Here is a 71,068-nt window from a genome sequence, read left to right as displayed (position 1 = left end):
GAAATAGGGGTCACCTAACAACTCGCTTAAGAAACCACAGGCCTCAGGTTTCTTTCAGGGAAGCCATGCCTGTTTTAAAGTGCTATATTTCTGCTTTAAATGTGTAGTACATGTTGTAAGAATTTACAATTCTTTTAGATAAATATATATATGTTATAATTGTTATTAATTTTCCAAGCAAACAGGCCACATGTCTGAGGCAGACAGGCCTCACACCATTTTGACTCTCAAAATGACCAAATGTTTACCAAATGGGTCTCTGCAAGGAAGGAGGGATGAGGGATTTAATCATAGCTGTCAACTTTTCCCTTTTCTTGCTAGGAATCCTATTTGGAATAAGAGAATTAAATATGGATTTAATTGTTCCAGGAATTAAAGATTACCATCTCAAAGGAATGGCCAGGCTACTGAGAAGAGGCATCAGATAACGCCTTTTTGTGTGGTGTAGGTGTGATGCATCTGGGTGATGAGCTTGATGTTTCTCGGGGTGGCCTAGACTCCAGGAGGGATTTTGAAGTGTCTTTATAAGAGCATGCCTGCTTTGTTCTGGGTCTTTTTCCCTGAAAACACCGTTGTTGCAACAGCTTCAATAAAGATCAAGCTTACTAGCTGCTTTGCTTCTCAATCTTCTCTGGTTGGCCTCTGTTTTTTTACTCCTACCAATGGAGAACCTGCAAAGGACTTTGCAAGGGCTCTTGTGTACCCCATAACGGAATAAGGGCAGAATTTTTCTTACAACATACAGATGGAGGCCTCAGTGGGGAGGGAGTTCCACATGCTTTTAGCAGCATTCCCCAACCTGCTACCATCCAGATGTTTGCACTACAATTCCCATCATCCCTGACCACTGGTCACACCGACTGGGGCTGATGGGAGTTGGAGTCCAACAACATGTGGTTGGGTAAGCAGGAGTATATTAAAAACATGCTTTACGTCTTTACATTCTTGTATGCTTAGCAGGAGGATGAAACCGCTCACATTTTTTTGGTTTCCGGTTTACTGGAGGAAATAAAGTTCTTACTGGGCCAGTAAAATTTGATAACCTGCTACCCTCAGCTGCCTCCCGCCACCACCGTTTACCCCAGGGAATTCTGGGCCTTCTCTATTTGAGGTATTCTCAGAGGAGCAGGTATTGTTGCCCCACCCCAGCTATTGTGGGTGATGCAGCCTGCTCATCCCCAGTGAAGCAGAACCCTCATCCTGTCAGGTGTCTGAGCCCCCCGAGCCCCGACTTCTTTTGTGTGGGTTGTGGTGGTGGGCCCCACCCTACCCGATTTCCTTTCTGCAAAATCTCAGCTTCTGCTGCAAGAACTCAAGCAGCGGCGTTGTGCCACGTTCTGAAATTCAGGACATCACCAAGGAGAGTCGGAAAATGTTGGCAGCTCTGTTGATCTCTCTCTCTCTCTCCCGCACATGTGTCGCGGGAGCAGGACACTGTTCAAAGTTGGAGTTGACACTTTATTAGCAAAAACAGCATCTCCACAAACTTGGTCAGATGTCAGGCCTAATGAGGAGAGCAGCTCATTCTCAGGGGTCATACTCCATTAAAATCAGTTGCTGTCACAGCCATCTAAGTCGCCTCCTCTCTTGGGCTTTCCCCAAGCAATCGGAGACTGTGCCTGCATGCAGCCAAGCTGTTCTCTGCTCTTTTTATGCCTCTTCTGGTTCTGGGAGACAAGGGGAGGAGGGGAGCTTGTGGCAGTTGGAGCGGGAGACACCTATGACTCTTCACCAACCTGACTCATCTCTGCCTCTTGCCTCTCCCCTCCCCTGGCAGAATGATGGGGGTGGAGACGGTCCTTCAGGTATACTGGACCGAGGCCGTTGAGGGCTTTAAAGGTCAGCACCAACACTTTGAATTGTGCTCAGAAACGTACTGGGAGCCAATGTAGGTCTTTCAAGACCAGTGTTATGTGGTCTCAGCGGCCGCTCCCAGTCACCTGTCTGGAAAATGTTTACTGAATATATGGGTGAAAATTGTGTTCATTTAAAAAATGCTGGTAGCATTAAGATAAATTCAACAGTGTAAATAAGTTTTGATGGATGTAACAATGGATTACTGAATGGTTTAGTTCATGTAAAATATTCTGGGTTGTATAGTATGCCAAATGAACCACGGAAAGAGAAGAAGGGAAGTCATTGGTTTAAGGTTGCTTGAGTGAACATTTTGAAATATAAATTAGAAAATTTAATAAAAATTATGTATTAAAAAAACACACACACCAAACAAACACCCATTTCAAAGCACCTTACAAGACCTGGGGGGAAAGGGGTCAGGCCGCCTTGATAATTTCATTCCATTGCTTTTCCGGCGACTGTCGTTCAAACTGAGCGGGGTTTGTTAACCCAGCTTTTTGTCCTGGATTGGCTAAGTTCAACTTGAGAACGCGAAGCCTGCGTTTTTAGAAGCTCAGATAGCAATCTTGACACTTCTCTCTTGCGTGAGTGGAGCCCCTGCGTCCTCCCTAGCTAGCGCCTTCCGAGCTCGGCTTCTTCTGCCCCGGTGGTCGAATGGAAACATCTGCTCTGTAAGTTCTGGTTTGTGTGCTGGGTCCCGGTTTCCTGGTGGAAGCAGAAGTTGCAGCTCGCTGCTTCTTGACGTCTGTCACAAGAAGGTGTCAGATCGAAGGGGAAGACAGACGGCCGAGGACGGATGCCTGAGCACTTGGGATGTTGAAGGCGCCCCAAAGCCCTCGGGACCAAATTGAATAAGTGGGAGAAGGTGAGAGGGGATTAAATGGAAGCTTAGGGTCTGGATCTGTGAGAGAGTGGTGGGAAGGGCAGAGATTTTGGGAAAGTGCAAAGGAATAGGTGAATGAAGAGAGACACTGATATTTGGGGGGGCGGGTAGGGAGAGATTTCAGTGATGCTTCCTGTGAAATGTCTGAGGCTTCAGTCACCTACAAAGTTCAGAGGGCTGGAGCGGTGGAGCGACTGAGCTGTGTGAGCCCAACAGTTTTGTTTTATTTTTTATTTTGTACTTCTGCAAGCCTTGGGGTTCTTGTCTGCAATTCTGGTGGCACTCACCACTTGAGTTTGCTGAGTAGCTGCTGTATACACCAGCAGGTAGAGCACGAGACTCTTCATCTCAGGGTTGTGGGTTCGAGCCCCACGTTGGGCAAAAGATTCCTGCATTGCAGCGGGGTTGGACTAGATGACCCTCGGGGTCCCTTCCAACTCTACGGTTCTGTGCCAGTTGTGATAGCTGAGCATGCATTGCGCGAATTGGACACATATCTTGGAGTTATTGTTGTTGTAAAAAAAAAAAAAAACACCCCATGTGACTTTTTCAGCAATGTAGTTGTAGCGGTTAATCATGTGAGCTGCGTTTCTAGGTACAAAATTATCTCAGACACGCTTGGTGACTGTCAGACGAGTCATTGTTCCCTCAGCTTCAGCCACTTCTCTTCCACAATCTCCAATATAGAGATGATTATATTACTGATTTGCCTTCCACGGCAGTTGCGAGGATTTGCTGAGATTTTGTACATGAAGCAGTTTGAACATTTGAAATGCTCTTTTTATCTGCCTGTGGGAAACCCTGTTGTTCCTTAATTATAGATCAATAATGGCAGAAAATGTTTCCCGAGACACCCTGCCCCCTACTACCATTAATAATAATAATAATAATAATAATAATAATAATAATAATCCCATGCCTTTGACTTGTCTCTTTTGTTTCGTTCCAGAACACCTCATTTCTTACTCTGGCGATGCTCGTTTTGCATTGCAATGGAGACGGTAGGTGCCATTTCAGCCCTTGGTGTCGTTTGTTCTCATCAACAGGTTGGGATCGGGGCCAGCCCTGCCGTTGGGTAGACTGAGGCAGGTTCCTCAAGGGGCCAGGGGCAGAGGTGAGGCACATTTAATGCCCATTTAGAAAACATGGCTTCACCCAAAGAATCTTGGCAAGTGTAGTTTACTATCCGCCGGCCTACAATTCCTGGCAGCTTTTAACAACCTACTGCTTCTAGCTTTGCGCCCCAGCGTGGGGTTGGTGGCGCCAGAGGAAATGTAGTTCTCCCGGGGGCTGTGGGAACTGTACCTCCCATGGACCCCTGAGCTGGGATGTGCTGTTACCCAGCACGTCAGAGCCACAAAGATGAGAGAAGACGCCCCAAAACTCATTCTCATCTTCTGATTGGACACCTTCGCTGCTGCTCTCACCACCAAGCAGGAGTGCTTGCTTGGCCACACAACCGTGAGTGCTCAGGGCTGTGAGTGCATGGCCCCAGCACTGAAATTTGTGGGTGCCCAGCCCCTTCATGGGGAATTTTGAGGGTGCTCAGGCACCCAGGTCCCCGGGGAGTTGGCACCCATGCCATCAAGGCACGGAAAATGAGGAGAGTATGTTTTTGGGTGGGGACGTGGGTGGCGCTGTGGTCTAAACCACAGAGCCTAGGGCTTGCTGATCAGAAGGTCGGCGGTTCAAATCCCCATGACGGGGTGAGCTCCCATTGCTCGGTCCCAGCTCCTGCCCACCTAGCAGTTTGAAAGCACATCAAAGTGCAAGTAGATAAATAGGTACTCAGGCAGGAAGGTAAACGGCATTTCCGTGCGCTGCTCTGGTTCGCCAGAAGCGGCTTAGTCATGCTGGCCACATGACCTGGAAGCTGTACGCCGGCTCCCTCGGCCAATAAAGCGAGATGAGCGCCGCAACCCCTGAGTCATCTGTGACTGGACCTAATGGTCAGGGGTCCCTTTACCTTTACCTATTATGTTTTTGGGTAGCAGCTTTTGAGGATGAGGTAGGGCAGCTGAGCCGGGCTGGTAATTTTCCCAAGCCCTTAAATTGGCTCAGGCAAACGCCCTGATTTATTCTGCTGTGTTCTTTTGTGTGTGTTGCTTTGAAAAAAAGAAATCAGGTAATTTGTGTGAGCTAATCCAACAAGAGCTTGGGATAGGCGGCAGGACTTTTCAGAAAGCATTTTTCCTTGAAGAAAAGAACAAACTCAGAAGGGCACGTCAAAGGCCACCTTTTAAATCTTCCCTTTAAATATTCAAGCACACATTTACTTAGATAAAAGTGCGTCATGATGAATCGTGCATTTTAATAGCAAATAACTGTCATTTCATGAAAGCTGAATTTTAAAATGTCCTAACTCTAATACGGTGGAGCCTCGGTTTTCGAGTGTCTCGGAAGCCGAAAAATTTGGAAAGCCGAATGCCGAAACCCTGAAGTAATTGTTTGCGTTTTCGAATGTGCCTCGGAAGCTGAACGGTTTCCGCTGTGTGTTTTTCCATTTTTTCAATGGATTTTGCCTACCGCCTATTGATCCTTGAAAAACCAACACCAAAACTCCCACTGTGGAACAGGCTGGCACTCTCTCTCCTCTCTCTCTCTGGCTGAAAGAATTTCCTTAGGTGGCATCTGTTCACCAGATACTCTGTGGGAAGTGGAGTTGCTGGGGCCTGGCAAATGCCCAGCCATGCCAAGCTCTGGGTGGAAGAGGTCTTGCTCCTGCCCCCTCAGGCCTATGTCCTCAGGAGGGGTGACACGAACTAGTTAGTTTTGGTTCCGAGGCAAGAAGTGGGATCATAGGCAAGAGGAACAGGGCAAGATGGGGGACTGGGCTCCCTGTCAGTGATGGCGTCACATCTTCCCAACTATGCAGATTCCTGCCAAATCACAAAGTGGCTGCTCATCGGAGGAGCAGCTGCCATTCTCCTGATGCTGCTGGTTATCGTTATCCTCTCCATCTGCCTCTGCCGTGTCTGCAAAAGAGGTAACTATCTCGCTGCTAAATACCTGGGAACAGCCTCTAAAGCAGGAGAGAAAAACTTCCGGAAACAAAGGACGTCCTTTTTAAAAAAATATAATCCTTTTTTAAACCTCTGTTCCTGAAATGGGTGGGGAGGGGGGGTTTCTGTTCTAAAGTTGAGAATATTTTCCCCAAATCAGTCCTGGTCCCCAACAATTAGGAAACCTTAATAAGTTCATTGGCTCTGCGTTTCGGAGAGACCTGATCTCTGGTGGTGGTGGTGGTGGAGGAGGACATACTTCTGTGGAGAGAGGCTGCCAGTCAGTGTAGACAATATGGAGCTGAGTATACCAAGGATAAAGCTGCCTCCTATGTTCATACAAACTACGCCTCCTGGTCTAGTCTAGCGTGAGGATCAGAACACAGATATAGGGCCCCTTCCAGACATCCTTTGTTTTGTGTATTTATTATTTCAGACTCTCCAAGTGTCCCTATTTTCCAGGAACATTCCTGGGTTTACAGAAGCCATCCTAGTTTCTGATTTGATCTCAGAATGTCCTGCTTTTCCTTAGGCCGTTCCTATTTTCACTGGAGAAATGTTGGAGGGTATGGGGTTATCCGACCCCCGAGCCCAGGAGATAAGTAACTAGGCAACCTTTAGAAGACATCTGAAGATAGCCCTGTATAGGGAAATTTTTTTAAAAATTTTTTATTATGTTTTTGTTTGTTGGAAGCCGCCCAGAGTGGCTTGGGCAACCCAGTCACATGGATGGAGTATAAAACATAAACTTGTTGTTGTTGTTGTTGTTGTTGTTGTTGTTGTTGTTGTGGAATAGGATGTCCCTATTTTCATCGGAGGAATGTTGGAGGGTGTGTTATTTATCATATCTATTATCAAGGATCGCAGGCAAGCAAAGAAAAAGTGATGAAGCAATTTATTAAAAACTTTAAAATGATAGAATTGTAGAGTTCAAAAGGATCCTGAGGATCATCTAGTTCAACCTGCTTCGATGCAGAAATCGCAACAAAAGCATCCATGGCAGATTCAAAACATCTCCAGTACAGATATGGACAGGGAAATAAATCAACCTTAAAAAACCCTGCTAGAATATGAAATCCCGCTGTCAACAATAATTTCCCCAGCCACTCTTGGCAGCTTCCAACACACATGAAAGCAATAATTTTAGTAGTTATTTTATTATTTATACCCCTCACATCTGTCTGGGTTTCCCCAGCCACTCTTGGCGGCTTCCAACACATATGAAAGCACTTGCAGGTGTTTGTGGGAGGACAGACTGTTTTGCTTCCACAATCAGTGCATGTTTTGCCACTTCCTAGTGAAATCCTGTTGGCTTTCCACACCACAAATGTTCTGGGTTACTGTTGTTTTTATTCATAAAAAATATTTATATACTACTATATGGATGACCCAGTGTAAATCTGAAGGAGCGTCTCCACCCCCATCGATCTACCCGGACACTGAGGTCCAGCGCCGAGGGCCTTCTGGCGGTTCCCTCATTACGAGAAGCCAAGCTACAGGGAATCAGGCAGAGGGCCTTCTCGGTGGTGGCACCCGCCCTGTGGAACGCCCTCCCACCAGATGTCAAAGAGAAAAACAACTACCAGACTTTTAGAAGACATCTGAAGGCCGACCTGTTTAGGGAGGCTTTTAATGTTTGATTGATTATTGTATTTTAATATTTTCTTGGAAGCGACCCAGAGTGGCTGGGAAAGCCCAGCCAAATGGGCGGGGTATAAATAATAAATTATTATTGTTACCACTCACATACTTATATAGCATCAGTGATATATTGTCAAATGTTCCTGGGGGGAAACAAACAAATCCAAAGAAATATTCTGGAGGGACCTATAAATCAGATAGTTCACTTTGTCAAATACTTTTAAGGATCACTTTTGTATACGCAGAAAATCACCGTGCAAGCAGCTACAAAGTCTGGCTGCTACCGGGACCCAACGCAACCACATTTTAAGAAGCAGGGGCTGTAAATTGCCTTGGGAGCAACAGAATGTCTTGACAATGTTGGTCCTCCCAGTAACATTGTCTGGGAAAATACGTGGTTACCCTATGCAAGCTTTGCATGCATGCATGTAAAATATTTTTGTACTTCTGCAAACCTCGGGGGTTTCCCCAAGCCTGTGGATGTGCAGTGATAATGGAGAATGCAGTGGCGGAGTTTTGGCTATAAGGCAGCTTCCTGGGTTCCTGCGTGCTATAAAAAACAAAGCACAAATATAAAATGAAATTAAACACACCCTTAATTCACAATTTTTGTCCCGGTGATAACAAGTTTTTTTTTGTTTTCCTTCGCAGGAAAGAAGCGAAAACCTATAGAAGTAAGTACGGTGTGATTTAGAGACAATAACCAAGCTGGCAAAGGAGGTTGGGTGAGGAAGAACTGTACACATTTGCACCATGTAGAATCCAGATCCACAGACGAACTAGAGGAATGGGGAATGGCTCAAAGGAACTTTATTCTCCGGAGCTTCTAAGGCAAACTTGTGCAACAACCTCTAGGGCAGGGGTCAGCACACTTTTTCAGCAGGGGGCCGGTCCACTGTCCCTCAGACCTTGTGGGGGGCCGGACTATATTTTGAAAAAAATATATATGAACAAATTCCTATGCCCCACAAATAACCCAGAGATGCATTCTAAATAAAAGCACACATTCTACTCATGTAAAAACACCAGGCAGGCCCCACAAATAACCCAGAGATGCTTTTTAAATAAAAGGACACATTCTACTCATGGAAAAACATGCTGATTCCCGGACCGTCCACAGGCCACATTGAGAAGGCGATTGGGCCACATCCAGTCCCCAGGCCTTAGTTTGGGGACCCCTGCTCTAGGGCATTGTGGAGTCCTGCAGATGTTGTGGGCTCCAAGTCCCATCATCTCAAGCCAGCCTGCCCTAAACATCGCCACATTGGCGATCCCTGCTCTAGGCCTCTGGAACTGCCTGGGCTATGTGGCTCTAGGGCAAGTCCTCGAACCACCAACCTTCATAACGCTAAGGGAGCATCTCTAGATTCTAAATTCTATCAATACCAGAAGGTCGTCCCTGAGATAAATTCAAGGTGTTAGAGCTGATCGTTGTGGTTTTGGAACGGCTTGTCTTACAAATAGTCCTCGTCCCATGAGCTGCCTTCATAGCATACTGGCCTGAGCTCGGTGTGATGTCTAGGAATGTTGGAGTGGAAATGGCCAACGTTCACTAGTTTGTTTCATGTCCAAAAATTGGAAACCAACCCAGTGTATATGTTGTTGTAGTGACGCGGGTGGTGTTGTGGCCTAAACCACTGAGCCTCCTGGGCTTTCCGATCAGAAGGTCGGCGGTTCGAATCCGCGTGATGGGGTGAGCTCCCGTTGCTCTGTCCTAGCTCCTGCCAACCTAGCAGTTCAAAAGCACGCCAGCGCAAGTAGATAAATAGGTACCACTCTGGCGGGAAGGTAAATGGCGTTTCCATTGCTCTGGTTTCCATCACAGTGTTCCGTTGTGCCAGAAGCGGTTTAGTCATGCTGGCTGAACGACCTGGAAAGCTGTCTGTGAACAAACGCCGGCTCCCTTGGCCTGAAAACGAGACGAGCGCTGCAACCCCATAGTCGCCTTTGACTGGATTTAACCATCCAGGGGTCCTTTACCTTTTTTACCCATACAGTGGTACCTCGGGTTACATAAGCTTCAGGTTACATACTCCGCAAACCCAGAAATAACGCTTCAGGTTAATAACTTTGCTTCAGGATAAGAACAGAAATCGTGCTGTGGCAGTGCAGCGGCAGCGGGAGGTCCCATTAGCTAAAGTGGTCTTCAGGTTAAGAACAGTTTCAGGTTAAGAACGGACCTCAGGAACGAATTAATTACGTAACCAGAGGTACCACTGTATGTTGTTGTGGCTGCTTTCAGCTCACAAATGGCACTTAATTATGTCCTACCCCCCCCTCCCCAATTTGTATTGCATTTCCTTTTCATTGGAATAACCTAATGACAACATAATCTATGTAGCTAATAATGTACAGTAACCCCTCATCTTAGGCAGGGGTTCGGTTCTGAGGGTTAAGCATGTAGTCAAACGTTTGGAGGTACCCTGTGGCTAGTGGGCGAGAGGGGGAGGGAGCACCCCAGCATTCCCAAAACTTGCATGGCAAGTGGGCTTCACTGGGCGCACTTGCTGCCACAGCAATGGAAGGCTAGGGATGTTCACGTGAGATCTCGCGGGATCTTAGATTGCCCCGCGTAATCTCAGGGAGCATTCCAGAACTGGTGTGCTAATTGGACCTTGCCCCCAAGTGGACCTGGTACAGAAAGAGCTCTCCACCTTGCATGGGAATTGACTTGCACAATTTCAACCGGCCTGCCTTCAAGCATGTATGGTTGAAATTGCGCACGTAAAATGAGGATGTCCTGTAATACGGCTAATGTCATTTTTGGTGGGAGATGAACTGCAGCGGAACAGAAACAGCGCTGCATGCGACAAATCCGAGGAGGAATGGGGGAAAAGGTGCCTACACACGTCCCTAGTGATGACCAGCCAGTGTCTTCTTGAGACTGTACCACTTTGGGTGGTGGACAAGGGCTCACACGACTAAATAGGGGGAGGGGAGGGGAAATATTTATACACATAGAAAACTGATGTATCAGGATGGAGGCCAGGCTGAAAACCCTCTTCCTGTCTTCTAATTTTCTATGTGGAGAGGTGGGGGTTTTTTATGTCCAGAGGACTGGAGAATAATTCAAGCCTATGAGGAGACACCTGAAGTCTGAACCAGTACAGTCCAGAGAAACAAGTTTAGCTCCTCGGTGGAAGCTGGATTTCAGCCAGGTGGCCACCAATTCCCTTTTAAACAAAAGCAGAAGAAGTGCACCACCCAAAAAAAGGACTCAGATTTGCATAAAATTTGAGCAGTGGGATGAAACTGAATTCCGCTGAACTGTGACCAGAATTGTGGTGGTGGAGGTGACAGGGCTAAATTTGTACTGGCTGCAGAAAGTGGACGGGTAGAGTGGAAATCAACTGGTACAGCAAAAGCCCAAATACAGAGACTTTTATTCCAGTCAAGGGACTAAAAGTAACCCCACTTACCTGTGAATAAGTTCCATTGAACTCAATGGGGGGGGGGGTTCATTCTGGGTGCACACAATTGCACAACACAATACTAACCAGGGCTGGGTCTAGACACACCAGAGAAGCGCTCCAGTTTAAAGCGTTGCAAATGTAAACAGGGAAAACAGGTAGAGAAAAACGGAGGCTCCGCATCACCATCTGGTGGCACAATGATATATCTCATATAAAAGGTAAAGGGACCCCCTGACCATTAGGTCCAGTCGTGGATGACTCTGGGGTTGCGGCGCTCATCTCACTTTATTGGCCGAGGGAGCTGGTGAACCAGAGCAGCACACGGAAGCGCCGTTTACCTTCCCGCCGGAGTGGTACCTATTTATCTACTTGTACTTTGGTGTGTTTTCGAACTGCTAGATGGGCAGGAGCTGGGACCGAGCAACGGGAGCTCACTCCGTCACGGGAAATCGAAACGCTGACCTTCCGATCGGCAAGCCCTAGGCTCTGTGGTTGAACCCACAGCGCCACCCGCATTGTATAAATCGCTTTTTTTTTTTACCAGTCTAGCTGAGTCCCAGGTCTAGGCAGAGTCAGTCCTGTTGTGTTCTATAGGGCTTACTCCCAGGATGCAGTTCTGCAATCAAACAATATTTACAAAAAATGCATCTATTTAAAGTAAAAGTGTGCATAGAAATGAGTGGCGAAAGTAACATGCAAAAATGTATTATACAGTCATACCTCGAATTACGGCCGCTTCAGGTTGTGCGTTTTCGGGTTGCGCACTGCGCCAAACCTGGAAGTACCGGAACAGGTTACTTCTGGGTTTTGGCGCTTGCGCATGTGCAGAAGCGCTAGATTGTGCTTTGCGCATGCGCACAAGCGCCGAATCGCGGTCCGTTCGTGCACAAACGCAGTGCTGCAGGTTGCGAATGCTGCGGATTGTGGATGTGCCTTCCACATGGATCACATTCGCAACCCGAGCGTCCACTGTACAGTGGTACCTCGGGTTAAGAACTTAATTCGTTCTGGAGGTCCGTTCTTAACCTGAAACTGTTCTTAACCTGAAGCACCACTTTAGCTAATGGGGCCTCCCGCTGCCGCTGCGCTGCCAGAGCACGATTTCTGTTCTTATCCTGAAGCAAAGTTACATAACCTGAAGTGTTGTGTAACCTGAAGCGTATGTAACCCGAGGTACCACTGTACTAGGATGAATTGCTTGCAAAAAAATGTGTACATTGCTCAAAACTGCGTACAAAAAAATGTGCTCGTTCAGAGAAATTCACGCTAAAATGCTGAATAATTTTCATTGGGATCTTTTTGTAAAACAAGCAAACTGCTTCAGAAATGTGGAGGACTGATTGGGAAAATAGGAAACCGAGAGAACCAAAACTGACAGAGCTTTCCATGCCTGTTGTGAGGCCAGGTGACAGAAACATAGCCCTCGCAGGGAGCAGGGGGAGATAAGGAGAGATGGGTTTGAGACCCTCCGTGACAGGTGACAGGTGAATTCTGCCAATGGTGGCTTCTGCCATCATCCAAGCACTGTGCCCAGGAAACCCCCAGGGGCCAACAAGGACATAGGAGGAGGAGGTATGGTGGTGGTGGCTAAATTTCACGTCCTAATTCGAATTAACCAGCTTGCTCTTCCCGTCTTTTGGTACTAACCGATGTGACCTCTTGCTGTATCCTTTTCCCGTCGCTAGGGTGTGGCCAGCAATCCAGATGAAGCTAGTCTGCATTACGCCGAACTGCAGAACCTCCCCGATTGCAATAGGGGGCAATGTGATGGGGGTACCTGCCCAGCCCCTTTGGCATCTCTCAGCAACGACTATGCTACAGTGGCGGAGCTAAAGGAAACGGCCAGTCAGGGAAGCTGCTGCAGGCCTGAGGCAAACGATGAGGACGGAATGGACGGCGCGGTGAGTGGGGACCAGCCTTACGTGGAACAGGGCTGAACTTTCGTTGGACTGGAATGGAAGATTCGGCGAGGGGAAGAAGTTTCAGTGCTTGGTGTAGACTGTGTATCTGTTGTGCTCAGATTCTGGCCCCAGAGAAGCTGAAACATTCTGCCATTGGACTGTTTTATGCAGGTTGAATATCTTTGCATAGATCTTGAGGGGAGGGGTGTGCCTAATTTATTCTGCTCCCCCCCCTTTTCGCATCTTCAAACAATTTGGATTCAGTTTTGGCAAAGAAAGGGAAGAGGGTTGAGGGGGCGGGATGGAGACATTCCCTAGCTCATCTCTACAGCCGCCGACACGCTATCATGGACTTGGAGACCTGGGTTCAAATCTCCAATGGGTTGGGCTTCAGATAAGCCATTCATCTCAGGCTGACCTACCTCTCAGGCTTGACCCCCCCCCCCATGTATGGAACAATAGGTGGGGTGCAAAAGTGACCAAACGTGAATATATCCGAATCATGAGGACTAGCCTAGAAGAAAACCAATTCTGTGACAGAAAGCAGGTTCCATATTTGCGCTGTGACATCTCACCAGACTTCCTAGCACAGGGGTCAGCAACCTTTTTCAGCCGTGGGCCAGTCCACCGTCCCTCAGACCATGTGGTGGGCCAGACTATATTTTTGGGAGGGAAATGAATGAATTCCTATGCCCCACAAATAACCCAGAGATGCATTTTAAATAAAAGGACACATTCTACTCATGTAAAAACACCAGGCAGGACCTCAAATAACCCAGAGATGCATTTTAAATAAAAGGACACATTCTACTCATGTAAAAACACACTGATTCCGCTGGCCGGATTTAGAAGGTGATTGGGCCGCATCCAGCCCCCGGGCCTAAGGTTGCCTACCCCTGTCCTAGCATGTCAGAGCTGAAAACAGGGACTCTCTTCCTTGTATATTGGCAGCATCTCTGTTCTCACCCTGCCCTCTCTCATTACACAAAGCTGTTATTTTCCTTCTGTACACTGTCTTCACTGAATCTACAATAGTCTGTCTTTCGCTGCCCCTTGAAGCAAGATGCACCAGTAAAACTTACTGTAAAGGTCTCCTCGTCTTATTTAATTACTTTTTTCAAATAATCCTACAATGAATGTGGCTGAAGTGCTGTAGGACGTCTTCAAGTCAAACTCATTCAGTGACGTTCACTGTCTGGTTGCTGGAGGAATGGAATGGAGCAACGCACCAGCGCAAGGAACATTTACGTGCTAAAAAAAAAGGTAAAGGTAAAGGAACCCTGACCGTTGAGCCCAGTCGCAAACGACTCTGGGGTTGCGGCACTCATCTTGCTTTACAGGCCGAGGGAGCCGGCGTTTGTCCGCAGACAGTTTTTCCGGGTCGTGTGGCCACCATGACTAAGCTGCTTCTGGCACAACGGAACACCGAAACCAGAGCAGCGCACGGAAACGCCTTTTACCTTCCCGCTGGAGTGGTGCCTATTTATCTACTTGCACTTTTTGGCGTGCTTTTGAACTGCTAGGTTGGCAGGAGCTGGGACCGAGCAACGGGAGCTCACGCCGTCGCGGGGATTCGAACTGCCGACCTTCTGATCGGCAAGCCCAAGAGGCTCAGTGGTTTAGACAACAGCACCACCTGCATCCCTATTTATGTGCTAAGCTACCCTAATCTCATGCCCTGCAGATATATATAGAGAGGTGACATTTGGGGGGAAGAGACTGGGGTGTGTTGCTTTGGCAGATAGGCGGTCTATGCTTCAGAGGATGACTGACTGTGCAAATGGAGGGGGGGGGGAAATAAACTCTGAGCATAGAACTGCCCCAAATGACGCTCGAGCAAGAAAAGAGAAAGATCCTCTTTTGAGGTTCTGAGCGCGTTGCTCTCTCCTTCTCTCCCACGGAAAAAACGGGTAGGCGAGGTTCGAGAAAAGAGGAAGGCTTTGCACTTCCTCTCGCCTCCTCGGTCAGGAAGCTTTGAAAAGGAGAAGAAAAATAAACTCCGTGGCTGGAAACCTGCTTCGCATGCAGCACTTAAAAGATTTTGGTCCCAAACGACGCTGACACCAAACCCTACATATATTAAGGAAAATAGAAACATCGTCTCCCTACCCCACCCACCTCTTTCCCCCTTCTCTCCCTAATGTCTCAACAACCAAAATTGATCTGTAAAAATGTTACATGGAAAAATACGAGAGACATTGCACACACTTTTGTAAACCAAGAAAATCTTTAATAATAATAATGATAATAATAAGATTTTGGTGCTCTCATGTATATAATGTTGTTGTTGTTCAGTCGTGTCCGACTCTTCGTGACCCCATGGATCAGAGCACGCCAGGCACGCCTATCCTTCACTGCCTCTCGCAGTTTGACCAAACTCATGTTAGTAGCTTCGAGAACACTGTCCAACAGCAAAATTTAATTTTTTTTTAAATTTTAATTTTTTTTAAAAAAATTTAAAATTTAAATGTCCAAAATTTAAAAAATTTTAAATTTTAAAAAAATTAATGAAACAAAACCTTCAGTGAGGTGGAAAAAAATGTTTACTTTTGTACACTTCCACTTTATCTATATTTGGGGGGGGGAATCTCCTACTTTTTTGAATTGCAAAGTCTTTAATCAGATCCTCAAAACAAATCTTACGTAACACATCTGCTTCCAACGCTTAGCAGAAGAGATGAGGCATCCAGCCTGTTGCGTAGTTGTTCTGTTGGGATTTTTAATATATTTCAACTGAGAAAACGAACGTTCAGCTGAGCAATTTTGCGACCGTTAATGTGAAAAATCCGGCAATGGAAAATCTCCATGGTGCCACCCCCCCCCCTTCCCTTGATGCCTTAAGCACATGCTTATTTTGTGGGATGTAAACACAGAGCAGTCAAAACACAACATTGCTAGAGTGGACATGAAGGTAACTCAGTCCTCCAGGCATAACTTCCTGCTACCTGGACTGAGTTAACTTCCTCTGACCAGAAGTAGGTTTGTTCTCACCTGGGAACAAGATCCCTAGGCCAGTCACCATTTTCTCCTCGCCTCTTGAATGAGCAACAACCATGTCCTCCTGGCTCTTAGCCAAGAGAACAAAGGGAGCTACTTTTCCCTATGGAAGTAGCAACCACATGTAAATACATTTATCTAAGCCTGCCTGCCTTCTGAGAAACGCTGTGTAACTCAGGAAGTAATGTGAGTAAACTCTTTTTATTCATTTAAGATATATTGTGTCGTGTGCAGTCTTTTAAGAGGGAAGAAGGGGAATTTACCAGGAATATATATTTCTTCTAGAGGCTTTAGCAAGCCTGTGCAAGCATGTCTGCTATGTGTGGTTTAAAAGGGAATGTAACTCTGCTAAGTTTGGAGCTTGTTAATACAAGCTGGGATGAGATATATAAAGTAATACCGTGTTTCTCATAAAATAAGACACCGTCTTATATTTTTTTCCCCTCAACAAAACACAGTATGGCTTATTTTCAGGGGATGTCTTATTTTAACCGCGTCGCATTGGTACGCTGCATAGCCACGCCTCTCCAGGCTGTTTTAATGGGAGGTGCCGCGTCACTATGGCTTATTTTCGGAGTATGGCTTATTTTTGGGGAACGGCTTATATTTCGCAAATGCATAGAAATCCTGCTATGGCTTATTTTATGGCCATGTCTTATTTTAGGAGAAACACGGTATATCATCATCCACACTCCTAAGCATTCGCACATATTTTGCTTAATGGTTAATCCAGCCCTGGCATGTAGAAGGCCACAGGCTTAATCCCCACCATCTCCATGGTGGGCTAGGAGAGAACTGGGTCTGAAAACCATGGAGATTGTCCCTGCCAGCCAGTGTACGCAGTACTGCCTCTGCTAAATGACCCCGTGGCCCGGCTCATTCAAAGGCAGCTTCCTATGCTCCTACGACTGATGACTCCCCTCCCATCTGTGGCCCGGCTGATGCAACACAGGGGTAATATGTAGTTCACACTTAGGAGCTGCTGACTCTCTGGCTAAAACGCAACATAGCTGCCTCTCAGTGCTGGCTGCAACCTGCCCCCTTTCCCATTTCCCCTTTTCGCCCCTCTGCACATAGCCTTGGCAGCTGACTGCGGCACCCTTAGCCGGCAAGCACTCGAGGGAAGGACTTCAGCACAGGGGCAAAGGTCACGATTTGCATGTAGAGTTCAACCTCTGGGATTCCATGTATGGGTTGCAGGGAGCTTTGAAGCTGCTGCTAGTCAGTGTGGACAGAACTGAAACTTGATATACTGAGAGTCGGATTTGGGGGTAAGACAGCTTCCCGATACAGCATCGCTCTTTGTGCTGTCCTGACAGCTGGTCAGGGGAACCTCCTAGCTCAGGCCTCCTCAAACTCGGCCCTCCAGATGTTTTGAGACTACCATTCCCATCAATCCCTGACCACTGGTCCTGCTAGCTAGGGATCATGGGAGTGTTGGCATATTTAAACTGAGTAACTGCGCAACAAGAGGCATTCTGAGGAGACTGCAAAGTATAATTAGGAGTTGTTTTAATTAAAGAAAAACAACAGAAGTTACATTAACTACAAGACCGTTACAGAAACATGACCCACCACCCAGGGTACTGAGAGAGGTACGCAGACCTCCTTATATACTGTATCCGATACGCCTTAAATCAATACAAACTTAACCTCACCTGCTGTACTGCCCCACAGCTGCAAAACTAGGTCATTTCATTTCCTTCTTTCTTTTAAAGAGATACACATTTCTGTGGAACAGTAATGAACCTTAAACTGTAAACCACTCAACAGGGAGTTGTAGGCCAAAAACATCTGGAGGGCCGAGTTTGAGGAAGCCTGTCCTAGCTCCTATCTTTGCATGCAAAAGATCCAGGATTCACCCCACAGCATCTTCAGGCCAAAGAATCAGGGAGCAGCTGATGGAAAGACCTTTCTCTTGCCAGAGACCCTGGAGAGCTGCTGCCAGCCAGAGTTGGCAATAAGTACATTTCCCAGTAGGTTTCCGAGCACAATTCAAAGTGTTGGTGCTGACCTTTAAAGCCCTAAATGGCCTCGACCCAGTATACTTGAAGGAGCGTCTCCACCCCTATCGTTTACTGAGGTCCAGCTCCGAGGGCCTTCTGGCGTTTGCCTCCCTGTGAGAAGTGAAGTTACAGGGAACCAGGCAGAGGGCCTTCTCGGTAGTGGCACCCGCCCTGTGGAACACCCTCCCATCCTATCTGACTTTTAGAAGACCTCTGAAGGCAACCCTGTTTAGGGAAGTTTTTAATGTTTGATGTTTTACCATGTTTTTAATATTGTGTTGGGAGCTGCCCAGAGTGGCTGGGGAAACCCAGCCAGATGGGCGGGGCATAAATTATTATTATTAATAATAATAATAATAATAATAATAATAATAAAAAAAAACAACTGGGTGTGATAGGCAAAGACCTTGAGCTGGTCCAAGCTAGCTATGTTCCCTATGCATCCCATTCAGCATCTCCCAGCGTTAGGGACAGGTGAATCTCTTTATTTCAGTTTCCAGCAATTTCTCATCTCTCCCATCTTAAGTTCAGTTTGCCACATTTCCACATCAGTTTCTCTGTGTCTGTCTGTGGGTTTTTTTTTAAGACGTCCTGAAAACTTGTCAGCCCTTTAGCCCCAACAGGCACATTTTTGCAAGCGATTGCCGGTACCCCCCAACACGATGCACTTTGTGTATGCATTTTCACGAGTCTATGCTTTTTAAATGCACATTTTCTGCCAATATCCGCGTTTTTGTAGATGCAGAGAAAACTGCATTGCAAAAAGTGCACATTTCGAAAGATTTCAGTTTGCATTTCAGTTTTGCTTGTTGTTCTGGAAAGCGCCAAGTAGGTAGGTACGTAGATATTAAGATGTGACGTGAACCAAACATTTGCCCCCGATCCTGCCAGGGGCTCGCTGTCCTTTTTATAACACACCCTGACGGGAAGTGAGATTCTAAAGCAGACGAGCGGATTTGAAAGGAAACCTGCAAAATTGCAGCATTTGCACAACTCCAAACATACAGGCATTACAAAACTGCAATGCACTTTCTGACCCCCTGCAGAAGATCGTGGTAGCACAGTTTGCAGACTGTTTTGCTCCCAGTGGAATTTCCAGACCAAAATACACACGACATGAAATGTGTCTTTTCACCTAACAATGTGGAATTCCCCCATAAAGCTAATGCTAGCTTCAGAAGAGGGAGCACATTCAGTGGTAGAACCTCTGTTTTGCATACAAAAGTTTCTAGGTGTCATCCTTTGCATCACCAAGTCAGGCTGGAGGAAACCCCCTGCCTGAAAACTTGGAGAACTGCGGCTGCAGCCACTGTAGACCCTTCTGGGCAAGAGATGCTGTTGGTCTTATTCAGTATTAAGCAGCTTCCCATGCCAGGGATACATACTGGGATAGCTCAGTCATCAGAGCATGAGACTCTTAATCTCAGGGCCATGGGTTCAAGCCCCTCGTTGGGCAAAAAGTTCCCTGCGTTGCTGGGGGTTGGTGCAGATGACCCTTGTGGCCCTTTCCAATTCTATGATTCTATGTCCTCCATGTCGGCTTAAAGGTAAAGGGACCCCTAACCATTAGGTCCAGTCATGGACGACTCTGGGGTTGCGGCGTTCATCTCGCTTTATTGGCCGAGGGAGCCGGTGTACAGCTTCCAGGTCATGTGGCCAGCATGACTAAGCCGCTTCTGGTGAACCAGAGCAGTGCACGGAAACGCCGTTTAGCTTCCTGCCAGAGCGGTACCTACTTATCTACTTGCACTTTGACATGCTCTCAAACTGCTAGGTGGGCAGGAGCAGGGACCGAGCAATGGGAGCTCACTCCGTTGCAGGGATTTGAACCGCCGACCTTCTGATCAGCAAGCCCTAGGCTCTGCGGTTTAACCCACAGTGCCAACCCCGTCCCCTCCATGCCAGCTTAGATCCCATTAATTAAAGCTTGCTGGCTGTTGCTGGAACAGTGTCTGAGCTGTCCTTGGTCCTGCAGAAATGGCTACAACCTCCACCTGTTGCTTTGTAATGGATTGGTTGGGGGCCAAGCGACATGTGACTTTTAATGCATCTTTTTCACAGGATCAAATCCTTTCAGTAGTCCTGGTCACAAAACAGGAACCTAAATGGTTTTTGTTTTTTTTTGCAAGTATGTATAGTTCGGTCATTTAAAAATATTTTTTAACTGGTGTGTGTGTGTGTGTGTGTTTTGCAGAGGTAGGACAACCTTTGAGTCCTTAGAGAGGTCTTATATGCATGTGCTGTGAACCTAGGGCCCTCCAGATGCTACTGGACAACAACTCCCATCTTCCCTAGCCTTTGGACATACTGTCTGGGGCTAATGGGAACTGGAGTCCAACAGCCTCTGGAGGGCTGCAGCTTGGGAAATGCTGGGTGTAAGCCTTTTACAGATCATTGGTTTGTTTCCTTTCTCCAGAACCACTTTAATTTTGCTCTGCAAGTCCTAAAATAAGGGGTGGAGAATGTATTGCCCTCCGGATGTTGTAGGACTACAGCTCCCATCATTCCTGACCATTCACCATGCTGGCTAGGGCTGATGAGTGAACCTGGGCTGGAAATGTTGTTAAGAGGCCAAGCTCACACAACCTGTTGCAGGCCTATCACCGTTAAGAGGCTTCTTGCCTGTAGTTCTCTCCTTTGGCCAGTTGGTGGCACACAAGCCAGACAACCACCTGACCTCTCCCAGGTCACAGGTTCAAGCTCGGACACTTCTGACACCATTTCCTGCAGAGTCTCCAGTACACATTTTACAAACGCTCGTCTCCTCGCTACGCTTGCAAGTATACAGGTGCCAACTATGAAGCGGCCCCAAAACAGCACACACACGGTGCGAGCCAGCATGCATACATGAACGGACTGTCAGCAAAGGACCCCCCCCCCACCTGCGTGTACATGGGTGTTTTAAGGACGCACGTACATACACAATCCATGCTGCTGCAAATAATAACGGTGTACACACAGTTACAGGTAGGTAGCTGTGTTGGTCTGCCAGAGTCAAAACAAAATAGAAAATGAAAAAAATTCCTTCCAGTAGCACCTTAGAGACAAACTAAGTTGTTCTTGGTATGAGCTTTTGTGTGCATGCACACTTCTTCAGATATCAGATTGTACACACAGCAATTGGCGTTTTGCCTCTCTGTCATGTTCTAGAATCATGTCCTAGTGTAAACCCAGGTTAGCCCTAGTGAGCATGCAGTGCCCCCTAGTGGATCTCTGTGCAATGATGTTTACGTGAAGAATGTTTCAAGAGAGGAAATTAGAATCATAGAGTTGGAAGAGACCACAAGGGTCATCCAGTCCAACCCCCTTCCAAGCAGGAAACACCATCAAAGCACTCCTGACAGATGGCTGTCAAGCCTCCGCTTAAAGACCTCCAAAGAAGGAGACTCCACCACACTCCTTGGCAGCAGATTCCACTGTCGAACAGCTCTTACTGTCTGGAAGTTCTTCCTAATGTTTAGGTGGAATCTTCTTTCTTGTAATTTGAATCCATTGTATGTATTCATGTATGAATGTAATCATGTATGTATGTAATCATGTGTGTTAATGTTTGATGATGTGTTATTCGTTATGATTTTAAATAATAAAGAGATATTAAAAAAAAGAAAAAAGAAAAAAAAAGAAGGAGACTCCGCCACACTCCTTGGCAGCAAATTCCACTTCAAATTGCAGGTGAAACCTTTGAAAGACTTCCACATTTTCAAAAATAGCATCCAGCAGAGTTTTACTCAATGGCTGGGCCCATCCTGAGGCTAGGCCGGGGCTATGGGTGGCCACATTCAAACTCTGATGAAGACTTTGTGGATAGTGTCCTTATGCACTTGAGCCACCAGGTGGCATTGTAATCTAGGTGGAAGCAGGAGTTTTCCTGTGTCTACCCTGTCCTTGGTTCAGACAGTCAATAAAGTCCTTGTTCAGGTTGATGCCTGGAATGCAGTCTTCCATGACATCCTCCAACCAAGAGTCTCTGAGGCCACATGACGGAACCAGGGAATTGAAGCCAGTAGTGCAGCAGATGGATGGCATTGCTCTGTCTCCAAGGGAAAAGGCCAGGCTTCTAGGATTTCTACCTGGCCTGGATAAACCAAAGACTTCAAATGGCCTGCCAGTTGCTGAAACTGAGTTGTGTACATCTTGGTTCCTTTCTGCACGTCAAGACCCTAAAGCAACTTGGAAACAGGTTACCTGAAGAACTGCCTCTCCCCATATATCCCTGCACTCCTCAGATGGGGCGCCGCTGAGTGTACTGCGTGTTCTCAAAATGGGGCATTCGGTGTTGCAGCTACCAGCCTTCTGGAATCAATTACCGGCCGAAATTTGACAGGCGCCTGGCATCCTGACGTGAAGCCTTTCCCTGAAGTGCGATCTGGTCATTTATGAAATATTAATTGTGCATCTGTAGCAATGCTTTCAGGGTATGTATTTTATCTTACCTTTGTCTTGCCTTACGCCGCTTTGATGGCCTCAGGCCAGCAAGCAATTTATACCATTGCAGCATTAATAAGTTAAAATTAAAGGGAGTTCTGAGGACCGAGCGCAGAGAGTTCCAGAAAAACGCCCGGCCTCAGGCTGCAGGTCCACAGTGACACCATCCCTGAACAGGTTTGAAATAGGGCTTTGTAAGCTCTCACCCTGCTGAGGATCTGGCCAGAGGGCTTTGTCTCTATGTACAACAGGTGTGGGGATCCTCAGGCCACAGGGAACTAATGCAGCCTTCCAGGCCTCTCTGTTTGACCCTCAGGACCCTAGGCCATGCCTCTTTCCCAGGCTACTTGCCTTCTCCTTAGGCCTCATCCTTCACCACATGCACTGGGTCCTGCCCAACTTTGTTTTTTTTGGGGGGGGTGCCTGTGTGTGACATTGCATGGCAGGAAGAGGCCCACTAGGGCCCATTGCACCCACAGGATGGCCTGCCGGCACCCATTGCAGCCATGCAGGCACAGGTCAATTCTGTGTCCAGGGCAGTTGTCCACCAGCTTCCATCTGGTACGCAGGCTGAGACCCTACCTGCCTGCAGACTGTCTCGCCAGAGTGGTGCATGCTCTGGTTATCTCCCGCTTGGACTACTGCAATGCGCTCTGCGTGGGGCTACCTTTGAAGGTGACCTGGAAACTCAAACTAATCCAGAATGCAGCAGCTAGACTGGTGAATGGGAGTGGCCACCAAGACCATATAACACCAGTCCTGAAAGACCTTCATTGGCTCCCAGTACGTTTCCGAGCACAATTCAAAGTGTTGGTGCTGACCTTTAAGGCCCTAAATGGCCTTGGTCCAGTATACCTGAAGGTGTGTCTCCACCCCATCGTTCTGCCCGGACACTGAGATCCAGCACCGAGGACATTCTGGCGGTTCCCTCACTGCGAGAAGGCAGAGGGCCTTCTCGGTAGTGGCGCCCGCCCTGTGGAATGCCCTCCCATCAGATATCAAGGAAATAAAAAACTATCTGACTTTTAGAAGGCAGCCCTGTACAGGGAAGTTTTTAATGTTTGATGTTTTATTGTGCTTTAACATTCTGTTGGCAGCCGCCCAGAGTGACTGGGGAAACCCAGCCAGATGGGTGGGGTATAAATAATATATAATAATAATAATAATAATAATAATAATAATAATAATAATAAAGAGAAGGCCCAGTGGGGCCCATCACAGCTGTTGGTAGACTCCGCAACGCTTGCTGTGGCTGTGGGTAAGTTTGCCAGGACCTGCCGCAGGCCGCAGAATATTGAGGGGGGCCCGGACCGCTCCTTGAAAATTTGGGAGGGCTCGCTCCCCCCCGCCTCCCCCTAGATGTCGACCCTGCCCTTCACCAGCCTTCCTCCACCCTCTCCCTGAGTGACTTATTGTCTGGCTGGAAAGTTTCCTTGAACTGTGGCGAAGCCTCTTACTCTCCAAGGTGGGGAGATGCATCTATGCTATACAAAAATAAAGCGATGCGTCAGTTGCTGAGCCCAATTTCACCACTTGCCTCACCAATCCCTGCCTATGGTTGCCAGGAGGTTGGCCACGCCTGCTATAAAACTTGCCTTCTCCCTCAGAAGGGGAGATTCCCTGGGTGCCGAATGGCAGGCTTCAGGCGAAATTACGTGTTGCCGCAATGTGAACGAGGAAGGACCCATAATTCAGTTCAGCAATAGAGTACCTGCTTTGTACCCAGAAGAAGACGAAGAAGAAGAAGAAGAAGAAGAAGAAGAAGAAGAAGAAGAAGAGGGGGGGAGGAGGAGGAGGAGGAGGAGGAGGAGGAGTTTGGATTTGATATCCCGCTTTATTACTACCCGAAGGAGTCTCAAAGCGGCTAACATTCTCCTTTCCCTTCCTCCCCCACAACAAACACTCTGTGAGGTGAGTGGGGCTGAGAGACTTCAGAGAAGTGTGACTAGCCCAAGGTCACCCAGCAGCTGCATGTGGAGGAGAGGAGACGCGAACCCGGTTCCCCAGATTACGAGTCTACCGCTCTAAACCACTACACCACACTGGGTCTCTGGTGGCCCTGTTCTCCGTCCCTGTCATCTCCAGTTAAAAGAATCAGGTGCCAAGGGATGGAAAAGACCTTCTGCCTGAGACACGGGTGAGATGCAGCTAGCCAGAGTAGGTTAAGTTTCCCCAACATGGTGACTCTCATATTTTTCGGACTACCCTAAACGGCCTTGGTCCTGTATACCTGAAGGAGCGTCTCCACCCTCATCATTCAGCCCGGACACTGAGATCCAGCGCCGAGGGCCTTCTGGTGGTTCCCTCACTGCAAGAAGCAAAACTACAGGGAACCAGGCAGAGGGCCTTCTCGGTAGTGGCGCCCACCCTGTGGAACGCCCTCCCACCAGTTGTCAAAGAGATAAGCAACTACTTGACATTCAGAAAATACCTGAAGGCAGCCCTGTTTAGGGAAGTTTTTAATCTGTGATATTTTAATGTATTTTAACATTTGTTGGACCCGGCCAGATCGGCGGGGTACAAATAATAAAATTATTATTATTATTATTATTATTATTATTATTATTATTATTATTATTATTATTCTGACCATACCAGCTGGTGCAATGAGGAGCTGTAGGTCAAAATGTCTGTAGGGCATCATGTGGGGGAAAGCCTGGGAAGTGGTGCCTTTGGCGTCATGCCCTCTCTAGGGGCCCTCCTACACCAGGCCCCGCTGCTGCCACAAACAGACCCATCATTCAAATTTCCCACAATGACCCAGGGCAGACACAATGACAATGTGTCAGGAGCAGCTGGGGAAAGCACAAAACAGAGCTGATCACCAGGCGTGCCGTACTTTTCCGTGTATAAGATGAGGGTTTTTTTTCTTATGAACTAATGTCAAAAATGGGGGTGGGGGTCATCCTATACATGCAGAGGTGGGACAGGGGACTGGTCCTCCCCCCCAAAAAAGCTCAACAGCTCTGGGCAATTCTCCCCCAAAAAAGCTCCTCAACTCTTGGCAATCTCCTCCCATTTTCTTGATTTTGTGCCCCACAAAATAGGGGGGCGTCTTATACACGGGGGCGTGTTATACACGGAAAAATAAGGTATTTGTTGTTGCTGTTTCTAAGGGGGCGCCCAGGGCGGGTACCTAATATGTGGAAATTTCAATATTGCAATAGGATTGCAGACACATAAAAAACACGTACAGCTCATGGTCAGTGATTCTATACTTCTAATATTCTTTTTTTTCCTCATCAGTCCACAAAAAGTTCTGCCCATGGGCATATGGGCACCAGCTCCAAGTTTCCACGACCACTTTCCTCCACGAAAAGATTGGCGTGCCGGTGTGGCAACAGAGCCAGATTTAGGGTGGTGCGGGCCATTTCCCCACACAGGCCGACGAGCCAAGGGGGTGCAAAATTGAGAAGATCCATAATTGAGAAGATCCACTTGGGGGGCGCCACATTTTGGCCTCACGCAGGGTGCCATATTATGAAAGATTTCCCAAGTCCGCCCCTGGTGGCAAGTCCACAGCCTCGCCGGCTTTGGTGTTAGCGTCAGGCCGATCCATCACTCCGGCTTTTGGGCTGCATACATCCTAAACAGCCCACCGGAGGAAGTCCAGGAAGAAGGAGGTCTTCGTCTTTGGTTCCTCCTCTCCAAAGAACGAAAGGCAAATATGGCTGATTTACACAGGCCCGTTGGGTTGGTGCCTGTCAGGCTGCGACAAGGTTTGGTAAAGGAGGGAGCGGAGGAATCTGGGGTACGAGTCCTTCTCCATCAGACCGAATATGCGCCTCTGAGCCTGTTCGAAGCATGAACGAGTGGGTAGCAAAATGTTCCGATTTGTGACATCTCTGGTCTGGCAATCAAGGTTCACCTGCAAACATGAAATGGAAGTGGTCAGGTACATGCTGGGAAATGGTTATCGCTACAGCGATTTAAACAGTGCCTAGCACACGGGGAACCAGGCAGAGGGCCTTCTCGGTGGTGGCGCCCACCTTGTGGAACAGCCTCCCATCAGATGTCAAGGAAATAAACAACTATCTGACTTTTAGAAGGCATCTGAAGGAAGCCCTGTTTAGGGAAGTTTTTAATGTTGGATGTTTTATCGTGTTTTTAATATTCTGTTGGAAGCCACCCAGAGTGGCTTGGGAAACCCAGACAGATGGGCAGGGTATAAATTGTTGTTGTTGTTGTTGTTCAGTCATAGCTGCAGGGGAGAATTGGAGCACTGAAAACAGGCGTCTGTGGGTCGGGATGGAGAGGCGTGCCAAAATGGCAGTAGGATACCAAAGGTAGCGTCAAGGAGGGAGTTGGGAAAAAGAAAAAGAAATTACTAGGTCCGGATTAACTCATAGGCAAAGTGCGGTATAGAGCAGAGGTGGAGAACTGGCAGGAAGATGATTTGGTGACTCGGGTCACATCCAACACCATACAGTCAAAGTTTCCCCCCAAAGATGATGATGATGATGATAATAATAATAATAATAATAATAATAATAATAATAATAATAATAATTTATTATTTGTACCCCGCCCATCTGGCTGGGTCTCCCCAGCCACTCTGGGCGGCTTCCACCAAACATTAAAACAGGGTTGCCTTCAGGAATTTTCTGAATGTCAGGTAGTTGTTTATTCCCTTGACTTCTGATGGGAGGGCGTTCCACAGGGTGGGCGCCACTACCGAGAAGGCCCTCTGCCTGGTTCCCTGTAGTTTTGCTTCTCGCAGTGAGGGAACCGACAGAAGGCCCTCGGCGTCGGATCTCAGTGTCCGGGCTGAATGATGGGGCTGGAGACGCTCCTTCAGGTATACAGGATCAAGGCCGTTTAGGGCTTTCAAGGTCAGCACCAACACTTTGAATTGTGCTTGGAAACGCACTGGGAGCCAATGCAGATCTCTCAGGACCGGTGTTATGTGGTCCCGGCAGCCCCTCCCAGTCACCAGTCTAGCTGCCGCATTCTGGATTAATTGCAGTTTCCGGGTAACCTTCAAAGGTAGCCCCACATAGAGCGCATTGCAGTAGTCCAAGCGGGAGATAACTAGAGCATGTACCACTCTGGCGAGACAGTCTGCGGGCAGGTAGGGTCTCAGCCTGCATACCAGATGATGATGATACGTTCATATTCCACCTCAAGGTGGTGTACACCCTTCTCCCCCCCCCTTCAATTTATCCTCACAACAACCCTGTGAGGTAGGAGAGATAGTGACTGGCCCAAGGTCACTCAGTAGGCTTTCTTGGGTGAGTGGAGATTCAAACCCTGGTCTCCCAGGTCCTAGTCCCAGACTTTACCCACAACATCACAGTGTAGGGCCGGCGCACCTAAAGTAGGAGGCAAGGTGAGGCAACAGAGTTCTGCGGCACAGCAGGTGGATTCAAACTACAAGATTCAAACTACAAGAATGGATTCAAACTACAAGAAAGACGATTCCACCTAAACATTAGGAAGAACTTCCTGACAGTGAGAGCTGTTCGACAGTGGAATTTGCTGCCAAGGAGTGTGGTGGAGTCTCCTTCTTTGGAGGTCTTTAAGCGGAGGCTTGACAGCCATCTGTCAGGAATGCTTTGTTGGTGTTTCCTGCTTGGCAGGGGGTTGAACTGGATGGCCCTTGTGGTCTCTTCCAACTCTAGGATTCTATGATTCTATGATTCTAGGTCCCAATGTCTATATTCCCCCCCCGACACTCTTGTTCCTGATGCAGATCTTCCCTGACCCCTTCTTCCCTGGCACAGAGTTGTGTGTGTGTGTGTGTGTCATTTCAAGGTCTACATCAGGTGGCGAAATGTCTTGGGCCGACCGCTAATTAAACAAACCTCACCCATCCCTCTGCCTCCACCTCAGAGAAGAAGACCGGCTCGTTCAAGGCATTTTGGGCGAGGATAGTTTTGGAAGCATGCTCGCAGAGTCCGGTTCTCTTACCTCTTTGGGGGCATGGATGGTGACGTATTGATCATAAATCTTCTTGGCGCTGTCCTGGAGTTTGTCGCAGCCTCGCAGCTTCCGGTAGTCTTCGCACGCTAGCCAGAAGTCTAAGTTCTCTTCGCTGAACTCTGACTTCAGGAAAGCGTGAAAGGCAGACCGTCCATCTGCAGGGAAGAGGGACAAAGGAGTCAGGAGTTTCCCCCAAAGCATCCAAATTTTATTATTGGAAAAAAGGATGGAAATGCTTCAGTTGAGATTCCGGCATTGCAGGGGGTTGGACTAGATGACCCTTAGGGTCCCTTCCAACTCTACAATTCCACAATTCTGTGAAATTTCTGCACATAATTGTTTTCTGCTTCAGGTTTTCTACTCTTGTTTCTTGGAAAGGGAAAGTGGGGGGGTTGTATTTCTATGTGGATAAAGGGTAGTAGACAAATGTAATTAATAATAATAATAATAATAATAATAATAATAATATAACATAATATGCCGTGGCAGCTTTTTTATTATTACATACCCTTTTTACCCTAAGGTCCCAGTGCAGGTCACAATGTTTTAAAATGCAACGTGAAACAAACAAAAAATGCAATTTAAAACATCAGTGAAAGCAACATTTAGGAAAGCATTATATAGGGAAACTGCCTGCAGGCCTGCGTATATTAGAAATTCACTGATGAATTGTCAGGACTTCAAAATAATAATAATCACAAACTGATGCGGAAATGTGGGGAACTGAAATTGACAGTCACCCATTCCTATGCGAAACAAACTCAGTGGCACTTGCAAGCACCCCTTTCAGTGTTTCTGAACCACACACTTACATGGATGAAGCAGTAACTTTTCCAGAGATTCAGCCCATTCTTGCGCCTCCTCAGGAGTCGGCCTGTAAGAGAGAAAGTGTCTGAGCAACTGGGAACCGGCTGCAGATGATGAGCCCCAGGAGCAATTTGGCCAAAGTTGCATAAGGCCTCCCGGGTCCTACCCCTGACACTCTCCACAGCACGGACTGGGGAACTTGTGGCATTCTGGAGGTTGTTGGACTACAGATCCCATCTTGCCTCGCCACAGTTTGGTGGTAGGTGGTGTCTCTGCACTAAAGGAACGCTGATGTTCTCCTGCGAACTCCTGTGGTGCCTTCAGAGGGGAACTTCAGGGCTCAGAGCCAGTGTGGTGTAGTGGTTAAGAGCGGTAGACTTGTAATCTGGTGAACCGGGTTCGCGTCTCCGCTCCGCCACATGCAGCTGCTGGGTGACCTTGGGCTAGTCACACTTCTCTGAAGTCTCTCAGCCCCACTCACCTCACAGAGTGTTTGTTGTGGGGGAGGAAGGGAAAGGAGAATGTTAGCCGCTTTGAGACTCCTTCGGGAAATGATAAAGCGGGATATCAAATCCAAACTCCTCCTCCTCCTCCTCCTCCTCCTCTTCTTCTTCTTCTTCTTCTTCTTCTTCTTCTTCTTCTTCTTCTTCTTCTTCTTCTTCTTCTTCTTCTTCTTCTTCTTCTTCTTCTTTCCAGACTCCCACTCGGCAAAATAATGGCCCAGAATGGCCCTAAATGCCGCATTGTGAGGCAAGGTAAGTAATGCGCATTGCTGTCTCCAGAGGGCCTCTCCCCGTAAGATCATTAAGCCACGGGCCAGTTTTGATAACTGCACCACAGCTCAAATCTCCATCTCCATCTGGCCAACCCATAACTCTACTAGACTCACTCACAGAAATCAGGCAGATAATCGACAACGTCGAGACGAACACACCACGGACCACTCTTAAAAGAGTTTTGGCCCCAGACCAGATCTAAATGGCCTATAGCTCTTCCTGGAAGAAGAGGTTAAGTGGACGGGTTAACAAGAAGGATTAAAAATTAAAAACTGAAAACAATGTGATTCATTGCTGGCTTATTACAAATGTATTTTCCCCATTACCAATCCGTTCTCCTCCCCATGCCCCTCCACCTCTTGATTAAAAAAAAAAACACGCCTTCCTTTGCCGTTTCCATCCAGGTACTTAGTAGCAGGACTAAGAGCTTTTCGTGGAATCATAGACTTGCAGGGTTGGAAGGAACCACAAGCAAGGATCCCACACCCGGACTGATCCTGTTGTTCAGATGCCTGATTATCGTCTCCCAAAGCAACTTCCCTATTCTGAACTTAAAAATGGAAAGGTCCACAAAAGAGGGTTAAAGATGCTCTCAAGACAAATCTAAAAAAAATGTAGTATAAACACCGACAACAGGGAAACACTGGCCTGCGAGCGCTCCAGTTGGAGAACAGCCTTTACCAAAGGTGTCATGGGCTTTGAAGATGCTCAAACTCAGGACGAAAGGGAGAAACGTGCTAAGAGGAAGGTACGCTTGGCAAACCCTCACCGTGATCAACTCGCACCGGGAAACCTACGTCCCCAGTGTGGAAGGACGTGTGGGTCCAGAATTGGCCTCCACAGTCACTTACGGACTCAGTGTTAAAACTGCATTCATGGAAGACAATCTTACTCGGCTACGAGTGATCACCAAAGAAGAAGAAGAAGAATGCCGAATACTTAGTAGGAATTGTCAGTATTGTCTATTGGGTTGGGCCATCCCTGGCCATGGAAACCAGGACTGACCAATGGCATTTGGCTCCCTAAGGACAACAACAAGTTAGTGCGTGTCCACCGCCCACCTCATCGCAGTCTACATAGAGAAATCGTCTGGACTGACAGCTACTAGCCACAAAGGCTATGTTCTACCTACACTGTTGGAGGCAGTATGCCTCTGAATTCCAGTTGCTTGGAATCAAAAGGGTACACCTGGCTTGCTAGCAGTACATTTAAAGGTAAAGGTAAAGGTACCCCTGACCGTTAGGTCCAGTCGCGGACGACTCTGGAGTTGTGGTGCTCATCTCGCTCTATAGGCCAAGGGAGCTGGTGTTTGTCCACAGACAGCTTCCGGGTCATGTGGCCAGCATGGCAAAGCCACTTCTGGCAAACCAGAGCAGCGCACGGAAACGCCGTTTACTTTCCCGCCGGAGTGGTACCTATTTATCTACTTGCACTTTGACGTACTTTCGAACTGCTAGGTGGGCAGTACATTTAGTGGTACAATTAAAAACTGTCTTAATGGATTGGAGAACTGGACCCCAGCTAAACAAAATGAATTTCAATAGGGAGAAATGTAAGGTTCTTCACTTAGGCAGGAAGAACCGGATGCACAAATGTAGGATGGGGACACCTGGCTTACTACATGTGAAAAGGATCTAGGGGTCTTGGTGGACCACAAGTTTAACAGGCGTCAACAGTGTGATGCAGCAGCAAAAACAAAAAAACAAAAAAACCTAATGTGTTTCTAGCCTGCATCAACAGGAAGTATAGTACCCAGATCAAGGGAATTGCTATATTCTGTCTTGGTTAGACCCCACCTGGAATACTGTGTCCAGTTCTGGGCAGCACAATTTAAGAAGGATGTTGACAAGCTGGAATATGTGCAGAGGAGGGCGACCAAGATTATCAAGGGTCTGGAAACCAAGCCTTATGAGGAGTGGTTGAAGGAGCTGGCTATGTTTAGCCTGCAAAAGTCGAGACTGAGAGAAGATAGGATAGCTATCTTCAAATATGTAAAGGGCTGTCACATAGAAGATGGAGGAAGCTTGTTTTCTCCCGCTCTGGAGGGTAGGAATCGAACCCATGGCTTCAAGTTACAAGAATTACTGTACGTCCTGAGCACTGGTGATGCAATGGTGTACACCTGGGGCAGCAGGCTAGTCTAGGGGAACAGGCTAGTGTGCACAGCTCTGTCCTGCAGCAGAGGGGAGTAGTCCAAGGAGCGGCTTATGAGAACAAGCCATGACTGCTACTACTGCCCTGCCCCAACATCTCCCACATCTCTTCATCTAATGGTAGGGCCGGCCCTGACAGAGATACAGAATAATAACTGTATGGTCCACTGAAGCCTCACCCCCCAACACACAAACAAACAAGCAAACAAGCACAAAATTCTTGTTAGAATAAGAGAGCTAAATTACCTTAGGGACTGAATTTCATTACTCCCCGAGCTCCATAACCTTAGGAAGTTTCTTTTATTTTTCCTCCTTTTGAAAAGAAAGAAACAAAAAGTAAATCAAATGCAAAGAGGCAGCTGAACCCAACCTTCAGATTGGTGTGGGGAGTCCGACATCCAAAAATATTTGAAAACCAAGGTGTGGCTTCCGATTGGCTGCAGGAGCTTCCTGCACTCAATCGGAAGCCGCGGAAGCTATGGCGGATGTTCGGCTTCCAAAAAAAGAAGAAAAGTTTGCAAACCAGAACACTCATTTCTGAGTTTGCAGAGTTTGGGAGCCAAAACATTCGATGCGCAAGGCATTCGAGAACCAAGGTACGACTGTAATGACTTTTCAGCCAGCTACCCAGTAAGTCCAAGGACGAGGTGAGATCCAAACCAGGATCTGGCAGATTTTAGCTCTGCTTCTAGCTACTCAACTCACCGGCGGCGTTTTTGCCTCTGTTGTGCCTGGCAGCTGCTGTCACCTTCTGATCCCAGGTCTGATTCCACACTCGACGCCAGAGACTGAAACACAGAAACAAGAGTTCAAGTTCTGCGGTGCCCCAAGGGACCCAGGTGTCCAGGGTCCCACAACCGCTTCCAGAAACAAGGGGGTTTTATGCCGCCCCCTGCATTTCATAGAATCATAGAATCATAGAGTTGGAAGAGACCACAAGGGTCATCCAGTCCAACCCCCTGCCAAGCAGGAAACACCATCAAAGCATTCCTGACAGGTGGCTGTCAAGCCTCCGCTTAAAGACCTCCAAAGAAGGAGACTCCACCACACTCCTTGGCAGCAAATTCCACTGCCAAACAGCTCTTACTGTCAGGAAGTTCTTCCTTATGTTTAGGTGGAATCTTCTTTCTTGTAGTTTGAATCCATTGCCCCGTGTCCGCTTCTCTGGAGCAGCAGAAAACAACCTTTCTCCCTCCTCTATATGACATCCTTTTATATATTTGAATATGGCTATCATATCACCCCTTAACCTTCTCTTCTCCAGGCTAAACATACCCAGCTCCCTAAGCCGTTCCTCATAAGGCATCGTTTCCAGGCCTTTGACCATTTTGGTTGCCCTCCTCTGAATTTCACTGAATTCAGGGCTAGACTTGCCTCAGCTTATGCATAGGGCCCTCTTTATATCTTTAGATATAAAGCCAGACTGGTGACTGAGAGTGGCCACTGAGACCATATAACACCGGTCCTGAAAGACCTACCTTAGCTTCCAGTTCGTTTCCAAGCACAATTCAAAGTGTTGGTGCTGATCTTTAAAGCCCCAAACGGCCTTGGCCCAGTATACCTGAAGGAGTGTCTCCACCCTCATCGTCCAGCCCAGACACTGAGTTCCAGCTCCGAGGGCCTTCTGGCAGTTCCCTACCTGTGAGAAGTGAGGTTACAGGGAACCAGGCAGAGGGCCTTCTCGGTGGTGGCACCTGCCCTGTGGAACGCCCTCCCATCAGATATCAAGGAAATAAACAACTATCTGACTTTTAGAAGACATCTGAAGGCATCCCTGTTTAGGGAAGTTTTTAATGTTTGAAGTTTTATTCTGTCGTCAGTGTTCTGTTGGGAGCCGCCCAGAGTGGCTGGAGTATACATACTATGATTATGATTATTATTTAGGGTTCTCAAAACATTTAAAGGGGGGGGGGGCTCTGTAAAGGTCATCCAAGACAATTCCTCTTAATATATAAATGTTAAAACAAAATAAAAAATAATAAAAAATCCTTCCAGTAGCACCTTAGAGACCAACTGAGTTTGTTCTTGGCATGAGCTTTCGTGTGCATGCACAATTCTTCAGAATATAATAAATATAATATTATAGTAAATATAAATGTTGTTATTGATTATTATTATTCCATCAGTCACTTAACTCACAAGAGATCTCAAAGCCCTAACAGTACTCTTAGCCACAGGAGTCAAAACAAAATAAAAAATTCTTTCCAGTAGCACCTTAGAGACCAACTAAGTTTGTTCTTGGTATGAGCTTTCGTGTGCTCATACCTTCAGATACTAAGGCAGACCAACACGGCTACCAGTGCTGTCAAGTATCCCGTTTTCCCCGGGAAACTCCCTTATTTCAAGCTGTTTCCCGCTGCCATCCCTTATTTTTTATATCCCTTTAATTTCCCGTTTTTCAAAGGAAGCAGCTCCTCTCCCTCCCCCTGCTGGCCAGGGACTGGGAAGACCTTGCCTCCTTGCAGCCTCAAAGCAAGTGGGAGCCATTTCCTGTGCTTACAGGGGCCGTATTTGGCCCCCTGCATCAGCCCCTATCAGCTGCTGCCGAGCCCCTCAGCTAGACAATAGGGTTAGCTGGGGGGGGGGAGTGGATTCTCACTGGTCTTGCTTCGCAGCCTGTGGTTTTCCCTGGTAGCAATGTGACCTTGAACTCTGATAATTAACACCTCTTGCTTGAAGGCTTGGCAGACATGTCTGTATGTAGGAACTACTGTACTTGCACAATGTAAAAATATGGAGTTTACATTGCTGCTCCGCCCACTTTTGCTTCTGGCTCCGCCCACCACTGCCATGTGACTGTCCCCGGGATAGGAGAGGCTGCTGATCCCTTATTTTCAAATCCGAAAGTTGACAGCTATGACGGCTACCCACCTGTAACTGGAACCACAGGAGTCAGCTAAGCTAGAATGGCATCAGTGTTCGTGTCAGATAGCCAAGCAAACCTATTAGACAAAAGACTTTGCCTCTCAGATCCTTTGCTTCGCTTATTAGTCTCTGGTCCCCCTCTAGAGAACCCAGGAGTCCAGGCTCCCAGGCCCTTTGACATAACCCTTCCTTGGTAATGAATTATCAGCTTTCTATTTAGCCTTGGGATGTGACTCTCTCCCTCTCCCCCTCCCTCCCTCCCTCCCTCCCTCTCTCTCTCTCTCTCTCTCTTTCACTGCAGGAAATTCCAGAGATTAAAACCTTTGGGAACAAAGACAGTAAAATATTTATACAACCAAGCTAAAATAAAATAGATTCTGGGCTCGCATTTCTCCTGGAAGCGGTGTGCGGTGGCGGCCGGGTTTGTGGAAAGAAGAAAGACGGGCAGTAAGCAACAAAGGGGTGGAAACACGGCAGCGCCGCGCGAGGAGGAGAAAGGGCCGCCCACCGACCTTGTTGGACCCTCCGAAGAGGTTCCTCAAGTGCTGCTTCGCCGCCGCAACTCTCCCTCTGAGGCGTCGCTCTTTCCTCAAAGACTTGGGGGATGGCAGACTCCACCCGCTCCCTGTTTGGTCCACCGCCTCGACCTCCCCTGGGCACGGCCCCCCCTTTTGGTCCAGGCGGCCCTCGCTGCGGGATCGCCACACCCCTCCGGGGTCTTGCAGGGGGATCTGGAGGCAGGCGGGCACTTCTGCGCCCTCCAAGAGGATGCTGGGAGGGGAGGGCTTCTCCTGGCCGGGAGCTTCGTGGTCGCCCCCGGACTCCGACTCCTCGAAGCTCTGGTGCCGCCTTCGGAGGTTGCTCCTGTGCCAGGGGAAAAAATCGCAGTCTACGAGGCAGCCTTCGGAGCCACATTTCTGGAGGGGGCTTAGCATCTGAGAGAGAGAGAGAGAGAGAGAGAGAGAGAGAGAGAGAATTATGGCCATTTTGGTTTAAATGTCCAGTAGCCCAACTACTGAGAAGAGAACACTCCCTAGAAAAGACCCGGATGTTGGGAAAGATGGAGGGCACAAGGAGAAGGGGACAACAGAGGATGAGATGGTTGGACAGTGTTCTCGAAGCTACTAACATGAGTTTGGCCAAACTGCGAGAGGCGGTGAAGGATAGGGGTGCCTGGCGTGCTCTGGTCCATGGGGTCACGAAGAGTCGGATACGACTGAACGACTGAACAACAACAAGCCCAACTACTAGCCAGTCCTAAAAACAGGTGAGCTAGGGAAGAAGAGTTTTGGAAGGAGAACAGTTGAGAAAATTGAGGGGAATGGGGAGAAGGACGAAGGATAGTGTAAGCCCCTTCAGAGAATTTTATGGCATCATCATCATCATCAATTGAACTTATATACCGCCCTATACCCAGGGCTCTCAGGGCAGTCCACAGAATAAAATCAAGATATAAAACCACAAAATACCTAATAAAAACAACAACCCAATAGTCGCCCCCCCATAAAAAAACACATTTTAAAAAGGCATAGGATGTCAATCGGATCAACCAAAAGCCTGGTTAAAAAGGAACGTTTTTGCCTGGTGCCTATAGGTGTATAATGAAGGCAGCAGACGAACTTCCCTGGGGAGAGCATTGCACAGACGGGGAACCACTGCAGAGAAGGCCCCGTTCTTGTGTTGCCACCCTCTGATGGGTCATGCAAAACACTTTAAACAAAACATGAAAACAAGGAAAGCCTTAGACTTTGCAGAAAAGAGAGGAGCTAAAGAGACGACCAAGGCTGGGTTTTACACATCAATTTGAAAGAATCGCCCAAAGCATTGTCTGCACATTTTCTAATTCAGTATTTGGCAAGCTTCCTATCTCTAGGGAGCGGGTCTCCACATGAGTGTCTCTCCTATTTTTGCCACAGGGCCTCTTTGAACTCCGGAGGACGATGGGAAGTTCCTACCGAGTGCGGGGGGGGGGGGGTACGTCAAGTCTTCGCACTCTCTAGATCGTCAGGCCAGTCAGGAAAAAAAGACGTAATTTTGAGCCACTCAAAATTTTCCAGCCACCCAGGCTCTGAGCACCTTCCACTCTTCACTAAGGCCACAATCCAATGCCTACTTTCCTGGGAGTAACCCCCACTGGAATCGGTGGGAATTACTTTTGAGGAAATGCGCAGGGCATTGCGCTGTCAGACAATGGCCTGCAGGGATCCCATCCATTTCCTCTCTGGGAATCTCTCCAAGGCAGAAAATATCTGAGAGAAGCTCATTAAAGAATTATCTGGCCGGGTCTTGGCATCAATGATGGAAAGGCATGGGGAAGACGAAGAAGAAGAAGAAGAAGAAGAAGAAGAAGAAGAAGAGGAGTTTGGATTTGATATCCCAATTTATCACTTCCCGAAGGAGTCTCAAAGCGGCTAACATTCTCCTTGATAGCCTCCTGCGGCCGATCCGCACTAACAGGGGGTTGCGGCAGGTCTTCCAAGGACATAACGCCATAAGCCGGTGATGGATCCTCAGCCGGCTCTGGCAATGGCAACCGACTGAGGGCGTCTGCATGGCCCAGGGCTTTACCCGCTCGATGCACCAGTTCATACGTGTAGGCTGACAAAAACATGGCCCACCGCAACATGCGGGCTGACAAGATCTGCGGTGTTTGACGGTCTGGCGCAAACAACCCTAGCAGCGGCTTGTGGTCAGTCACAAGCTCGAACGGGCGCCCATAAACATAATCATGGAACTTTTTTACTCCTGCGACCAATGCCAGAGCCTCCCGGTCAATTTGAGCATAGTTCCTCTCGGCCAACGACAAAGTTCGAGAAAAATAAGCAATAGGAGCCTCCCGCCCATCCGGTAACCGGTGGCTCAGCACGGCTCCAATCCCGTAAGGAGATGCATCACAAGCCAACGACAAAGGCAGATCTTCACGGAAATGGGTAAGAACACTATCGGACGAAAGTAAGTCCTTTACTGCGGCGAAAGCAGCAGCTTCCCGCTGCCCCCACTTCCAAGTTCCCCGGTCATCAAGCAGACGATGTAGTGGTTCCGCGATAGACGCCTTATGTGGAAGGAAGGCATGATAAAAATTGAGAAGCCCCAAGAACGACTGCAGCTCTTTCTTTGACTGTGGGGCTGGCGCACTCCTGATGGCAGTAACTTTCGCAGAAGTAGGATGGATACCCTTGGCGTCAACCAGGAACCCCAGGAACTCTACTTGGGGAACTCCCAAGAAGCACTTCTCCCGCTTAACCTTAAGGCCAGCTTTTGCAAGGCGGGCCAGAACTTCACGGAGGCGGGAAATCAGTTCCTCTGAGGACACCCCGGCGACTAGTATATCATCAAAATAGGGAATTACCCCCGGGATTCCCTTAAGTAGTCGCTCCATCAGTCCCTGAAAAATTCCTGGGGCCACGCTGACCCCAAACTGCATATGCTTAACTCGAAATGCTCCCCGGTGAGTAACAATTGTCTGCGCCTCCGCTGTGGCGTCGTCTACCGGGAGCTGTTGGTAGGCCTGCGCCAGGTCTAATTTTGCAAAAATCTGCCCCCCTGCCAGGGACGCGAGCACATGGCTTACCACTGGCACTGGGTAGGCATTTTGCTGCAGTGCCTTATTCAGAGTGCACTTGTAATCCGCGCAGATCCGTACTGCGCCGTTTGCCTTCAAAGGGCACACGATTGGGGTCTCCCAGCGGGCATGCGAGACGGGCTCCAGCACCCCCTGCTCCACAAGCTTGTCCAACTCTTCATCGATCCTCGGCTTCAATGCAAAGGGCACACGGCGCGGCTTCAGTCGGATAGGGCAAACAGCCGGGTCCAGATCGAAGGACACCGGCGGCCCTGTGTATCGTCCCAATTGTCCGTCAAAAACAGCTGCGAACTCCTGGCACAATGCCTCAAAAGAAGACGGTGCCGACTCTATTCTGTGGGCCCCCTCTAGGCGGATGCCGAAGGCCTCAAACCAGTAAGTCCGGCCGCCGGCCCCCTGCAACCACAATTCGCAGTTTGCCTTTAAATTTTCTGTGCTGGACGCGAAAATCCCCAACACCTAGGACAGGCACCGGATTCTGATTAAAGTCTCTTAAAAAGAAATCCAGGGGACGAAGACAATCGCGGCCCGCTTTGGGGCAAAACCTGCGGAAAGTGGGCTCTGAAACAATCGTGAACCCCGACCCAGAGTCCACTTCCAGTTCACAGGGCACCCCCTCTATGCGAACCACTTTCGTGATCCTTGGTGGTGGCCGTACACTATCACTTTGGGGCTGAATACGGGTCGAAGAACACTGACCCACAATCTCAGGCTCTGAGCCCCAGCACCTCAGTCTCTCTCTTGAACGATCTCCAGTCTCTCGATCTCCAGCCCGACAGACTCGGGCAATATGGCCCATCCTCTTACACTTCCGACACTGGGCGTTGCGGAACCTGCAAAACCGTCGCTCGTGTGCTTTTCCGCAACTGTCACAGCTCTTGGGGGACGACTGGGCCAGCAGCCGGCGATGATCAAGCTGTCGACTTCCTTGCTGCCGGTGGGAGGACTGAAACACCTTCAATGCTCCCCCCGTTACCTCGTCCGACGCGCCTTCCTCTGTGTCAGTCTCCACCGCATGCACACCAGTCGCCTGTCCACCACGGAGCTCTCGAACTGTGCGGTCTGCCCCCTCCCGGGAGATGACAAAGTCATAAGCTTCCTGGAAGGTCAAAAACTTCTTGGCAACCAATTCCCTCTGCAGCCTCTCATCACACAGGCCACACACAAAACGATCCCTCAGCATCTCCTCCAGATCGTGGAACTCACAACAGCGGGTGAGTTCCCTCAAGGCAGCCACAAATGATGACGCCGACTCTCCACTCTGCTGGTACCGCTGGTAAAACATCTGCCGGCAGGCCAATTGTGAAGGCGCCGGCTCAAAATGGTTGCCAAGCACCGCAGTCAATTCCTCAAAAGTCTTTGACTCAAGTGTGGCCGGGGAGATAAGGTTCTTTGCTAATTTAAAAGTAGCCTTTCCGCACACACTGAGGAACGTATCCCTTCGCTCCTCAGCACTGGTAATTCTATTAGCACGGAGGTAAAACTTAAGTCTGTCACAATAATCACTCCATTCTCCTGGCTCATTGACATTAAATTCCTCAATTGAGCCACGTGTTGCCATATTGCCAGCCGATCCCTCCCGGGCGTTGCTGTTGGTCTCTGTCATGGCGGCAGTTCACTGGCTAGATCCCATCCTCGTCGCCAGTGTTATAAAGTGAGTCCAGCCAGTGATAGAATAGTAACATATTTATTCATGGCAGCAAGCAAGTAAAAGACACTCACAAACACAAACCCTGCTGCTATATATAGGCACTTGGGCTAGCATAGCCAACCCAGGTGAAACTAATTAAAAGCAATCACTACCTCCTTTAACTATTTCCTGGCTGCTCTGTTACAGTGCTGTGCCTGCAATTCAGTACACAACATAGTTAAAGCTATGGTTTTCCCAGTAGTAATGTACGGAAGTGAGAGCTGGACCATCAAGAAGGCTGATCGCCGAAGAATTGATGCTTTTGAATTATGGTGCTGGAGGAGACTCTTGAGAGTCCCATGGACTGCAAGAAGATCAAACCTATCCATTCTGAAGGAAATCAGCCCTGAGTGCTCACTAGAAGGACAGATCCTGAAGTTGAGGCTCCAGTACTTTGGCCACCTCATGAGAAGAGAAGACTCCCTAGAAAAGACCCTGATGTTGGGAAAGATGGAGGGCACAAGGAGAAGGGGATGGCAGAGGATGAGATGGTTGGACAGTGTTCTCGAAGCTACCAACATGAGTCTGACCAAACTGCGAGAGGCAGTGAAGGATAGGCGTGCCTGGCGTGCTCTGGTCCATGGGGTCACGAAGAGTCGGACACGACTGAACAACAACGTGATGGTTGTGTCATGCCTTTAGTAACCCTACACTTTACAGAACGAGGCAGGGGACACAGCCTCTTCCAGACAGCCCGTTTATGGAACATGCATTTGGATTTCAAAAGCCGCTTCACGGTAAAAGAAACCCACGTTAATTGCACAACCTGATGATTATCAGCTCGTAGTAACAGAGAGATAGGCTTTTTCCACTGGCAGCAGCAACGTTGCGGAACGTCATCCCTGGCAATAACCAAGAGACTTCATCTGTTTAGGACATAGCAGTTTGAACAGGCACACCTCCCCCCCCCCCGATTTCCTGAACCTCTTACGTTTTATTGCTTTTAATGGCTGTTCTTAACTCTTTTTATTGTTCGCTGTTTTTATGGGCTTATTTTATTGTACGTTTTAATGGTGGATCTTTTTCTTTTTTATGTTCAGATGAAATTGCTTAACTGCTGCGTATTTTCATTATTTCCATTATTTGCCAGTTTATGGTCTTGTTTAAATAAAAAAATACAACACACACAGACACAGACACAGACACACACACACACACACACACACACACACACCTTCTACCCGTAAAGCTGTATAGAGCTGCCACAGCTTTGGGGGTGCTTTTTGGGAGAGGTCCCATCTTGTCCTCTCTGCTTGTGGCTGCAGCTGCATCCTGTATTGTGGGCACAGCAGTCGAGCCAAATTGACATTTCTGGTGCTGTGCTTGCACCATGCTGAACTCTCTCTTGTCAGCTCCCCCTCAGTAACCAGCAGTGATGCATGGCATTGAGAAGCTGGAAGATCATAGAATCATAGAGTTGGAAGAGGCCACAAGGGCCATCCAGTCCAACCCCATGCCAAGCAGGAAACACTATCAAAGCATTCCTGACAGATGGCTGTCAAGCCTCCGCTTAAAGACCTCCAAAGAAGGAGACTCCACCACACTCCTTGGCAGCAAATTCCACTGCCGAACAGCTCTCACTGTCAGGAAGTTCTTCCTAATGTTTAGGTGGAATCTTCTTTCTTGTAGTTTGAATCCATTGCTCCGTGTCCGTTTCTCTGGAGCAGCAGAAAAAAACCTTTCTCCCTCCTCTATATGACATCCTTTTATATATTTGAACATGGCTATCATATCACCCCTTAACCTTCTCTTCTCCAGGCTAAACATACCCAGCTCCCTAAGTCGTTCCTCATAAGGCATCGTTTCCAGGCCTTTGACCATTTTGGTCGCCCTCCTCTGAATTTCACTGAATTCAGGGCTAGACTTGCCTCAGCTTATGCATAGGGCCCTCTTTATATCTTTAGATATAAAGCCAGACTGGTGACTGAGAGTGGCCACTGAGACCATATAACACCGGTCCTGAAAGACCTACCTTAGCTTCCAGTTCGTTTCCAAGCACAATTCAAAGTGTTGGTGCTGATCTTTAAAGCCCCAAACGGCCTTGGCCCAGTATACCTGAAGGAGCGTCTCCACCCCCATCGTCCAGCCCAGACCTTCTCTTCTCCAGGCTAAACATACCCAGCTCCCTAAGTCGTTCCTCATAAGGCATCGTTTCCAGGCCTTTGACCATTTTGGTCAAAGGCCTGGAAACGATCGACACAGCTTCACCAGCATTATCCCACCGGTGTCGCTCCACTGGCTGCTACTATGCTTATCTTACTGTTGAGGTGGCCGGCAGTGTGAGTGTCCTTCCTTTTATTCTACAAATTCCCATTGGTCTGCCCTCTGCAGCCTTCCTGGGTGCGCGGGAGACAAACCCTCCCATCAGACTTTTTTCAGATCAGTAAGTGCAGGCACCTGGGGAGGCTGCTGAGCGCTGGAGAAATGTTTAGTTGGAAGGGAGAAACACACACCCCACACCTTCAGCTCCCTCACCAAAACAAATTAAGTTCAAAACCCCACCCCTCACACAAGTAATAAAGAAACGCTAAATTAATCCTCAAGCGTCCGGAGAAAGAGGGAAATAGAAGCCTTTTTAGCAGGGAAATTGGATTCTTTCTGAGGGGTGCCCTGGGGACTTTTTTTTTTAAAAAAGAAAGCAGCTGATAAACATCAAATCAAATTAAAATGAAATCCAAAGTCTCTTCTCCTGCTTATGATGCCTCGGAGAATGGCTGCCAGATCATAAATGGGCATTATGGTTTGACTCGGTAGCAGGAAGCTGTATATGCTTGTGTCCTGAAACCTCCATTTTGGCCAACTGAAGTCAGGAATGTTTTCCCGCCTCCTTTTAATCCTGTTGTTTGATTTCCATCATTCTTTAAGTGCAGCGCGGACAGCCTCAGCTTGTGAGACATTTCAGATGTGGCGGGCTGATTTAGTGGAGAGGAAACTTTTAAATGTCGATGGTCTCTCATACACCCTCAAACACATACAAACATGCCAGCTTGCCCTGTTTTCAGTTCCTTCTGGAAGATTCTTTGGGTGAAAGATTTGCTCACCTTTGGGCTAGGGGACTAAGTATTGACCCTGATGGGAGGGCGGGAGAGAATTTTTACCTCAGGTCAAATTTTACCAGACAGACTGATCGCAGTGTGTGTACATTTGTACTTCAGTTCCCAAACGCCTTGGGAGTTGAACATTCTGGCTCCTGTACGATTGAAAATCAGAAGTGAGTGTTCTGGTTTTCAAACTTTTTTGGGGGGAAGCCGAATGTCCAGTGCAGCTTCCGCTATTGTTTCCAGCGCGCTTGCGCAATCGGAAACCAATCGGAAGCCGCGCCTTTGTTTCCGAACGTTTCCGGAACGGATTCCATTTGACTTCCAAGGTACAACTGTATATGTACATTATTATCATTTTATTACAGTATTACTGTTATTCCCATTTAGTACCACCTTTCACCATCATGTCCCAAGGCAGGTTGCAGAGGTTTAAAATTCCATATTAAAAACAGTTAAAGCAAATTACGGCCACAGAAATGGAATGTGTCGGGGGGGGGGGAACGGGACCATATCTCAGGTGTCAAGGCCTAAGGTGTGTCTTCTTCAGCATAGAGCGGAAACGATATAAGGTGTCAGATGCAACTCTGTGGGGAGGGAGTCCCACAATATTGGGGCCACCAGCACCTGAACTCTTATGGGTGGGGGAACCACCAAGAGGGCCCCCTTGGACCAAGAGCGTCTATAGGGAAGGAGGGGTCTTTTAGATATTTGGGGCCACATGTCATTTAGGGCTTTAAAAAATAATCTGATGGCAGAGGGAGTGAACGTGGGTTCGAATCCCATCCTCGTCGCCAGTGAAATATTGTTGTTGTTGTTGTTCAGTCGTGTCCGACTCTTCGTGACCCCATGGACCAGAGCACGCCAGGCACACCTATCTTTCACTGCCTCCTGCAGTTTGGCCAAACTCATGCTAGTCGCTTCGAGAACACTGTCCAACCATCTCATCCTCTGCCGTCCCCTTCTCCTTGTGCCCTCCATCTTTCCCAGCACCAGGGTCTTTTCCAGGGAGAAATATACTCGTAGTCAAGTGTGAATTTGATGCTCTTTATTCAGCTCATAGTAGCAAGGAACGAGTCTTTCCCCAAAACGTCTGCTATATATACATTATTTACACAATGGGCCCCACGTGATTGGCTAATTCCGGGCTACTCCTGGAGGCCAATCAGGTTGCGGATTCACTTCCTCCAGGAGCCTGATTGGCTGCTCTTGCAGGCCAATCAGGTCGCTGATTCACTTCCACCTGGAGCTGGATTGGGTGGCTCCTGCGGACCAATCAGACTGCTGCATTCTGGATCCTATTGTTCTAGGATTCAGCTCAGTACATAACAGGGAGGGCATTGGCGTGACCTCTGGTCACCTGTGTCATACTGGGAGAGGTGGGAGAAGGGATGAGTAGGAGGAGGAAGAGACGACACAGTGGAAACACTACGCTGACATCATGGCTGCCTGACCCCTCCTGTTCCCCATCCCCGTATGCAGCAGCGACATGAGCAACGGGAGGTCAGGTGAACGACTCCCCACACAGCCATATGCTATTACACATACGAGTGTGTGTGCACACACAACATCGCTTCCAATAGGATGTCCAACACACACACACACACACAACACCTTGGGAAATACCAGACGTTGTCTATCCACCAACAGAATGAAGAACCGTTTGTGAAATAAAACGGTTCTTCTTATTATTGTTAAGTAACTACGCAACCTTTGGAAGACGTCTGAAGGCTGCCTTTTTAGGGAAGGTTTTTTTTTAAAAAAAAATGTTTAATGTTTTATTATGTTGGAAGCCACCCAGAGTGGCTGGGGCAAGGCAACCCAGTTAGATGGGCGGGGTAACAACAACAACAACAACAACCAGGTTTTTTTTGTTTTTTTTTAGGGGGAGCCTACAGGAATTGAGTTCTGGCACCTCTCAGGTGAGTTCCGGCACCTCTTTTTCTAGAAAAATAGCACTAATAATAATAATAATAATAATTTGTTGTTGTTGTTGTTCAGTCGTTCAGTCGTGTCCGACTCTTCGTGACCCCATGGACCAGAGCACGCCAGGCACACCTATCCTTCACTGCCTCTCGCAGTTTGGCCAAACTCATGCTAGTCGCTTCGAGAACACTGTCCAACCATCTCATCCTCTTATAATATAATAAATATAATAATAATAATAATAATAATAATAATAATAATAATATACTTCTCTCCCCTGCTCCCATGGCAACACCTGTGCCCCACAATCTGCTCCTGACTCTCAGGAGCAATTTTAAGGAGGCGCATGGGGTGAGATCCTAAGAAAACAAGATAAAATGAATCCTGTTCCCGCAGCGTCCTGTTCTCGCAGTGACCCACAAGCAGAACAGCAGCTCAACAGCTCCTCTCCCTGCTTCCGCGGTTTTCAGCAACTGGTATTCGGAAACATATTGCCTCTGACAGTGAAAGGGGGAAGTCCCATTGCACAGGCAGACTTCCACTCAGGCAACTTTGGCTGTTGTTCCGTATTATTTACACATCCATTCATTATATTTATCAGCTGCCTGATAATGTAGAATCAGTAGGTAATATAAATATAAAACAGTTTTTTAAATAATATAATATAATATAATATAATATAATATAATATAATATAATATAATATAATATAATATAATATAATATACATCATCCATGCAAAAAGCCAAACCAGCGCAAAAGAATAAAGGAATTGCCAACTTACCACAACTTAAGTTTACACATCAGAAAAGCTAAAAGTTGAAAAGTTAAAAAGCACCATCTCACCCACTATTACACAACAGAAGTAATGGTTTAAAATGACTATAATAATAATAAAAAAAATTTAAAATAGTTATCCAAAAGCTAATGAAATGCCTGAGAAAAGTGTTCCACAACCAGGGAGCCACCCCTGTAAAGGCCTCAGACGCCATTTGGAGGAACAGCAGGATATAGAATCGTAGAATTAAAATCACAGATCTGTAGACTTGGAAGGGAACCACCAGGGTCATCTAGTCCAACCCCCTGCAATGCACAGAATCTTTTGCCCACTGTGGGGCTCGAACACATGACTCAGAGAATAAGAGAGCCTCATGCTCTACTGACTGAGCTACCTGGGCAAATAAATAAATGTAACAAATAAAACATATTAAAAAATAAAAAAATTGTCCAGTAGCACCTTAGAGACTAAGTAAGCACACGAAAGCTTATACCTAGAACAAACTTAGTTGGTCTCTATAGTACTACTGGACAATTTTTTTAAAAAACATTATATACTTTGACTGTGTCAGACCAACATGGCTACCTACCTCTAAGTAACAAATAAATAAACACAGCACAGACCACTCCCTTCTGGAATCTGCTCTATATGGCGAAGAGCTAGAGTTCAGTGGTAGAGGGCAGAATTTGGTGAATGCCTATCCGTTCCTTTCCCCCGAAGACCTCACAACAATGAGCAACTAGTCCAAAGTCATGCCTGACTGTGGATTGGAACCCAAGTCTCCCCCCATCCGAACTACACATACTGCAGGATCCTGCATGCAGAAGATCCGAAGTCCAGCTGTGGGCACCTGCAGTTGAAAGGGTCTCGGGCAGGCCCTGCCTGAGACCTTGCACACACACACACACACAGACGGGTGAGAAGGTGTTGCCACCCCTTATAACATGCATCTTGGCTCACTTGCTTGAGTCGTCTGCACAGAGACCTGCCCTATAGCCATCTGTCTGTGGTGCACCTGTTCGCAGCTTATGGCACCCTGGTTTGCCAGGCACAAGGCACACTGGTTTGCCACGTTTGGTGGACTTGGGTGGCACACACACACACACACCATAGCTGTCAACCTTTCCTTTTTTTGCGGTTACAGGTGGGTAGCCGTGTTGGTCTGCCATAGTCAAAACAAAATCAAAAATTCTTTCCAGTAGCACCTTAGAGACCAACTGAGTTTGTTCCTGGTATGAGCTTTCGTGTGCATGCACACTTCTTCAGATGCATGCATGCACACGAAATTCTTCAGATGCATGCATTCTTCTTCAGATGCATGCACACTTCAGAAGTGTGCATGCACACGAAAGCTCATACCAGGAACAAACTCAGTTGGTCTCTAAGGTGCTACTGGAAAGAATTTTTGACTTTTTTTGCGGGAAATTCCCTTATTCCAGCCATAGCTGGAATAAGGAAGGTTGACAGCCCCCCCCCCCCAGAAGGGAAGGCAAAAAAAGGGGGGGGAGGGTTGACAGCCATGACACACACACACACACACACACACACACACACACACCCCAAGCGGGTTGGGTTGGCAAATCCGTGGCTCGAAAGTAATCACTGGTAATACACGGGTGCGCATTTCGCGTTCCGCCGTGCCGCTTTTCCTCCTCCTGACTGGCGTCCCCCTCGCCTTTCTGGGACAAGCCAGCCTGCTGTCGCCGCTACAGGGAAAGAAGAGTTAACGCCTCTCCAAACAGTGTTTGTACCCCACGGGAGAGCAAAAGGTCAGGGACGCAGTTTCTGGCTTATGTCTCTGCCGAGATGTAAATCTTGCGCCTGCAGAAAAGTCGAAGCAGGGAAGGGAGAAGCCCAGCGCCGGTGCCCCGCAACTTAGCCAGCCTGCCCTCCCTTCCTTCCCCGACTTCGTCCCTTACACATGGGCACACAGCCCACTGCCAAACCGGCCCAGTCCTCCCTCCCCATCCCTAGAGGCTTCCTCCCCAGAGCTACCCATTTCGTCCATCCGTCCATCCACCCCGAAGGTCGAGGAATGTCCGGAACATCAACAACCACCGGGGGGAAAAACCAGGGGGCCGTCGGAAGGGACTGACATAGAAGAGTTTTTTTTCCTTTGCAGCTAACTTGGGCATGGGCAGATCAGCTGGCTGGAACACAGCAAGGATGGGAGACGAGGAGGGTGAGGACTGAGAAAAGTGGGGAGAGGGAGAGAAACAGCCCCCTCCCCATTTCACACCCTCCAACATTTCTCCGATGAAAATACGGGCATCCTATTCCATAATTATTATAATAATGATAATAATAAATTTGTTGTTTAAACCCCACCCATCTCACTGGGTTGACTCCGCCACTCTGGGCAGCTTCAAACATATATAAAAACATAATGAAACATTAAACATGTGGGTTTGGGTTTTTTCGGGGCGGGGGGGAACCTTCCCTATACAGTGGGCGCTCGGGTTGCCAATGTGATCCGTGCGGGAGGCGCGTTCGCAGCGACCCGTAGCGTTCGCTGCTTCTGCACACGCGTGGGTCGCGATTCGGCGCTTCTGTGCATGCGCAAAGCGCGATTTTGTGCTTCTGCACACGCGTGAGCACCGAAACCTGGAAATAACCCGTTCCGGTACTTCCAGGTTCGGCGCGAGCGCATCCCGGAAAAAACGTAACCCGCAGCGTTCGCAACCTGAGGTATGACTGTACAGGGCTGCCTTCAGATGTCCTTTTCTTTGCTTTCCTGCACTCCTTGATAATAAATAGGATAAATAACATACTCTCCGACATTTCGCCGATGAAAATAGGGACACCCTATTCAACAACAACAACAACAACAACAACAACAACAATTTTATGATTTATACTCCAGCCACTCTGGGCAGCTTCCAACAAACAAAGACATAATAAACATTTTTTTTATAAAAAAAATATCCCTATACAGGGCTGTCTTCAGATTTCCTCTAAAGGTTGCCTAGTTACTTATCTCTTTGGCTCATGGGTTGCATAACTGCAAACCCTCCAACATTTCTCCAATGAAAATAGGGACATCCTAAGGAAAAGCAGGACATTCCGGGATCAAATCAGAAACCGGGAGGGTTTCCAGGGCTGTCGCTGGAAAATAGGGATACTTGGAGGGTCTGCAATTTTGTGGGGAGCAAGGATTGAACCCACCACCTGTACCTTCTGGGAACAATAATTTCGGGCAAGCTTTTTTTCTAGCTGGGCAGAAAGGTCTAGCTGGGCCTTAGCGTAGGTGTTCGTTTTTCCTGATTTGCAACTGGGTGCTACTATTCAAGGTGTTGCTGTTATTATATAAAAGGCTTAATAACTTGAGAGCGGTTTACTTACAAGATCGCCTTGCCCCACACAGGCCCAACTGACTGCTCCAGTTGGCAGGGTTGGCGCTACTGGAGGTGCCTACATAATATTTATCCGTTTTATTGAATTTCTGAGCCACCCTTCATCCGAAGATCGTAGGGCAGTTTACAATATGAGAGCACAAAAATATGCAGCATAATAACAAACATTAAATGCTAAGCCGCCACCCGCCACCCCCAAAATAGTATCCGTTCTGCATTTGTAAGTGCAGCAACGACTGGACTTTGGAACTCCCTGCCTCTTGATATTAAGCAGATGCCGTCACCGTACACTTTCCGGCACCAGCTAAAAACACTCCTGTTTAGACAAATCCACCCAGAGGATTAGAAAGCTGAGGTAATTTTAATCCGCTTTAGTATTTTAACTTTTGTACGTTTTAAAGTAAGGCTGTTTTTTCCTTTCTTTTCTTGTTTTATCTTTTCGAAAACGACTTTGAGGGTTGTTGGGGGTTTTGGGGGTGTGGTTTTTTTTTAACAATCAAGTGGTGTATAAATTTTCTGGAATAAATAAATATTCTGGGGAGGGGGGAATACTGTTTTTATTGTATGTCTGCAAATCACCCTAGCACAAATATAAACTCTGAATAATAATAATAATAATAATAATAATAATAATAGTGACGTTTCTGCATTTCTGTTTGATGTAAAAGTATTACCTGATCTCAGCCTTTGAGAATAGGGAGAGAAATACGGCAATGTTGAGATGGACGGAGGGATAGATTTAAAAATGGGGACAGAACTGGGGACACAGAGATTTAAGAGGTAAATGCCAGAGGGGTAGCTAGCTGTGTCTCTGACAGCAAAGGATTGTTTATTATTATTATTATTTTTAAAAAGAGTATTCAAAGTGCTACAACTGCCATCCTAAACCAAATAGGATTTCCTTCTGAGTAAACGTGGCTAAGATTGTGCTGTTAACAGGATTTGCTGTGGCTCAGGTATGGACCTCAATAAATCAGCTTCCTCTCAAAGTGCTGGAAGATTCCCGCCCCCCCCCCAGGCAAAAAAGAATGAGGAAACTGATTCAATAAAGATAATCAAAGTGTACAGACACTGCGGGCCTGCCATATATTTACAAAACACACAAAGCATGCCCCCCCCCCTTTCCAAAGAACCGTAGTGAACTCCCCACAGAGCTGCTATTCCCACCACCCTTAACAAAACTACAGTTCCCAGCCTGGGGGGGGGGGGAGAGAGTCGGGTCAGGGCAGGGCTGGTTTTTGCCTTAAATGAATTGTGCAGACACAGCCTCCCTGTCCGTCTCCCTCTGTCTTACGTGAAAAAGAGTGAGGGAACCGATTCCCCTCCAGACAAAAGTATACAGAGAGTGCCAGCAAGAAAGAGAGCAAACAATTGAATCAGGTAGAGAGGAAGAGGGCGAGAAGGAAAGACAGAGAAATAAATAAACAGGCTGGCGCTGGCTTCCTGGGTTTTCCTGCTCACCTTTGTGCCTCTCAGTTGTTTGCGGTCTTTTCCTCTTTCCTTACTTTCTACTGCTGCGGTGACTCTTCCCCACTCTTCTTCCCCTCCTCTTGTGGAGCAAGCAAGCCTCTGCCGGCCAGTTCCTTCGCAGCTCTGAACAGCAGAGTGCTCAAGCCAGCTCCTCCCTCCCTCCTCAATGGGAGTGGCAGAGTGCCTGTGTGTGTGTGTGTGTGTGTGTGTGTGTGACCCTGGGCCTTTGATAGCGCAAAAGTAAAGTGTGACATCACGAGGCACTCCCCAGAGCTTTGCGGTGGCGGTGACTGAATGGGGCACAAGTGTGTCATCACGCATCGGAAGTGTTGCAGAGTCATAGTCACTTTCTCCCAGTGCCTCTGAAGAACTGTGCGTATCAGGCCGGACGTAAAACAACAAAACCACCCCGTCTTGGGCAAAAAAAGCTGGGGAGACTCAATCTCTGCCTGTCGCTCGGCTGCTCAAAGGAACACTGCTTGCTTACAGTCAGGGGCGGAGCAAGGGGGCGAGGGGGGGCGTTCCGCCCCGGGTAGTACCCTGGGGGGTGACACTCGGGGCGAGGGCCCTCCCCTGCGATTGGCGCCACCAGCCAGCAGCGAAAAAAGCCGCTGAAAGGGGGGCTTTCCCCCTTTCAGCGGCTTTTTCCGTCGCTGGGCTCAAGGCCTGAGCGGAGCCGGGGCATGGAGAGGGACGGGCCAGCGAGGAGGGGTGTCACCCCTCCTCGCTGGCCCGCCCCTCTCCATGCCCCAGCTCTGCCAGCCAGCGAGCTCCGAGCGGAGCCAGGCGGGCCAGTGAAGAAGGGCGTCACGCCAGCCACAAGCGTGACGCCCCTCCTCGCTGGCCCAGGCGGAGGCGTCGCTCCGTGCGCATGCATCATGACATCATGCGCACAGAGTGACACCCCGCCCCTGGGGGTGCCCCTTGGCTTGCCGCCCCCGGCAGCCATGCGGCTCGCTATGCCCCTGCTTACAGTGCAGGCTGGACCGTCGGGGCGAAGGGGGGGGGTGGAACTGCCCCACCAACCTCAGCCAACTCCCACCTGCCAGCCTTTGTATTTTTTCACCATCTATCGGCCTCCTCCTGTTTAGTCTCAGTGCGATTTCTTATGGAACTTGGCAGGATGGAGACAAAGCTAGACTTCGTCTGGCTTCCCCTGTCCGTCATCATGGACTGGCTAGATGCTGAAGGGTGGTGGGAGGCACCAGTTGGGGAAGCCCCAGGGGAAGAGGGCACAGAGCCAGGGGACTGGTGGGTGGGACAATGGTGAATACTCAGAAGGAGAAGAGGGAGCAGACGAGGAGGAGGAGGTGTCGGAAGCTGAAGAGGCAACAGGGTATAGTGAGCAGGAAGAGCCTGTCGCAGAGAGCAGTCCGGAATCGGAGGCAGGAGAGGAGATGGGCCAGGAGACAGAGTGGAGGCAGGCTGCTGAAGAAGCATCCCACTGCAACCAGCTCCCTTCCCCTCTGGTTTCCCCGAACGTGCAGGGGAATGAAGAGGGCTGAGCAAAGAGAGACAAGACAGAGGAGCCTCAGATTGCTGGGGAAGGATCGTTGGGGGGGGGGTAGTCTTAGAGAGCGGTGGGAAAGCAGGGACCTTCAGTCCTTGCAAGTGCCTCATTGGGAAGAGTTGCTGTGATCACAACACCTGAGCGGTTTTGGTTTCTTTGAATAAAGAGTTAACTTCACAGAGACCAGGTGTTTTATTGCTGACTTGCTCCTGGCTTCAGCTCCTGATACTGCCGATGGCTCTGGCGCCCTCTGCTGTTGGCCTCCTGGCCTTCTTCCCTCCTAGTCCTAATGGGTACCCTCCATCACTGCCTGCATCTGGTGGGTAAGGGCAATGAGGACAAGGACCCTGGGCCTTTTGTAACAGTTGTGTCAAAACAAGGGAGCTACGGGGTGGAGGAAAGCTGTATGGGCCAAAATCCTTCCCCGCCCTCCCTCCCACTGGATTGCCATACCAGGAAAATATGCACTTCCTGAAGCTCTGCTCATCATGACACAGGTGCCAGAGAGCAACTGGGTGCAGATTCCCTGAAGGGAATTCCATAGCTGATCTGAGCAGCGCATGACTCAGCTTATGATGTGATATGTGTTGAGGAGGCAGAGGAGCAGGTAAGGAAATGTTACAGGAGGTGATCCTGCCACATCCCAGTCTTTTGAGCAGTGAAGTGAGAGCCTCGCCTCAAGGAACTCAAGAGAGCAGGGAGTAGGAATTTAAACCAAGAACTTACCTGCTCACCGCTAGGTTGCCCAGGTGCGGAAGTGGGCAGGATTCAGGATTCCTGCACCTTTAATAGCTGTGTTGAATTTCAGCAAGAAGAGCTCCCGCTTTAAGGACATCAGAAGAAAAAGTACAAATAGTTTTATGTTTCTGTTAGCGGCTTGGAGGCTTTCTTACGGTCCATCAATATATAAATATGAAAAAAATAAATAAGAAGAGCTGTCCTGGATCAGGCCAAGCACTCATCTCATCTGGCATCCTGTTCTCATCCCCTCTTGGGAGAGTCGTTTCCAGAACTTAAACTTTGCACAGTGTAAAGGAGTACATTCCTTTGTCTGTCCCGAATCTCCCAACATTTCAGCTTATAAGTTCTGAGAGAGGGAGGGGGGCTTTCCCTGGTCCATGTCCTCCATGCCATCATTTTATACAGTGCTATCATGTCTTCTTTGTCCATGGAGTTTTCTTGGCAGGGATACTGGAGTGGCTTGCCAGTTCCTTCTCCAGGTGCTGGAGGAGACTCTTGAGAGTCCCATGGACTGCAAGAAGATCAAACCTATCCATTCTTAAAGAAATCAGCCCTGAGTGCTCACTGGAAGGGCAGATCCTGAAGTTGAGGCTCCAGTACTTTGGCCACCTCATGAGAAGAGAAGACTCCCTGGAAAAGACCCTGATGTTGGGAAAGATGGAGGGCACAAGGAGAAGGGGACGACAGAGGACGAGATGGTTGGACAGTGTTCTCGAAGTGACTGGCATGAGTTTGGCCAAACTGCGGGAGGCAGTGGAGGATAGGGGTGCCTGGCGTGCTCTGGTCCATGGGGTCACGAAGAGTCGGACATGACTGAACGACTGAACAACAACATCATGTCTTCTACTCACCTTTCCTCAAAATTAAAAAGCCCTGTTTTAATTGTGCAAACCTGCATTTCCACTGTGCCCTTGAATCCTTTCTACAAAATACTAACAGAGAAGAATTGTGGGGTGGGGGGTCTCAGGAGGATGCCCCCCCTCAGCATTTGCTGCTTGTGGTGATTGGCTCCCTCTTCCCCCATTTGGTGTATTCCATATATTTATTTATTTTTATTTTTTGAACTACAAATCCCATCACCCCTGACCATTGGCCATGCTGGCTGGGTACGATGGGATTTGTAGTCCAAAACATCCAGAGGGCGAAGAAGGCTGTACTGGACAGTGTTGGGCAAGAGGGACTGATGTTGCGGCTCAGAATGACCTAGCTAGTAAGTCGCATAGGTCTTTGGGTTGGCAGAGAATTGCAGAAGCTCCCATGCTCAGTGCATGTCACATGCAAATCTTCTACGAGACAAACATTTGAAGATGCTCTTTGTCCCAGGAAGAGAGCAATATAACTAATCGCAGGTAATATCCTCGGTATCTGAAGCGGTGTACATAGACTATGTTTGCAGACGGCACAATAAAGACACCATGTTCCCCTTTTTCTGCAGTGGAATGCCATCTCTGGTGTAACTGGTTCTGCAGAGTTTTGCAGAGCTTCTGGCTGTTTGCTGGGAAACCCAGAACTGTCCCCAAGAAGCATAACTACCGACGCTGCCATAGATGTACCGTGTACATATCCTTTTCTGGGATTGTTGCAGCAGGCTTTGCATCCTGTTGAGCGGCACATTTGGGGAAGTTGCCATCACACAAGACAGTTAAGGGAAACTTTGGCAGCGCAGCAGCACATTTCTGCCTTGCCTTAGGTGGCAAAATGGGATGCGCTGCCACCAATGCATCTAATAATAAATACAGACCCTCCAAGTGTCCCTATTTTCCCGGGACAATCCTGGATTTACAGAAGCCATCCCAGTTTCTGATTTGATCCAGGAATGTCCTGCTTTTCCTTAGGGCATCCCTATTTTCATCGGAGAAATGTTGGAGGGTATGGAGTTATGAGACTCCCAAGCCATCTGAAGGCAGCCCTGTATAATAAAACATTTATATATATATAGGAAGTAACCCAGAGTGGCTGGGGCAACCCAGTCAGATGGGTGGGGTATAAATAGTCTAACAACAACAACAACAACAACAACAACAACAACAACAACAACAACAACTTCTCAGTAGAGAGCCTTTTCTGTAGTGAAACGCCCTCCCGACAGACATCAAGAAGATAAAGAACTACATACCTTTTAGAAGACATCTGAAGGCAGCCCTGTATTGGGAAGTTTTTAATGTTTGATGTTTTACTATGTTTTGATACATGCTGTAAGCCGCACAAAGTGGCTGGGGAAACCCAGCCAGATGAGCGGGGTATAAAAGAATCATTGAATCATAGAGTTGGAAGAGACCACAAGGGCCATCCAGTCCAACCCCCTGCCAAGCAGGAAACACCATCAAAGCATTCCTGACAGATGGCTGTCAAGCCTCCGCTTAAAGACCTCCAAAGAAGGAGACTCCACCACACTCCTCGGTAGCAAATTCCACTGCCGAACAGCTCTTACTGTCAGGAAGTTCTTCCTAATGTTTAGGTGGAATCTTCTTTCCTGTAGTTTGAATCTATTGCCCCGTGTCCGCTTCTCTGGAGCAGCAGAAAACAACCTTTCACCCTCCTCTATATGACATCCTTTTATATATTTGAACATGGCTATCATATCACCCCTTAACCTTCTCTTCTCCAGGCTAAACATACCCAGCTCCCTAAGCCGTTCCTCATAAGGCATCGTTTCCAGGCCTTTGACCATTTTGGTTGCCCTCCTCTGGACACGTTCCAGCTTGTCAGTATCCTTCTTGAACTGTGGTGCCCAGAACTGGACACAGTATGCCAGGTGAGGTCTGACCAGAGCGGAATACAGTGGTACTATTACTTCCCTTGATCTAGATGCTATACTCCTATTGATGCAGCCCAGAATTGCATTGGCATTTTTAGCTGCTGCATCACACTGTTGACTCATGTCAAGTTTGTGGTCTACCAAGACTCCTAGATCCTTTTCACATGTACTGCTCTCAAGCCAGGTGTCACCCATCCTGTATTTGAGCCTTTCGGGGTTTTTTTGCCCAAGTGTAGTACTTTACATTTCTCCCTGTTAAAATTCATCTTGTTTGCTTTGGCCCAGTTCCCCCCCCTTCCGTCCACACACACACACACACACACATATATAATCTGCATAGGACATTTCAAGCTGCATCAGGATTTCCATAAAGAGCCGAAAAGAGCAATTAGGCAGACACCATGTAAACAAAACGATTGTTTAGAATCATAACGATGACAACATCATAATTATTATTATTCATATTCTCCCAACTGTGCTGCTATGGGCTAAACGAAGCCGTTTGAGGCTATCGTTTCTTGCCAGGGAGGAGGGAGGGAGATGAGGCACGGGGTGATATTTGTGTGCTCTGAATTGCGTTCCACCCAAAGAAGAGCATGGCATAGTAGCTAAATCCCAGAGCTGTCACCTGTTACTGCAAGAACCCACAAGCCTCACTGTTTCTGTGTATTTTTAAAATTTTATTTTAAAGAGAGCCCACCTAGCAGTTCGAAAGCACGTCAAAGTGCAAGTAGATAAATAGGGACCGCTCTGGCGGGAAGGTAAACGGCGTTTCCGTGTGCTGCTCTGGTTCGCCAGAAGCGGCTTATTCATGCTGGCCACATGACCTGGAAGCTGTCTGCAGACAAACGGTGGCTCCCTTGGCCTATAGAGCGAGATGAGCGCCGCAACCCCAGAGTCGGACACGACTGGACCTGATGGTCAGGGGTCCCTTTACCTTTACCTTTAGTGGTATCGTGAGCACAGAGGCATAGGAAGGTCAGGTGGTACCCGGTGTGTAAAATTTCTTGTCACCCCCCATTGTCCGTCCCCCCCCCCCCCCGCAAAAATGGTTTTACGTTATTTCATATTTTCTTACAAAGGAATAATAACAAGTATGGTAATAATAATAATAAAAACTTTTATTTATATCCCGCCCTCCCTGGCCGAAGTCGGGCTCAGGGTGGCTAACATCAAATACATAACATTGGTATAAAATCAAACAATAATTAAATTACCTCCCAAAAACATCTCAAAATCAAATTAAAGTCTAATTAGATGGCTTTCCACAGGGTTAGGATTGGGAACAGCAAGTGCTCCGCTGAACTGAAATTTCAGCCTTCGCGACATAGGAAAACAGCCAAGTAAACAGCTATTTTGGTGGAGGAGGGTCAAGATATTAACTGATATTCATGAAATTTCATATATAGCTATATAATCCCTAGTATAGTGAGATAAGACCTTTGGAGCAGGCATTTTTTTAAAAAAGTTTTTTTTTATGAACTGCCCTACTAGGGCAGTCATTGTTCCTTGATAATTTGTCACCCTCCCCCCATTATGGTGGCCCCCTACCCCCCCTTGCTACGCCCCTGTGTGAGCATTTCTAACCTCCCACAAGCAGCCTTGAGTTCATGCCCCATGGAATGAGGAAGTCCGATGTTGTGTAACAAGACAAGTTGGGGCTTGTTTGCCTGAATACCGACATATTTCTTGACAAGAGACGGCATTCTCTCCCCCTTCCAGCCACCCTTTAGCAGCTGCATAGCGGGCCAGAACTCAACCAGCAAAGCTGCCTCAGCAGAACCTCTCCATGCCAAGGACATGCCTTGCCTGTTGATTTTCTATTTGCATACTTGATGGCTTTCTGGTTCCCTTCAGAGAAGAAGAAGAGTTTGCATTTGATATCCCGCTTTATCACTACCCGAAGGAGTCTCAAAGCGGCTAACATTCTCCTTTCCCTTCCTCCCCCACAACAAACACTCTGTGAGGTGAGTGGGGCTGAGAGACTTCAGAGAAGTGTGACTAGCCCAAGGTCACCCAGCAGCTGCATGTGGAGGAGGGGGGAAGCGAACCCGGTTCACCAGATTACAAGTCCACTGCTCTTAACCACTACACCACACTAGCAGTGGATGCTGTTGGCTGCGCCCGGGGTGCCGGTAACGCTTCCGAACGCCAGACCGCAGGACGAGAGAGTGTGCTCTTGCACACAGAACCTGCTTGCACGCTTCCCACAAGCTGATGTGGAAATGTGGAGAACGGAACGTAAGATTGGGAAATTGGAGGAACTGAGAGAGGAACGGAGCTCGACCCGTTTGCCCATCCTTAGCAGCCAGAGGAAAGGCAAACAGCGCCTGCTCTGCCACAGCTCCCGGCGACAAGGCTTCAGAAACTCAAGGGATGAGCCAGGAGGTGGGGATGCTGGGCTGGCATCCTTCACAAAGGCACCGCTCTGCTTGCCTCCATTGTTCAGTCCCTTTGGGGGGGTGTTGCAAAACCATTCAGCAGAAGCAGGCTGTGACGGCCTTGCCTTCTGACGTGGGCTGGTTTCCAGGAACACCTTACAAACACATATCTCATCCCTCTTCTGCCAGCACACTGACTGACTCCCTCTCGTCTCCGGGGGGAGCGTTCGACCTAGCAGGAAGTCTGAGCAGCTTTGGTTTGCGAGACCGACGCTCCTGAGAGAGAGAGTGCGCCGACTTGGCCCCCCAGGTTATGGGTGCCCAAAGGCACTCGTGGCATGTCACGACGGCATGACATCACATTAAATTTTGGTGGCGGCACAGTGGCGCTTTCGGGGCCTCACTGAGCCTCAGAGGTTACGTCTGAGGCCTCGCAAGACCTCTGACACAACTTCCTGTTTCTACCGGAAGTCGCTTCCGAGGCTTCGCAAGGCCTCAGAGGTTGTGTTGGAGTCCCACAAAAATTGTGGCACCAGTGCTCCCCTTTCAATCTCTGTTGTTGCAAAGCCAAGCCCCTTGCATGCTTCCCTGAGGGGCAGATAAACATCACAAAGGAAACCTTGACTGTTCCATTGCAGGCCCCTTAAAGGTGCATTCAGTATGCCACATAGTGCTCACATACTTCCTTCTGTCTTTGTCATTATTAATATTTCCAAAACTTAAACACAACATACCACAAAATGTCCTTAAATTTAGATGCATACTATAAAAAACCGAGCAGTTATATTACATGTCCAAAGAGACATGTAATAATTACAAGCACCAATGGACTCTCTCGGGAGGTGGTGGACTGTACTTCCTTGGAGGTATTTAAGCAGAGGTTGGATGGTCATCTGTCAGGGATGCTTCAGCTGAAATTCCTGCATTGCAGGGGGTTGGACTAGATGACCCTGGGGGTCCCTTCCAACTCTACGATTCTCTGATTCTATGCTGTAAGATAATAAATGTAAAGGGACCCCTGACCATTAGGTCCAGTCGTGTCTGACTCTGGGGTTGCGGCGCTCATCTCACGTTACTGGCCGAGGGAGCTGGCATACAGCTTCTAGGTCATGTGGCCAGCATGACAAAGCCGCTTCTGGCAAACCAGAGCAGTGCATGGAAACGCCGTTTACCTTCCCGCTGGAGTGGTACCTATTTATCTACTTGCACTTTGACGTAATTTCGAACTGCTAGGTTGGCAGGAGCAGGGACCGAGCAACGGGAGCTCACCCCGTCGCGGAGATTCGAACCGCCGACCTTCTGATCAGCAAGCCCTAGGTTCTGTGGTTTAACCCACAGTGCCACCCGCGTCCCTTTGTAAGATAATACTTATGATCAAAACATAGTCTTTATATTCATAACATGATACATTGATAATTTATTTCCACTATCGGCCTTAATTTTTTTTTTACTACATATTCAATTATCCCCCCCCCCATCTCATCACAAAGCTTTCATGTCTCTGCCCGCATCCCTTAAATATAATATTGTGATTCAATTCAGCCATTTTAGCAGGTTCCCAAAGTTTCCCCACTCATTCTTCCACAGGAGATGTCCCCATTTCTGCAAAACGTTTTTCCGGCAACATGTAAGAGACATTTATCTTTTATCCTCTCCTTCTTCCTTTCCACACCCTGAGCCCCTTTACCCCATTGCTTAATGCCACTCCCCATGCCAGCCTCCCTCCCCCTTGCCCCCAGTGAGTAGCTTCCCACTTCCAGCTTCTTTTTCATTTGGATCGATCTCATCATCTGGTTTCCTGAGAGGCTGGAGGGTCTTCTGAACAGAGCGAGCGAGAGGCAGTCCTATGCCTGCCTATAGCTGCCCGGGTGGAAATATCAAACGGGTTATGGATGGACTGAAAGATGCTGCAGAGATAGGGAGGGGGTGGGAAGGGGAAGGGGGGAGCCTTTTGTTTTGGGGGGCCTTTCAAGGACAGCCTTCCATATTGATTGAAAAACGCCGCCGCCTTTTGTCCATCCCAAGGTTGCTATTGGAAACGGAGCCGAGAACGACCCAGACCTTTCTTTGTGCTGAAACCTTTGAAAACGACTGTTTCAAGATAGCTGTTGCAGCGGATGTAAGAGGCGGTGTTGTAAGAATTCTAAGGTCTCAAATATAAAATAAACACTCATAAATGTACAAGGCGAACACTTACTGTACATAAGTGTATAAACCACGTATCTGAAATAGTCCAGGAGAGCAATCCTGAAGCCGTTTTGACTCTCCCAAATTGACCTCAAATATTTCTCTGCAAGGAGGAAGGTAATGGGGAAAGCTTTCCAATTGTCTTTGGACTGTAGGGGGTTACACCTCCCATTCCAAATACAGTCTGGCAAGTATCTGTTAAGGTGAGCAAACTATCAATATGTGTAAGAGATTCAGGAATTAAGTATCTCAAAGGAATGGCCAGGCTACCCAGAAAATGCAATCAAGTAAGGCATTATCAGGTATATTGGCAGATAGGAGAGAAGCAACACTCTCAAATTTCTCCTGGAGACCATTGCCTTCTGTGATGTATGTATGATGTTTAGGGGTGGTGGTCTTGGGCTACAGGGTGGGCAATTTCAAAAGTCTATATAAGGGCTTGCGCACCATTATTCAGGGTTCTCTCATCCCTCCTGCATGTGGTGAGTGGGGACCCTGTTGCAACAGTTTAATAAAGATCAGGCTTACTAACCACTTTGCTCCTCAATATACTCTGGTTGGCCTCTGTTATTTTCTCGTACCGATAGAGAACCCACTTAAGGACTCTATATGGGCTCTGGAATGCCCCATAAGGGAAAGGGAGCAGTGTTTTCTTATAACAGCGTAGAGAGAAATAAAAGGTAAAGGTAAAGGGACCCCTGACCGTTAGGTCCAGTCGTGGACGACTCTGGGGTTGCGGCGCTCATCTCGCTTTATTGGCCGAGGGAGCCGGCGTACAGCTTCTGGGTCATGTGGCCAGCATGACAAAGTCGATTCTGGCGAACCAGAGCAATGCATGGAAACGGCGTTTACCTTCCCGCCAGAGCGGTACCTATTTATCTACTTGCACTTTGATGTGCTTTCAAACTGCTAGGTTGGCAGGAGCTGGGATCGAGTAACGGGAGCTCACCCCGTCGCGGGGATTCGAACCGCCGACCTTCTGATCGGCAAGCCCTAGGCTCAGTGGTTTAGACCACAGCGCCACCCGTGTCCCTGTAGAGAGAAACAAGGGAGGTTTATTCCCCCCCCCCATCACCAATTCAGGGTTGACAATTGCTCTTTTCTTTCCTCTTTTTCAGAAGCCACTTTCTCTGTGCCTTTAAACAGCAGGTACTTAAACAGCAGACCCTTTAGCACCATTGATTCTGCGTTGAGGTGTTGCACAGAGATCTTCAGTAGCAGCAGCTCCGCCCCCCACATTTGTTTGTTTGTTTGTTTGTTTGTTTATTATTACAATTTCCTTCTTGCTTTCTCTGCAAAATGTCCAAGGCGGCATGGACGGTTCTCCTCACATTTTATCCTCTAAACAGCCCTGTGAGGTAGGTTCAGCTGAGAGGTTAAGGTGATTGCCCCCCACAACACCCCCCCCCCCGATGTTTTCTTTATTTACCTATTTGTCTAATTTATATACTGCCGTTCTGCCCAGGTGGTTAACCATTTTAAATAACTAAGAGAAATGATACAATATGTAAGATGGCGGGCGGGCGATAGTCTGACTGGAGGAGGCCCTGGTGTTTTCTGTGGCACGTGGTACACTTCTTCATTCAGGAATATCATGGTGTTTTGTTATGATCTTTAACTGTTTCACGCATATATCTAAGTTTCATCACTGGCTTTTAAGAAGAGTTTGGATTTGATATCCCGCTTTATCACTACCCGAAGGAGTCTCAAAGCGGCTAACATTCTCCTTTCCCTTCCTCCCTCACAACAAACACTCCGTGAGGTGAGTGGGGCTGAGAGACTTCAGAGAAGTGTGACTCTAGCCCAAGGTCACCCAGCAACTGCATGTGGAGGAGCGGGGACGCGAACCCGGTTCCCCAGATTACGAGTCCACCGCTCCCAACCACTACACCACACTGGCTCTTTAACAAGACCAGGCCCCTGTTGATGCTTGGCCTTTGCCTCTTGCGCCAGAGAGCCATGTGAGGGGAAATGGGCTCATCGTGTAATCACTGCAGGAAGCAGAACAGCCAGTAAAGGATGGAGCTGTTGCCTCATGTCTCCGCTCCAATGGTTGAAAAAGCCCAAGTCCTGCTTGGTCCTGTGGAGCTTTTGCCAACCTGGCGCTCTGCAGGTGTGCTGGCTGGGGGCTGATGGGAGTTGTAGTCCAAAGACCCAGAAGGACACCAGCTTGGCAAAGGCTGATCTAGGAATTGAGTGGGTTAATAAAAAGTAGTAGGGTGTGGGTGGAGTCCTCTTGCAGTGCTGGTTCCAGGTCCAAGCTCTCCAAAAGACCACATCCCCTCATACGAACCTCCCCAGTTTTTGAGGATCCCAGCACCCTCACCGGCACGCTTGGTTGGGGACGCGACAGAAGACCAACTTGGTGTTTGCTCCCAGGCTCTGGAAATGTCTCATAGCCCCCCAATGTCCCTCAAATGAAAATACTCCCCCCCATTTTTGTCCCCACGTCCCTGCAGAGCATTTCCAGCAACATAACACCAATGGGACATAGAACACACACCCTCCAGAAAACCCCTTAATCCAGGGGTCAGCAAATTTACCGCGCCCCGGGCTGTTGTCTCCAGCACCGATCGGGCGGTGGGCCAGAGGGTGGGGGAGCGCGTGCCCATACACGTGGGCACCGCTATTTCTGGCACACCTCCGGGTTGGAGGAGTGCCGGAAATAGCTTGTGCACATGTGCATGGGAATCCTCTGACCTGGATGTGCACCAGAAATAACACTTGTGCATGCGCACAAGCTATTCCGGTGCTCCTCCAGCCCAGAAGTGTGCCAGAAATAGCGGTGCCCACGTGTATGGGCAGGGGTCGCCAAGGGCTGGATAAATGAGTCGGCCCGCAGGCCGTAGTTTGGAGACCTCTGCCTTAATCCCTATTCTGTTCTATTCTATTCTATTCTATTCTGTTTCATAGATTCACAAAAAGAAAAACACACACCAATAAATAAATTTTAGGAAGGGGCAAAATTAGACGCAGACACACAAAGCACTTCTTAAATTAAAAAAAAAATCAGGGCACCTTCCACTCCTCTCCACTCCCCCTTTCTTCCCACCCAGGGCAGCCCTGCCCCTCAGAGGCAGCAGCTGCCTCTCCGCCTCCTTGCCCACAGCCACTACCTGCTGCCCAAGGGAGGAGTCCAACAGGGGTGACCAGGATGCCCCCTTGCAACCAGCATTGTGGCTGCCTCCATTGCTCAGAACTGGTGCCGGCTCATCCTCCTCCCCGAGCCCAGCAGTGGCGGTGGTGGAGGGGGAAATAGGGACATTGCGGGATCAAATCAGAAGCTGAGATGGCTTTTGTAATTCTGGGACTGTCCCCGGGAAATAGGGACACTTGGAGGAGCCAGACTGGCTACCTCCTTGCTGTCTTTCTGCTGGCAACAGGCTTTGGGGAACTGATTGCTGTCCTTCCTTCCTTCCTTCCTTCCTTCCTTCCTTCCTTCCTTCCTTCCTTCCTTCCTCCCTTCCTTGCAATTGTTTGGAGCACTTGGATCAGTGCAGTAACCAAAAACAATGATCACATTTGTCTATGACCTGCCCTGAGAAACTTCACCCATGGCTTTCTGCCGATCAGCTTGCTGAAGGCAGAAAAGAAGGCTGGGTTGTTGCTGTTTATTTCTCTGAGAATTGGTCACTAGCATCCCCCATACACAAAGCTTTGCGCAGAGGAGGAAGCGTTGAATCCACAGTGCCCACGTCTCTGACCCCCCTCGCTCTTGGGGCTCTTTAAAGAGCTTTACCGTGGAGGGGGGGGGAGTCGCTCTGGACACCCGCCGGATCACCAAGCCTTCAGAATGCCCAATCTGAGGTTTTTGAGGGGGTCCACAGCGCTTTTGCAGTTCCGCCGGTCTTCAAAGCGCTGAGGTTTCTTCCAACGAAGAAACCGCCATCCGAAAATGGAGGCGCAGCCAACCGGAAGTCTGGGTTGTTGCTTCTCCTAACCAAGCCAGCCTCTCTTCTGACTTCAGTGTATCAAAAGGGCGTTAAGGTTTTGGAGACAGTCAAACTATTTAAAATGAGCTGATTAATCAGTCAGGTGATCAACGGGCTAAAAACCGTTTAATGGGCTGGAACAAAGACTCGGGGCAGGGAGCTCTGTTGCTGACTGCAAAAGAAACTGAACCAGTAAGGGCAGATTTAACTTCCCACCCTCCATTATGCAACCTTCCGGAGTGTAGTAACAACACGATGGAACTGGTGATGCAGATGAGACCTAAGAGTTGTTGCTAGGGTGGCTGGATGCAAAAGAGGACTCATGCATCTTGCAGAACAAGCTACACTTGCTGAAATCCCCTCTTCTGCAATGCTATTAAAGGTGCACGAGGCCTGTCCTCTTTTGCACCTGGCCAACTGCTACAGGGATGGCTCCCTATGCAGTACATGTGAAAAGGATCTAGGAGTCTTGGTAGACCACAAACTTGACATGAGTCAACAGTGTGATGCAGCAGCTTAAAAGGCCAATTCAATTCTGGGCTGCATCAATAGGAGTATAGCGTCTACATCAAGGGAAGTAATAGTACCACTGTATTCCGCTCTGGTCAGACCTCACCTGGAATACTGTGTCCAGTTCTGGGCACCACAGTTCAAGAAGGATACTGACAAGCTGGAACGTGTCCAGAGGAGGGCAACCAAAATGGTCAAAGGCCTGGAAACGATGCCTTATGAGGAACGGCTTAGGGAGCTGGGTATGTTTAGCCTGGAGAAGAGAAGGTTAAGGGGTGATATGATAGCCATGTTCAAATATATAAAAGGATGTCATATAGAGGAGGGAGAAAGGTTGTTTTCTGCTGCTCCAGAGAAGCGGACACGGAGCAATGGATTCAAACTACAAGAAAGAAGAGTCCACCTAAACATTAGGAAGAACTTCCTAACAGTGAGAGCTGTTTGACAGTGGAATTTGCTGCCAAGGAGTGTGGTGGAGTCTCCTTCTTTGGAGGTCTTTAAGCGGAGGCTTGACAGCCATCTGTCAGGAATGCTTTGATGGTGTTTCCTGCTTGGCAGGGGGTTGGACTGGATGGCCCTTGGGGTCTCTTCCAACTCTATGATTCTATGATTCTACTGAAAAGCGCACTGTTCAGGCTCTTACTTTGTCCAACCCACACTTAAAGCACACAGCTTCTGTGGATCCCGAGAACTGTAGTTTGCTAAGCATGCTGAAAATTGTAGCGCTGTGAGGGGGTAATTACAGCTTCCAGGATACTTGGGGGGAAAGTCATGCACTTTCAATGTATTTTGTGGCTCTGCCCTCAATCTGTGGGCAACCTTTTTCACGGCATGTCAATATGCACTGTTAGCTGGAAATAAGCCTTTAGATAATGCTGTTGCCAAAGGCGCAGGATCAAGGCCTGGTGTTTTTTGTTTGTTTGTTTTTTAAAGAGAGAATAATTTCGTAACCTTTATTCTGGAACCCTGTTTTCATTCAAGCGGTGGGCGGTGCTTGCCCTGGCCTTTCTTGCCCTGTGTTGTCCCCACAACATAAACAGATCAAGGCTTAAGGGTGGAAGGATTGGAAAGAAAAGGTTGGCAGATGCACATTTGCTGCTGAGGACATTCTTAGCTGGATTCCGGCCCCTCCTTCATCTCCCGCAATCTCAGTTGTCAGAATTAGAGAGAACTTCCTCATCACTCTCAATATCATTCTGACAGTAGCTGCAAGTCTAAAGGTGAAGGGTGTTTGTAACATTTCCCTTTTCGGTGATTAGATTAGGCCAAGCGTTTATATGTCTAAGAAGTGAGATTAGGCAGCAGGCATTACGTGCGTCAGGGTTAGGCAAAATACTATTTATGTGGGCGGGTTCAGATGGAAAAGAGGGCGGGGTCTCCAGCACCTTTAATAGCTGTTGTTCCAAAGAGGGGAGTTCAGGCGTGTTTTGCCGTGCCAGCCACATCCTCTGAAATTTTCTTCGCAACTATTAAAAGGTCCTGTTTCTTTTTCCATCTGGAAAAAGTATTACTTGATTCCAGTGCTATGTAGATTCTCCACACACACACACACACACACACACACACCGCAACAGTGGGTGGTTGATCCTGTTTGGAGTCTACAAGAAGGAAGGGAAGTGTCTGTGGCCCCTCCGAATATTTGTTGCACTGTAACTCCTATCATCTGTCTATTAGACATTCAGTTTAGGACTGCTGGGAGCTGGAGTCCAAGAGCAATTCCGGACCAGGCTACCCGATAGCTCCCCTTGGCACTGAACAGACCTGTAAGATCACTTAGATCACCTGGCAGTGAAACTACTGGCAGCGCCACACCTTACCGTATATCGCGGGGCGGTGATCCAAAAGCTGGCTTTTCCAGCTGTTGTTGTCTGTGCATTGCATAAAGGTAAAGGTAAAGGGACCCCTGACCATTAGGTCCAGTCACGGACGACTCTGGGGTTGCGGCGCTCATTTCGCTCTATAGGCCAAGGGAGCTGGTGTTTATCCACAGACAGCTTCCGGGTCATGTAGCCAGCATGACTAAGCTACTTCTGGCAAACCAGAGCAGTGCACGGAAACGGCGTTTACCTTCCCGCTGGAGCGGTACCTCTTTATCTACTTGCACTGGTGTGCTTTCGAACAGCTAGGTTGGCAGGAGCAGGGACAGAGCAACGGGAGCTCACCCCGCCGCAGGGATTCGAACCGCTGACCTTCTGATCAGCAAGCCCTAGGCTCTGTGGTTTTAGACCACAGCGCCACCCACATCCCTGGAGTGCACTGCATACCCTCCAACATTTCACCTTTGAAAATAGTCTATTAGGATTACCAGATGATATTACCACACTGGTGCGGCATGAGAGTATGGCAAGTGTGGAGGGAAGATTCAAGGACCATCGAAGAAACCGTGCCGTATAGCATAGTACAGTGGTCCCTTGGTTCTCAAACACCTTGGTACTCAAACGACTTGGAACCCAAACACTGCAAACCCAGAAGTAAGTGCTCCAGTTTGCGAACTTTTTTTGGAAGCCGAACATGCTCCGTTTTGAGTGCTACACTTCCAATTTAAGTGCCACACTTCCGTTTTGAGTGTCTGTTTTTGCTATTTATTTTACGTTTTTGTTTTCGCGGCTCTTTTTGTTTTGTTTTTGTGACTGTGTGGAACCCAGTTCAGCTACCGAATGATTGATTGTGTGACTGCACTACATTGTTTATTGCTTTCATTTTATGGATCGATGGTCTCGTTAGATAGTAAAATTCATGTTAAATTGCTGTTTTATGGGTTGTTTTTGAAAGTCTGGAATGGATTAATCCATTTTGCATTGCTTTCTACTAGAAAGCACGCCTTGGTTTTGGAACGCTTTGGTTTTGGAACGGACTTCTGGAACAGATTACGTTTGAGAACCAAGGTACCGCTGTATACCAGGAGTGGTTTGTTTTTATATTCCAATGTATTTCTGAGCAATAAAAAATTCACGCGTGAACTTTTATTCAGGAACGTGGCCCAAGTTTGAGAGCAGGATACTGGACTAGTTTGGGTCATTGGCCTGATCCAGCATGACTCTTCTCACGTACTTATGTAACCTATTTGCATGTATCCACCAAAAGAAGAATTTTTCCTTCCTAAGGCATGTTGCAAGAATTGCCAACAATATTCCATTAAAAATTGTGCTCCCTGCTGGTCTGCTGTAGCTTTGTGGGATGATTCATTATGCCAAGCTTTTGTTGGCTACTGCTGGACACAATCTGCAAAATACGAGCCAGAGCAATGGAACAAGTGGAGTGCTAGGCCAGGAGCGAGTTCTAATCTCGCTGGGGAGTCCGCTTAATGACTTCAAGCAGCTTGCTCATTCTCAGCCTACCTCATAGGGCCCTTTTGCAGGGCTAAAAAGGCATGCCAGCCTGAACTCCTTGCCGGAATGGTGAGATTAAAATGTGTGCACTATTAATATAATTGGTATTATTGTGATTCAGGATCATATCACTTAAGGAAGGGGGAGCTGCATCCATGACTTCTATTTTTAGCACCAGGTGTTCTGAGAACTTTTATAACATCTGGTTCTCTTTTTAGAGACCCAACAATGCTACTTAACTTCGTTCTTTCGCTTGCATATAAAGCTGCCTTTTAAATAAGCGCACAAACTTGCACTTTATTTTAAAGCCTGCTAGGAGCTTAGAAGTCTGCTAAGAGCAACTGGCAGAGGAGAGGAGAGGCGAGTGGCTTGCTAAAAGCAGATGGAATAAAAGGGACAGGTCACTCCAGCCCTCTTCTTCCAGCTTCCTTGATCGCCTGCATATCATCCTCTAGTCACCCACGGCGAGCAGGAGAATGCTTACATCCATCCAAAGCATTTGTTTTGCCCTCCCTGTTTCCGAAGGCAATAGTTAGGATTCAGACCGCTTCCCAGCTTCTGTTCCCAAGTGTGGAAAATTGTACTGGTGACTTTTCATATTTGGGGTCAATTATTTATAAACACAGCAGCAAAGCCTTTGGCTTCAAGCCACCCTCGTCCAGAAATTAAGCAAAAGTCCATGTGCAACGGGATTCGTTCACATTCCTGACATGTTGTGTTTGGCGTTCCCAGAGCCCCTCTCCCCTTCTGTCTCTCGCCCCACTGTCAACATTCAGACTGGAAGCTCCTTGAGGGCAGAACACTATTGGGGGGGGAGAGAAGGTCCTTAAGTCTCTCTTGGCGTCACTTCCTGGATTCGGGGAGTTCTCAAGGAAGTTGGCGCGGTGGTAGCTTGCTCAGGGAAAACACATGCCGACTCTGGTCCTGTGGGGGCCCAGAGCAAGTTCTTCCATTGCCGATCTGTATTGTGGCGATGTTGTTGTTGCAGTAGCACCAACTGCTACAAGATGGAATTTGAAAGCACCAGTGCCCTCTACAGGCCGCACAGGCAATGTAATAAAGTGATTTTAAGAAGTTTAGCAGTGGGTAAGTAGGGTAGCATCACCTCCTGGCAAATACAAGGGGACGAAATGGAGGCAGTGAGAGATTTCACTTTCTTGGGTTCCATGATCACTGCAGATGGTGACAGCAGTCACGAAATTAGAAGACGCCTGCTTCTTGGGAGAAAAGCAATGACAAACCTAGACAGCATCTTAAAAAGCAAAGACATCACCTTGCCGACAAAGGTCCGTATAGTTAAAGCTATGGTTTTCCCAGTAGTAATGTACGGAAGTGAGAGCTGGACCATAAAGAAGGCTGATCGCCGAAGAATTGATGCTTTTGAATTATGGTGCTGGAGGAGACTCTTGAGAGTCCCATGGACTGCAAGAAGATCAAACCTACCCATTCTTAAAGAAATCAGCGCTGAGTGTTCAGTAGAAGGACAGATCCTGAAGTTGAGGCTCCAGTACGTTGGCCACCTCATGAGAAGAGAAGACTCCCTAGAAAAGACCCTGGTGTTGGGAAAGATGGAGAGCACAAGGAGAAGGGGACGACAGAGGATGAGATGGTTGGACAGTGTTCTCGAAGCGACTGGCATGAGTTTGGCCAAACTGCGGGAGGCAGTGGAGGATAGGGGTGCCTGGCATGCTCTGGTCCATGGGGTCACGAAGAGACGGGCAAGACTGAACGACTGAACAACAACAACAAGTAGGAGTGAATCCATCCATTTCCATTTCTCTCTGTTTCTCGCTTTTCCAATCTGAAGTTCATTTATCAACATTTCCACATCCCTTTGCGATTTTATCTTATTTTTAATTGAAAGTCCTCATGAAACTCATCAGTGGATTTCTGCTGACAAACACATTTCAATGCATTTTTGCATAGCGGGCATGTTTTTGCAAAGCAGTTTTCCATAATGTAATCCCATTTTTGTATTATTTTCATGCGCGTGTGCATTTCTATGCACACTTTACCCCGGTATATGGATTTTTAAAAACACATTACTTGGCCGGAGAACTGCATTGCAAAATTTGGAGAAGTGTGGATTTTGAAGGATGGGCTGTGTTTTGTTTGGCGTATTGTTCCAGAAAGCGTGAACCAGGTAGGTTCGCCTTCAAATACAAACTGAATTGATTTTATCCCCCGTTCTAAGTGCATGTCATACACTCCAATAAGAGGGACGAGTTCATTCCCAACATTCATCTCTCTCTGGGCCCATCAGTACCATACATTTAAAGCAAGCATCCTGCCCAGTCATGGTTTCTCCCAAAGAATTCTGGGAAACATAGTTTGTTAAGGATGCTGGGAATTATTAGGAGACCCTCCCAGAGCTACCATTGGTACTACTGATCGCTTTGAGGGTTTGGTTTTTTTTTACAAAAACAATCAAGTGGTGTATAATTTTTATGATATAAATGAATTCTCAGCACCCTCAACAAACTACATTTCCCACGATCCTTTGGGGGAAAGGTGTGCCTGTTTAAAGGGGAATGATACTGCTCAAGAGGCAAACAGCAAAATAGCACCGCTCCCATTCATAATAATAATAATAATAATAATAATAATAATAATAATAATAATACCCTTGCCATCTGGCTGGGTTGCCCCAGCCACTCTGGGCTGCTTCCCACACATATAAAAACATAATAGAAACATAGCTGTCAACTTTTCCCTTTTCTTGCGAGGAATCCTATTCAGAATAAGAGAATTTCCTTTTTAAAAAGGGAAAAGTTGACAGCTATGAATAGAACTCCAAACATTAAAAACTTCCCAATATAGGACTTCCTTCAGATGTCTTCTAAAAGTTGTGTAGTTCTTTATCTCCTTGATGTGAGTTGAATCCACCACACCTGAGGCAGCGGGCCAGTTTAGGGGGCGCCAGGAGAGGGCATGTGGTGCTGCTGCCCCCCGAACCTTTGCCACCTGAGGCAGCTACCTCAAACTGCCTAATGGTAGGGCCAGCCATGCTGTATGTGTGTCTCTCCCCTGCGTCACAAAACACACCCACTTCCTGTAGAGTCTTTTTTTCTCCATGGAATCCACCTGTACTGTAGGACATGGGAATGGCACAAATACAGGATGGGTGACACCTGGCTTGAGAGCAGTACATGTGAAAAGGATCTAGGAGTCTTGGTAGACCACAAACTTGACATGAGTCAACAGTGTGATGCAGCAGCTAAAAAAGCCAATGCA

General features: G+C 48.0%; 2 protein-coding genes across 3 annotated transcripts; both read right to left on the bottom strand.

Annotated features, from left to right (window-relative positions):
* Window positions 1-25,355: 25,355 nt before the first annotated feature.
* On the bottom strand, window positions 25,356-50,556 carry LOC117042165 (regulator of G-protein signaling 3-like). 2 transcript variants are annotated; one of them, XM_033141660.1, is made up of 7 exons: window positions 50,478-50,556; window positions 35,161-35,583; window positions 32,489-32,571; window positions 32,030-32,095; window positions 28,860-28,921; window positions 28,036-28,202; window positions 25,356-25,993 (listed from the first exon to the last, which is right to left on the bottom strand). In XM_033141660.1, the coding sequence occupies exons 2-7, from the start codon at window positions 35,581-35,583 to the stop codon at window positions 25,802-25,804; spliced, it is 993 nt and encodes a 330-aa protein (XP_032997551.1). In that variant the 5' UTR covers window positions 50,478-50,556; the 3' UTR covers window positions 25,356-25,801. The 2 variants fall into 2 exon arrangements, with proteins under 2 accessions (XP_032997551.1, XP_032997552.1); XM_033141661.1 differs by having other exon boundaries at window positions 50,522-50,547.
* LOC117042402 lies at window positions 35,906-39,837 on the bottom strand. Its single transcript, XM_033141949.1, has 3 exons — window positions 38,777-39,837; window positions 37,065-38,667; window positions 35,906-35,920 (listed from the first exon to the last, which is right to left on the bottom strand). The coding sequence occupies exons 1-3, from the start codon at window positions 39,835-39,837 to the stop codon at window positions 35,906-35,908; spliced, it is 2,679 nt and encodes an 892-aa protein (XP_032997840.1).
* Window positions 50,557-71,068: the final 20,512 nt, after the last annotated feature.

This window comes from Lacerta agilis, chromosome 2, assembly GCF_009819535.1.
Source record: "Lacerta agilis isolate rLacAgi1 chromosome 2, rLacAgi1.pri, whole genome shotgun sequence".
Lineage (NCBI taxonomy): Eukaryota > Metazoa > Chordata > Lepidosauria > Squamata > Lacertidae > Lacerta > Lacerta agilis.
The sequence above is the reverse complement of the archived record's forward strand: the minus strand, read 5'-3'. Positions and strand labels throughout refer to the sequence as shown.

What these genes read in the sequence shown, in the direction of transcription:
- LOC117042165 (XM_033141660.1), bottom strand. Translation starts at nt 35,583, where the DNA reads ATGCTAAGCCCCCTCCAGAAATGTGGCTCCGAAGGCTGCCTCGTAGAC. An exon ending in CAGAGGCAAAAACGCCGCCG is followed by an intron (nt 32,096 to 32,488) that starts GTGAGTTGAGTA and finishes TCTTTTCAAAAG; the next exon opens with GAGGAAAAATAAAAGAAACT. An exon ending in AAAGTTACTGCTTCATCCAT is followed by an intron (nt 28,203 to 28,859) that starts GTAAGTGTGTGG and finishes TCTTCCCTGCAG; the next exon opens with ATGGACGGTCTGCCTTTCAC.
- LOC117042402 (XM_033141949.1), bottom strand. Translation starts at nt 39,837, where the DNA reads ATGACAGAGACCAACAGCAACGCCCGGGAGGGATCGGCTGGCAATATG. An exon ending in TCAGAGCCCACTTTCCGCAG is followed by an intron (nt 38,668 to 38,776) that starts GTTTTGCCCCAA and finishes TTTCGCGTCCAG; the next exon opens with CACAGAAAATTTAAAGGCAA.